The 72,089-nt window shown below is 43.4% G+C and overlaps 1 non-coding gene across 1 annotated transcript; it reads right to left on the bottom strand.

Annotated features, from left to right (window-relative positions):
* Positions 1-45,837: 45,837 nt before the first annotated feature.
* Positions 45,838-45,911, bottom strand: Trnav-uac (transfer RNA valine (anticodon UAC)). The gene has a single exon. It is a non-coding gene; the product is annotated as a tRNA-Val (tRNA).
* Between the last annotated feature and the right edge of the window lie 26,178 nt (positions 45,912-72,089).

Raw genomic sequence — 72,089 nt, 5'->3', positions numbered from 1 at the left:
CTTACACATGGTACCAGAACAAGAATTGCAGCACAAGCCCCTGACCAGAGTCCTTGCCCTAAACCTGTCCACTGTACTTGACAGTTTTGTAACCAGCCTTCTCCAACTGATGATGGAGATATCTGTTTTTCATCAGCTGCAAGATTGGCTTTCAAGGATTCTGAAGTGATACCATTGTAAACCCTCTGAGCTCATAAAAAGTTCAGAGATCACCTGACATGACAACTGGAATTTACAGACACAGAAATTGAGATCCACTCAAAACTGAATCTTTCATTCTCCATAGCAACGAATGGGTACTCAGCAATAGGTGAGCAATGATCGAATGTCAGCATAGTTAGAGTCTTCAATTAGTCACAGCACTATGTTGGCTTCTGGAACATTCCACATCTCCCATGAGAAAATGAGTTTCTGAAAACGTTTCAGTAATCCAATGATTCAAGTTAAGATGTATATCTCACTAAAATAACCTTCAAAATAAAATACCAATGAAACCACAATTAATAAATGTGTTCATTTGGGGGGGTATGGTCTTTAGCTATGACCAACTACTATGATTTTGATGTTATTTGTCCCCCAAAACCCATGTATTGGAAGCCTGGTCTCAGGCAGTGCTGGGAGGAGCTGATATGAAAGAGGGGGCCCAGAAGGAGGCCTGTAGGTCCATTGAGGGCATGTCTTCAGAATGGTCTATGGATCCCCAGTTTCTCTTCAGTTTCCTGATTTCATGCTGTGATCGCTTCCTCCCACCATTGCCATCTGCCATGTAGCCAGGGGGAGCTCTTGTCAGAGCCTCCACCATGTTCTTCAGACTTTCATTCTCCAAAACTGTGAGCTAAGTGAAATCTCTTTTCTTTATAAAGTTAGCCTTCCTCAGGTGTTTCATTATAGTGATGCAAAACAGACTGGCACATGACACATAGCCAGCCCTCCAGACTTTCCCTCGTGTATGAGCAATAACGGTAATTACAATGACAATGGTGTTCCCTTTTTATACACTGCCTCTCATCTCAGGTGTGTTAGCATCATCAACTTATTAATCATGAGAACACTCTTTGAAGTTACCTCAGAGGGTAATTTTATTATCCTTTTTATGGACTGAGAAGCTGCAATGAAAGTATAGTGGCATATGCCCGACATCATACAACAAATAAAAGACAAAACCCAAGACTCTTAAATCTTTCTTTCATTCTCATAGGCATATGTTCTTCTGCAGATTAATATTTGGGACATCCAAGTCTTGGAGTAATTTATCAAGTTGATATTTACATACCCTAAAAAACTTTAGTTTTGATAATACTGCAGGTTTATTAGGGTGAATTTTTTAAAGCTAATTAATTCTTCTTTAGTATGGATATATCAGGTACTCTTCCTAACTTTTCCTTTCATTCTATCTTCAAGCTGATTTCATTTTAAAATTTTATTTCATTTTTTTATTCCTTTTTCTACAAGATTTTATTTTTCAGAGTAGTTTCAGAGTAGCTCATAGTAAAATTGACAGGAAGGTTCAGATTCTCCATGTGCCCACTGACTCCCACCCACAGCCCCTCCACTGTCCATAGTCCTCATCTAGTAGTACATTCACTTTAATTCATTGTCATCCAAAGTCCATGGTTTACACTGGAGTTCACTCCCGGTGTTGTATATCCTCTGAATTAGACAAATGTATCCACCACTATAGAATCAGAGTCCTAAAAATCCTCTGTGCTCTGCTGATTTGCCTCTCCCTTCCCTTAGACCCTGGAAGTCACTCATCTTTCTACTCTCTGAGTGGTTTTGCCTTCTACAGAATGTCACATATTTGAAATCATGCACGTTTTCAGATTATCTTCTTTTACTTAGCAGCATGCATTTGAGTTTTCTCTGACTTAACAGCTCCTTTCTTGTGAGAATTAAGCAATACTTCATTGTCTGGATATACCGTAGTTTGGTTATTTATTCAAGTCAATTTCTTGGTTTCTTTTGGTCTTGTTTGTTTTGTTTTGTACTGGGGATTGAACCCAGCTTTACACTGAGCTATATTCCCAACACTTTCAATTTTTTATTTTATTTTTTTATATCCAATTAAATTTCTTTTAATTTGTTCTTTTAAGTTATACATCATAGTAGAGTATATTTTGACATATCATACATGGAGTATAACTTCCCATTTTTGTGGTTGTACATGATGTGGAGCTACACTGATTGTGTATTCACACCTAAGCATAGGAAAGTTATGTCCGATTCAACCTACTGTCTTTCCCATTCCCACCCCTCCTCCCTTCCCCCCACTCTGCCCTGTCCAATCCCATAAACCTCCAGCACTACCCCCCATTGTGAGTCAGCCTCTATATATCAGAGAGAACATTCAGCCTCTGGGTTTTTGGCTTATTTCACTTAGAATGACAGTCCCCAGTTCCATCCATTTACTAGCAAATGCCATAATTTCATTCTTCTTTATGGCTGAGTAATATTCCATAGTGTATATGTACCATAGCACTTTTTATTTTTTACTTTGAGACAGGATCTCACTAAATTGCTGAGGCTAGCCTTGAATTTGCCATCCTACTACCTCAGTCTCCCAAATAGCTGGGATTACAAGTGTGCACCACCACACCAGGCCCATTTCATTTTTAATTGGGCATAGAATCTTTGTAACTAATGATAGACATTTAGGAGTAAGAGGGGAAATGAATATGCAGCCTGAGCTTTAAGAAAAAAGCGCGAGGCCAGGTATGGTGGCACACACCTGTAATCCCAACAACTCAGGAGACGGATGCAGGATTGCAAGTTCAAGGTCAGCCTCAGCATCTTAGAGAGTCCCTACACAACTTAGCAAGACCCTGTCTCAAAATAATTAATAAAAAGGACTGGGGATGTGGCTCAGCATCCCTGAGTTCAATCCCTGACACACACACACACACACACACACACACGCAAAACTGTGTTTCAGGGACTTTGAACTGAGCCACACGAAGAATAACTTCCTCCCTCAGCAAGGGGCTCCTTCCCTTCTTCTCTTCTTCTAGTTACAGGGGTGCTCTAGAAATTCCTGGTCCTTTAGTGTGTTTTATGGCAGAGGAGTGCAGCCTGGAGGGGAGAGCCTCAGCTGGGCCATAACCTGGGCTCTCTTGGACGGTCTCCAACTGTAAAATGGTAAGAGACAGTGAGAGGAGTCGGCTGGGAGGGTGCTCCCTCTGAGCTGAGCCAACCCAAGAGTCTACTTCTTTTTATTTCTTCTTGACATCTGTTTATATCTAATGTTTTTAAGGGAAAAGCATAGTTCACACATGGCAGCAAAGACACTTTACCTGTGTATTTATTTGAATGCTTCACAAAGTCAAATCTTTGCTCCATGGTTCATGGTTTATTTCCTTTTATTTGCATTTCTTCATCTCTCCTTTTTCTCCTATTACCCATGAAATTCCAATAGCTGAGAGTCCAACAAACATCAAGCTTCTTCTTAGGTGCTTAAAATGTGCCTTGATTGCACCGTACATTTTCAAATAGGGCTTTGCTTATGGCTTGATGTAGAGGTCAAAATGGACTGGTTTCTGCCGGGGACCATCATCCATTTGGCCATGTTTCAGGCTCAGTTTCTCTCCAAGGGTATCATTAAAAATGTCACCACCAAATTTCCCACTTTTGGATCACGACTAACTGCCTCACTCATGTAAACACTATTTAGTGATTCTACAAGACAGCACAAAAATGTATTTTTTCCAAAAGAGAATTAGGTCATGTGATATCCTTATAGTTAATCCATGATACAAAATTATGAAGAGTTCAACCAAAGTCTTAAGCATTTGGATCATTCTAGGAGCATGTCTAAATCACTCTAAATAATTTGTCTGGGGTTAAAAAAAATTCTATCTAGACTGACAATTCCCCAAGTTCTGCCTGTTGCCTCCTTTTCAAAATAGACTTTAGTTTAGTTTAGTTTAGTTTAGTTTAGTTTAGTTGAACCCAGGGGTGCTTTGCCACTGGGCTACATTCCCAGTCCTTTTTATTTTTTGTTTTGAGACAGGTCTTGCTAAATTGCTGGGACTGGCCTAGAACTTGTGATCCTCCTGCCTCAGCCTCCCCAGTTGCAAGGAGGATTACAGGCATGGATCACTGCCCCCAACAAAACAGACTTTATTTCCAAGAGCAGTTTTAAATTCCGAGCAATACTGAATGGAAAATCCTGAGAGTAGTTATATTGCCTGCTTTTATTTATTTATTTATTTATTTTTTTTTTATTGCCTGCTTTTAATACATTGCTGTGAAGTTGCAGGCTTTTCGGTCATTTTCTGTGAAAATCTGGGTGCAACACACTTAGCTAATGTTTGAAATCCAATTTACACAGTAAATTAGTTGTGTAAACAGAATTCATGTTAAAACAATGTTAACTGCAGTAAACATTAATTACTTTTTATTTCTTTTTATTAAATAATAACCGTGTAGGTCATTCCTTATTAGCTGTACAAGGCTTTTACTCTGGAATATCTAAAAATTATATTGAATTTTTACACAAGTGATTCTTTTGTTGACTTTTGCAAGGGAGCTAATTGTTTAAAACTATTAAAATACATTAACCAGGTTTATGCTTTATGGAGCCAGGGAGGAGAGCTTGAAGGGTTTAGGCTTCGCTCTGATCTATTTTAGGATCACATTACCCAGCGTGGAGAACCATCTCCACCATAAAACATCACAGCTGTTGAACGGCCCTGAGCCACACCACAGGACAGTTTAGATTAGAAAATGAAAAGGAATTGCATGTCCAATTGCAATGACAGGGAGAAATCTGAGGGCAAGTAAAATAAAGACTGTTTACGGAAGGCAGTGCCCTTTCGGATCAGATAAACCTGCTTTTTGTTCAAAGGAGCCCAGTGGACAGGCACTTCTAAACAGTGGGTCAATTCAGTTCCTGGAACCAAGAAACCCACACAAGCTTCAGTGTATAAACTGCAATGACTGAATCAAGGCAGAACCGTGGGGGCGTCTCCTTTTAGAAAAGCTGCAGCATGCACCTCCTAGATGCCACCATTCCACCCTCCCGCCGCCACCCCCTATTTAATGGTGCCCTAGGAAGGGGTGCACAGCCTTCCCGCTTTGTTTTTCTTTCAGTACAAATGAAGTCAAGGCTGTACTGGCAGCTGCGGGGCAGACAGAGGCTGCTCAGTGCAGAGCGGTTGCTCAATGGATGAAGTCCCCAGCCCAAGTTCTGACGACAAGATCAACTGTGCAAACCAGGTGGGATTGTCTTTCCATTCATGACAGAGCAGGTTGGAATTTCCCTTCAGTTTACTAACCCCCTGCTTGTATGGATCTATCTCAGGAAAATGACACCTTGTGATCTTTAACATTTTGACTTTTTTACAAAGATGGCATATGAATTTTGCCTTTAAGATTTTTTCCCCAATTGTAAACATGTATGTGTGTGTGTGTGTGTGTGTGTGTGTGTGTGTATGTAAATAAAATGGAGATCATTGTGAAAAAATTCAGAGCACAAAGAAAAAAATAAAAATTACTTCTACCAAATAGAAATAACCACTGACTTAGATTTTTGGGCAGGGAGCAAGTACCAGGGATTGAACTCAGGGGCACTCTGCCACTGAGTCACATCCCCAGCCCTATTTTGTGTATTATTTAGAGAGAGGGTCTCACTGAGCTGCTTAGTGCCTTGATTTTGCTGAGGCTGGCTTTGAACTTGCCATCCTCCTGCCTCAGCCTCCGGAGCTGCTGGGATTATAGGCATGCGCCACCGTGCCCAGTGACTCAGATTAAAAAAAAAAAGATAAACCTAATTCTCTAATTGTTTAATCTCTCAGGTTTTCTACGTTTTAGTTCAAAACATCCCCTTGAAGTAGGTGGATTAGGAATTATAATGTCAGTGTTATTAATGAGCAAATTCATATCAGAGTTCGAGCTGGTTCAGTGCTGGCTGCAGAGGGACATTCCTAGTGGCTCCTCTCTGTGGGTTCATACCTGCTCCCTTGCTTCTGCAGTGTGCTCAAAGGTGGGGAGAAAGTTTCTTCTCAGTTACAATTCAGTTGCTCCTCGTTATTTGCAGATTTTATACCTGCAAATTTTGTCTGCTAGTTAATAATGTATTGCAGCCCCTAAATCATTACACATCCCCTTGATTTCTTGGGCATCCCTGGATCTGCACACAGCAGTGAAGAAATTTAAGCACACCTCCTTTCCTTTTCTGTCGCACACATTCCCAGCTGAGGATAAATGAGCTGCCTTCTCTCAACTCATCCTGAAAACCAGCTTCTCTTTTGTGACTTTTTTTTTTTTTTTCATCTTCGTGCTTCTTTGGTGATTTCACTGTTCAAAATAGCCCCCCAAGTATGGTGTGGAAGTGCCGTTTGGTGTTCCTGAACACAAGCAGGAGGTGATGCCCATATAGAGAAAAGATGTGTTAGATACACTTCATTCAGAGGTGCCTTGCAGTGTTGTGGGCCGTGAGTTCACACACAAAATAGGGTTACATGTTGATCAGTTGAAAATGTGACCAGAGCCCTACAGGAACCTCGCCGTGTTTTACCCTGCAGAGCAACAGTTCGGTATTTGCTAATTCAGTGTTTATGACAACCTTGTGCAACCAAACTGTTGTGAATAACTAATTGACTCTTATTATCGTTGCTGTCCTTGTTGACTAGCAGGAAAGGTGGGGCCTTTCAGAAAATTCAGCTTATGCAAGAGTCCCACAATACTTCTTCCTGCTGGGGATGCTGGGAGCTGTCTTTGAGTTTTTTGCTGGCTGACACCCTAGCACCCCAAAGAAAGAGCACTTCGCCCTCTCACCTCCCACCCCATGGCAATCACCCACTGATTCAAGTTCTGACACCTGTTCTTGGACGCGCCCCTGTCTCCTGCAGGCCCAGGAAGCATCGGGACGACCTGTTAGTCAGGGTAGGTTTGCTTCTGGCTTGCTTAGGGGACTGGCCACCTACCCTACCTTCACTCAAGGAGAGTCTGTACTGTCCTGCTTTGACACCACAGATTATCTTAGACAGATATTCAAATTAGACCTCATTGCTCAATAGAGTTCTTTGAGAGGGAAAGTGTTCACCTCTCACAGCTTGCTGCTAAGGGACAGCACACGTCGGCTTGTGTAGAAATCTCAAAAGTACATACTGTAAGCTTAAACCAGTCACGACACATAGAAATCATAGTTTCAAAAGGACAAACTCACTTGATATAATGTCTAATGAAAGAGGGAGAATATTTAGTGGAAAAGTTTTTTTTGTTTTCCTTATTTTTTTCCAAGGAATTCAATAGCCTATTTTTTATGAGAAATTCCAAATGAAACCGGTGGCAGGCATCTAACATATAATGAGGTAGTTCAACTGGTTATAAATAGGTGTTTTGTTTTCACTTAATATGAATTGCACTTTCATGATAAGGACAGTTCTGTTGCCAACTGAAGTAGTCATCGCTAATGAAAGATAAGTCCTCATTCAATTAGGAATAAACAAATTACATTCTTTTAGAAATGGGTGTTATGGGGTTTCCCCAGGGTCAGCTGAGGAAACTGAAAATTTAGATGTGGAGTAAAGGTAGCCTTGGGGGATTATGATATGAATTACATAAATCTTACTGGAAATTGAGCCTGGGACTGCATGTGCCTTGGGCAGGTGTCTGTCACTGAACTATACTCCCAGCCCTGCTGAGGAATTATACCCAGTTCTAACTACAATCAAGTTCTGGTCAAATCTTGGTGGATATTTCCACTTAAAAGAATATAAAGGTCAAAAGCTCCTAGTCAATGATGTGCCCTCAAGTGGAAGTCTGAAGTCCTGTTCCTGGGTGGACACTCCAACAGTAACAGCAGAGAGAAATAATACAACCATTGTGGACACCACACCTCTGCATCAGTCACACCCATATGTTAGATTGTGCATTCCTGGCAAGACTGGATATGAGTACCACAGAGGGGAAGCAGTGATTTTTATCCTTGCCTTTCCCCATGAAACAGAAACTTAAGGCCCTTCACCATAATTGGAGTAATCAGCATCAGAATTGCTTTTGTGTAATAGAGCCAATATCAACAGTGCCTGTAGAAACTTCCACCACCTAGTAGGGATTTCCAGAGGGTGTGCCTCCATGTACTCTGTAGCCTATACTACACCTGCCTGAATTTTGAGAGGGTTCCCACTCTTGTGAGACCTGCACAGATAGTGGGTACCTCAGACTCCAATATGGCATGCACTATGTTCAGATCCACTAATCATAGCCTAAGAAACCACAGGGACATTACACTAGAGTTTAATTGGAAATAAACTCAACATTACACAATAATTTAACATCATAGGACATATCATCAATAGAAAGCCACTCACTAAGAAGGCCATCACATAAAAGTGGAAGAGAGTTCAACTGAACAGATTGGCAAATCTCAACCTAGAGGCACACAAAATATGATTAAACATAATAGGACACCTCCAAAAGTTCATAAATCTCCAGTAATAGATTCCAAAGATATCAAAACGGATGAACTGCTACACAGAGAATCTTTCAGAAGAATGATGTTAAAAGCAGTAAATGAAATCAGAGAGGATAGAGAGAATCAGCTGGATGAATTAACAAAACAATTCAAGAAAGACCTGAAAAACTCAGTAAGTCAGATAGAAAATTCAGCTGGAAGTCTCACCATTAGAGGGAATAAAGTAAAAGAAAGAATAACAGATAATGAAGATGAGACTTTTGAAATGTAATGCTCAGTCAGAAGTAGAGAAATAAAATTGAGGAAGCATGGTATAGCCATACAGGAGATTTGGGACAACATTAAAAGATCAAATATCGAGTTCATTGGCACACCCAAGGGAGAAGAGCTACAGGTTGGAGGCATAAGAATCCTATTTAAGGAAATAATAGCACCAGATTTCCCAAATCTTGAGAAGGACATGGACATCCACATAACATGAAGCATTTTCAGAACCCCAGATAGACATGATGAGAAAGGAACTTTTCCTTGACACACATTACAGTTAAATTGTCAAACATACTGGATAAAGAAAGATTATTAAAAGCAGCAAAAGAGAAGTATTAAGTCACATTTAAGGCAGACACATTAGACTAACTACAGAGTTCTCTGAAGGAACTCTAAATGCCAGGAGGCCGTGGATCCATGTATTTGAAGTCCTGCAAGACAAATTGCCAACCAAGAGTATTGTATTCACCAAGGTTATCCTTTAGAATTGATGGAGAAATAAAGACCTTCCAAGACAACCATGAATTAAGGGACTCCATGACCTCTAGACCTACATTACAAAACATACTTATGGGAATCCTACAAGAAGAGGAAGAACAATCATAAGAACATGTAAAAGAATAAATCTGATTAGAAGAGTAGATATGCAAATGAGAAATAGGGAAGAATCAAACATTATCAATATCATGAACTATTAAGTATATAAGATGAATGAATGAACAGAATATTCAAAACAACCAGAAGATGAACAAATGCTACTAGACATGAAGAGATAGGCCCAAAACAGTAATAGTGGGTGACTTCAGTACCCTACTCTGACCATTGACTGGGTCACCAAGGAAAAAAAAAAATCAAAGAAATATCAGTTAAATTATACTTTTGATCAAATGGACATTATAGACATTTATAGAATATTCCACCCAACAGCTGCAGAATACATGGTTATTTTCATCAACATATGAGTCTTTCTCAGATAGACCATATATTAAGTCACAAAACTAGTCTTAAATAATTTGAAACAATTGAACTAGTGATGTAGCTGGATACAAAATTAACTTAGGAAAATAAGTAGCTTTTCTAAACACTATTAATGAACTTGTTGAAATTAGGAAAATAATCTTATTCACTTCAGACAAAAACAGAACAAACCTGGAAAGAAATTGAAGGAGACATTATGAGATGGAAAGACCTCCCCCATGTTTGTGTACTGGGAGAATTAGTGTTAAAATGGCCATACTAGTCAACTTCTGATGTGGCCCTTAGATTTTCTATGTATAGAACTGTCAGCAAAAAGGGATAATTTGACTTCCTTTCCTATTTGTATGTTTTTATTTCTTGTCTAATTGCTCTGGCTAAAATGTCAAGTACTGCAGTTAATAGGAGTGGTACATAAGCCGCCATGTCTCATTCCTGATTTTAGAGGAAGTGATGTCAGTGTTTTCCAGTTTGATGTTTTCTTACATGAAATTCACTTGGGGATGGCTTGCTTTTCTTTGTTTTGTTTTTAATCAACAGATTAACAAAATCCATAAGTTTGGCAACATGCAATCCTGGCAAAAAGGCAAGAGAAAAGAGGTTTCTTAGTCGGGCACAGTGGCTCACTACTGTAATCCCAGCAGCTCGGGAGCCTGAGGCAGGAGGCTCTCAAATTCAAACCCTGTCTCAGTAATGGGCAAAGACCCTAAGCAACTTTGTTTTGTCATATACAGCCTTTGCCCTTTCTCAGGAAGCTACCGAAGGTGGGTACTCATTCAAAATGAGAATAAGCCAAGATAACTTGTAACTTGGAAGATTGAAATGAAAAGGAGTCAGGAGAATGGAAGCTAGAGATAAGAGGAAGAGAAATGCATACTCTGAGAGCTTCAAGAATTGGAAGATAATATCCTAAGTTTTTTAAAATCCAAAGTAAAGGGATTAATATGCTTAGTTTCACGTTATATAATAGTGTCAAAACAGTGGTTTCTCAAAAGGACCTTTCCAGGATGTTATGAAAAGGATCCTTTGCAATAGATACATGTTTCAATTGAAGGTTTCTTACAGTCTAATTCTGTTACTATGACAAAATGTCTGAGATAATCACCTTTTAATTTTGGCTCACAGTTTTAATGTTTTGAGTCCCTGATTGGTTTGCTCAGTTGCTTCTGTGGTAAGGCAATGAACACATCATGGTGGGGACTGTATGACCGAGCAGAGATGTGTACAGTCTCCAGCCATGAGACCTTAGCCTGGGTTCCTGTTTTGCTCGTGTAAAATGAGGCTCCATGATCTTGAAGATTACTTCCAATTTTATGGTTTATGCTTTTGAGTGGTGTTAAATAACAGTATTCAAATTGACAAAATCTAAGTCTTATGCCTTTTTTTAAGTAGAAGGAAATGTTTATGATAAAATGTTATATAACAAAAATAGCCCACATATGTGCACAGAAATAATATTTAAAAGATCTCTCTTTTTTTTTTTTTTTTTTTTGGGTACTGGGGCTTGAACTTAGGCACTCAACCACTGAGCCACATCCCCAGCCCTATTTTGTATTTTATTTAGAGACAGGGTCTCACTGAGTTGCTTAGCCCTTTGACATTGCTGAGGCTGGTTTTGAACTCAGGTTCCTCCTGTCTCGGCCCCCATGCCACTGGGATTACAGGAATGTGCCATCTCACCCAGTGGATGTCAAAAAAAAAAGTGAAAAAAGAAAAACCCAAAATGGGACTCTGTGAGCTTAACAGATAATCTTTTTTTCTTCCAGCTCTTCCTTATTTTCCTGTTTTTGCCTTTCCCCTATTTGTTTGTAGAAAAACTTAAAGAAGAATCTGTATGATAATCCATAAACATGACCAAATTTAAAAAAAGAAAGAAAGAAAGAAATGGGTGTTATGGAGATAATTATTTGTGCTTAAAATTGATATCTTTATTGTAGCTATCAGTACAAAAAAATGGAACATATGAAAGATGTGTAAGTCAAATACTGTATAAAATTAAATTATCATGGTTGACAGACTCTAACCAGCACCCTGATAAAGCCATGAAGATGCAGTTCACAGAGGGAACTCATAAAAGTCATCAGTGAATATTGGTATCAATCTCAACCATAATAGGGAACATGCACATGAAATTCACTTGGGGATGGCTTGCTTTTCTTTGTTTTGTTTTTAATCAACAGATTAACAAAATCCATAAGTTTGGCAACATGCAATCCTGGCAAAAAGGCAAGAGAAAAGAGGTTTCTTAGTCGGGCACAGTGGCTCACTACTGTAATCCCAGCAGCTCGGGAGCCTGAGGCAGGAGGCTCTCAAATTCAAACCCTGTCTCAGTAATGGGCAAAGGCCCTAAGCAACTCAGAGAGAACCGTCTCTTAATAAAATACAAAAAAGGGCTGGGGATGGGGCTCAGTGGTTGAGTGCCCCTGGGTTCAATCCCCAGTGCCAAACGAAACCAAACCAAACAAAAATCAGGTTTCTCATATATGGCTGATGGGAGAGCAATAGTGTATTCTGGCAACCTAATGAAATTACAGTTGCATTTATTACTGCTTAAAAATCCCAGTTCTTGGAATGTGTTATAAATGTTTACTAGCACACATAGGAAATAAAACATATGTTCCAAGTTATTCGTTGTAGCTTAGCTCAAAAAAGCAATAACTGGGAACAACCCATGTGCCTCACAGGGGAACTATTGGTCCCCTGTAGTACCTCAACAGAATAAAATAGTATGCAGCTATAACAAAAGAGGCACATCGTGAATGAACTTTGAAAACATTACCTTACATCAAAGAACAAAGGACCATGACTGTGTGACCACATTTGTATGAAATGTTGAGAATAGCAATCTACAGGAAGAGAAAGTGGATTCAAGATTGCCTTGGGCAAAAAGGTGGGAACAGGCTAGGGAGGATGGGGGTAATGACCAAAAAGGAAGGGGTAATAAAATATAGTAAAACTGATTATGGTGATTTGGATGCACAACTCTGAATACAACAAAGAGGCACCAAACTACATTTCAAATGAGTGATGGTGAATTATGGCAGGCAAATTTTATCTCAATAAAGTTGTTTTAAAAAGGAAGGAGGATATTGTCTTCATACTGAATTGGAAGGTCTCTAGGATATATTAAATAGAGGAGCGTAAGTGGAGCAATCAACTCGTAATGCAATATTTTAAGTAGAAAAAAGAGAAATAAAAGTGTTTCCCTTTTCATGTACATAAAAGAAATCGTGGGAGGAAGGGTACAAACAAAAATATTTAAAGTGCTCACTGGGTGGGGAGGGTATAGACAGGGTCCCAGGATGTTTGTTTTTGTCCTTCTTGGTCGTGGATATTTATTTGATATGGTTGGTTTAGCCAAGGTACATAATTAATACTTTATTTCAAACTTGGAACAATATTTTAAATTATCCAGACATACAACAAATAATTTTTCCAGACTTATAGTTTGATCAAACTGCCCTGACACTGTGCCTGCTTGCCCTCATAGGAAATGTTTGCACCCAGACTCATCAAAATGGTAGTGAAAGTCAGCAGGAATATGCAAAGAAACGTTCTAGATGAATGGTGAACTGGCTTCACTGAGCACATGTCCCTGAGCTCCAAACAGGGTGTCACTCAGTCTCCATTCTGACTCCTCAGGCTGTATACAGAAGCCTCTCACAGCACCAAGCAAGATCCCCCGTGGTCACTCACATTTCTGCTGAATGTCCAGAAAGATGAGGGCAAGGAGCAGATCCACCTGCAGACAGTGCTTTGAAGATGAAGATAAAGAAGCAGAAGTTCTGCTTCCTGTCACTCTTAAAAAGACAACTGTCATTCACAGATTTCAAAATATTAATACACTCTCAGATTTTCACCCAGTTTAATCCACCATGGAGACAGATAGCTGTGTCATAGCTGGTGTAATAGTTGGTGGGAGGCATGGCATCGCCCTAGACACAGCAGCCAGGGACAGCCACCCCAGGTAACACAGCACCCTTCTTCTTTGTCCTGGAGATTCATTTTTCAGTGTGGCTCCTAGATGTTCTGTTGAATTCTCTGTCTTCACAAACGCTGACTTCGAATGTCAAAGCCACTCATTCCTCTTAGACCAAGCTCAGTGGTCCCAAACAGCAGATATTCACAACTTCCCACATGATCTCCAGGAGTCACTTGCAGTTCTGAGCCATGCTTTAGGAAGGCATGTCCAGATTGTGTGCAGGACTGATCCTGTTCCGTCACTGGTGAGGACTGCCGTCGTTTCTACTGCTGCAGACTTTAAGACTGCCGAGAAAAGCCTGCTTCCCGGAGGGCGGTGGCAGGTCAGGTCACTGCCAGCATGATCTGAATGGAAATTTGGGACATGGGAGATGATCTGGAAAAGGACCCGTGCCAGCTGGGCCAAGTAGTCCTACGTCCTCTGTGGTGCCAAGGACCACCCCCAAAACATTCCATTTTAGAAAATAGATAAGAAGTCTAAAACACAGAGGTGTGTTGGGGAGCGGGGAGGCTGGCTGATAGATACAGACTTGATATAGACGTCCAGTAAGACAGAGATAGCCTGGAAACGAAGTCAGGGTTTCTGATAGGAGTGGTCTTAATACAAAAGTGATCTTCCTATTTCTCTCCCTTAAGATGGACAGTCATGCATGAAATAAATTACATAGCTAGACATGGCACACTGGATGATTGATTTCTTATCATTATTTCTAAAGGGTGGTTTCAATAAATCAATTCACTTGCCTTCTGATATACAACTAAGATAATTGGCAGTTGGCCAATTCTCAAAATAAAAGCAATCAGACAAAAAAGTCTTTTTGAGTGATTCCTCCAGAGTACTTTTTTTCTATTAATGCAACAATGTTTCTTAATGTTTTCCTACATACCTTTTACAGCCTTAGTATTTGTATTCCATATAATCAACATTGCTTTGGAAATACCTAATTGTCCTGTTAGGTAAAAGAAAATAGAGTTAATTCAAAGATAACTTTTATTTAAAATAACAGCAACCTCAATTATGTCATCTTGGTTAATGTACTTACTCTAATATTAACTTCCTAGAATTCTAAAAAAGTAATTTTAAAAGAATTTTTTTGCAGCTTAGCATGAAAATATTTATGAGAACTAAGGGTTCTTGGTTAATGCAATGAAAGCCTTCAAGAAATTAAACACAAAATTATATCCAGTTAACAACCTATGAGACTTACAAGAAATGTCCTTCCTGTTAAGAATGTAATCATTTGTATAGTGATAGGATTTCCAAATGCTGATTTGGTTTGCAATATTGGGCAATAAAATGAAGTCATATTTTAATGAATGTGTTCTTAAACACATTAAGGCATGGCAGTGAGATTATCTGAATTTTGAAATGGAAAATCCTGAAGTCTGTGGTGGAAAATTTTTCTATTAACATCAGTTTGCTAACAATTTCAAGAGGGAACTAGACTCAAAGCTCTATGGACAGCGTCATTTCTGGAACTCGGTAAAATGGGTCCCTTTAAGATATTGGCTACAACTGAACATGGAAGCCTTTTGTAAATTCTTGAATCTAGAATGAATTCCAATAGTTGTCATGAGGCTATGGGTCCGCCCTGCCCAACACCCAAAACCCACCTCACAGGTAGGCTCTAGGATTGGGATTTGAACCATAAGATATTCCCACTACAGAACCAAGGGGCTTCCTGCTAAGTATTGGCCAATTAGTAGTTGAGTTCTGAGAGGAGCTAACCTGTCACCGTAAGGGGGACTGGTCCAGTGAATTGCACCATGGGGTTGCTATTTACCTCAAAGCTCCCCATGACCAGGAGGTGCAAACAGAGGGCAGAGGCAACACTGAGTGACCCATCAACACTACCAAGTCACTGCTCAGTGTACCCACCAACAGGTACTTAAATGCTGGGCCATGAATAGGCTAAGATGTTTGTGGGATCCAGCCACACACCAATCCACTCTACTCTTAAAACATTGTCCAGAAAGTCAGGATAGTCACAAAGAAAAGGAGGAAATTTGTATTTTTCTAGGTGCCACTCAGAACAAGGAAGTGTACTTGTCTCAGTCGGAGTTAAAATAAGTCATTACTCATCCTCTTGCTGAGGTTAAACCCTCTGTCTTTAAGAATAATAATTACTTTAAAGCAAATAAACGGCAGTGATAAAGTATTAGGCAGAGAACTGATCACTGAATGACTAGAGTTAAAGCGGGGAGCAAGAACTGCTGGCTCTTAAAACTTCCAAATAATTCCTTTCCAAAGCAACAGTAGAACAATTTGTGCTAAAGGTAGGTGGTACTATGATCGGAATGGGGAGCCTCTGCCTCCTAGAGCCAAAGAAGATAAGCTGCAGGAAAGACCATCGGGAGGTAGAGTGGGCTGGGGGGAAAGATGGCGACCCTTTTACATTTATCCGAGGTAGCATTACTTGAGCAAATGTCATCTGCATTTATTTGCCAAGGGTTCCCAGACCTGGTAACCGTCACAAAAATCCATCCTAACAAGATTAAACCTTCTTAAAAATAATCTCCGAAGCATGAACCCTAGACAGTCTTTCCTTTAATGTCAGGGATAGGGCTCCTATTTTTAACCTTCATTGTGTAGAAAAAAAACATTTCCTCAACCAGAAAAAGGTACATGAAGAGCAGATTTTTAAATACTAAATTCTTCTGGGTCCACCAGGGGAGGCTCCCTGGGGCCTGATGTCTGGATTTCATTGTTCTTCTAGCTCAGCTGATGCACACCACTGCCTGTCAATGCCCAGGGCGAACTCCCCTGCAGAGAGCCCAGGAACACATCCTGGGGCGTCTTCCAAGGCCAGGGCCCATCTCTGTTCCTCTACTCTTGGACACACTCCTTTCTTGGTATCTGGCACAGAAAAAACACTCTGTAAATATTTGCTAGGTGATGAACAAAAGAATGAACGTCAGCTCTTGGACAACCTGGAACCATTCCTCAAGCTTGCAGGTCGGGATCTATACCATCTTTTCAAGATGGGCCTTGATCTTTGAGAGCCACTACTGTGGGGGAAAGGTGGGAAATGAATCCTTCCCCAGAGCAATTCTTAGGCATGAGAATGGAAAGTGTGCCCCTTTGTGGAAGTGTTAGCTGTGACCATCGTGCCTTCCTGCCGTTAAGATCGTCTATGGTCCCAAGATACACGTAGGCAGTTTTCCAATCAGGCAAGCCTCATGTCTTCACTCTCATTTCATCTATGTTGTAAAAGAGAAGTAGCCAGGACCTTGCCCTTACACTGAGACCTTCAGAGGCATGGAGGGATAATTCTCAGGAAGGAGAACGCTCTCTAGAGTCGTTGTCTAGAGGCAGACTGTCATTACAAGCATTTGTCAAAATATGCCTGAAATTTACCCAATGTACATAACCCAGAGAACACACCTGCACATGCACACACACACACACACACACACACACACACACACACACACACATGATCTAGTGTGTCTCAAAGGGAAGCTAAAAAAATGTGTTTTCATTTGTCAGAGCTCTAAGCTTACTTTGGGTTTACACTCCAAGCAAAGTTCTGCTTGCACTACAAATATTTGTTCTAGTAACCCTGTGTGCTGCAGGACATTGGACCAAAGAGTACTGTGCACACTAGATCTTTGTTGAAGCAATGGAGGATGCATCCAGGTAAGTCTGAAAGGGACAGCAATTTTACTGACGACACAGCATTTCATTTTCCCCCAGGACAAGGGGACACTGAAGGGAAGTGTGATGGAGTTTGGGATGAGCAGGGCTGGCTTTTAATCTCTAAGGAAGTTGCCTCAGACTTGGTCTATTGTGGGTGGTTTTGTAGATATCACTGACTGGCTGATAGATGGAGAAGTGCATTGGTGGCCACAGACACACCTCACTCCTGATAGCCCAGGGGACAGGGATGAGCCTAAGCCCTAATTGTGAGAAGTGAAAGTTGCTTCTTTGCGTGTGTACTAACACAGTTCTACATCTGAGGGAAGAGAAGAAGAAGGAGTAAAGGAAGGCTATGAAAGCCGAGAGAGAGAGAGAGAGAGAGAGAGAGAGAGAGAGAGAGAGAGAGAGAGAGAGAGAGAGAGGAGGGAGGGAGGGAGAGAAAGAATGCAGAGCACTTAGACTTCCTGGGCATAGGAATAAAGACCTGTAAAGGAAAGCTTCAGCATCTGAGGTATGAGCAGCCAGAGAAAGGCTAGGACCCGGGAAGGGAGCACTTGGGTAGTCTTGGGCTTGGTGTTTGGGTACATTGTCATGGCTGTAGTCTGAGCCCTGAGATGAATCTGGTAAGTGAACAAAGGAAGAGATGTAGTCTTAACAGTGAGCAGGGATCAGCACACACCCTAATCTAGATGGACAGCGGAAGTCAAATTCAAGCAAGGAAACAAAGGACCCCAGAGACCCAAATGCCAAGACCCAGATACAGAAACCCTGGAACAGTGTCAGATGCAAGCCAGTGTGGGCAGCAAAGATTTCCTGCCAGCTGGGTCTGGATCAGCTCGGAGGTTCTCCAGCCAAACTGATCTTGATACCGAGCCAGGCTGCTTCAGGACACACACTGTAACTGAGATATGGACATAATGGAAAATACTTTAAAGGCTCACTGAGGCAAAGAAATATGGAGACATCCAGCAAATAGCTCCTGGTCAATGCTCAAATTGTACCTCTTATTGAGTATCATGACTACCACCCTGAGGGTAATAATGCCCACCTGGCAGAGTTATTTTGATGACTACAGATAATACACATAAAGCATGCTGTGCATTAACACACAGGAAGCACTTGAATAAATAGAAGCCATTATTACTATTTTACACCAGGGAATCGGAAAGCAGCAAAAACTGCCTCACCAAGAAACAAATATCCTCTGCTTGAAACCAGAGTTACAGAGTGACAAGGAACGCGGCCTCCCTCTAGTCCGCCATCTTGGATTCCCCCATTATTACTATTTTATTAAATTAGTTATCAGTATTGCTTTCTGTTATGGACTGAATTGTGCCCCCACACACATATAAATTCCTGTTGAAGCCCCAACCCCCAATTTTACTATATTCAGAGACAGGGACTTTAAGGAGGTAATTAAAGTTAAGTGAGGTCATAAAGGTTGACCTCAAGCTGATAGAACAGTGTCCTTATTAAAAGAAAAGAGAGAGAGAGCTCTCTATCCTCCTGAGCCAAAGCCAATGAGAAGGTGGCCATGCAGGAGGCAGGAGGAGGGGACTCTCCAGAAACAAATCCTTCATTTTTAACTTGCAGCCCCCAGGACCATGAGAAAATAAATCTGCCATTCAAGTCATCCAGGCTATGAAATTTCCTTACTTCCGCCCATGCTGTCAAAAACACCAAGTGACTGACTGTCATTTGTTGACCGAAGATGAACTCCACATGGATGCTGATGGAAAAATCATCAATTCATTAGGGCCCCACCACTTAGTGTAGGAAATACACTGAATGAGATTTTATATGATTGTACCTAACCTAAGCAGAGACAGAGTAGGTGTTCTGACAGAGGGATAGAAAGCAGGACAATCCATCTGTAGGGAATTCTACATGGATGGAACAGACCAGGAGGGAGCCTCAGGGTCTCCTATGATCCACATGATGACCTCTGTAAGGAGCAAGGCTGCAGTCACTTCTCCCCTGATTCTGCCCCCTCCCCACACACCATTTTTTAATTTAGATTGTTAACTTTTTTTCCAGTCATTGGTCCAGGTGGCCTTGGGTTTTCACTATTTAAGGGTAATTCCCCGCTATTTGCTCTCTTCTCTTTCTTTTGCTCTCACTCTCACTCACTCTCTCGCTCCACATGAGTGGAATCCCATCTGTTGCCTCAGACCCCTGGATGCTAGTCTCACTTTCCATTTGCCCAGATGCTCAGTCGTGCATCCACCACTGGCTTCAGCGTGGTGAGTTTTCCCCTAGGTCGACTTAAACACTCCCCTGCTGACCTGAGGTGCGACCGTTGATCGTTTGGCACCCTCGAGGCAGTTGAGGAGTAGGGGCTCCCCAGCCACGAATTTGCAGTTACGGCTGGCCCCCTTAGTTGACCTTATCTTATGGTTGGTTCCCTGCTCTTTATGGTGGGGATTCTCTCTCAGGGTTGAGGCTCCTCTTCACTTTTCTTGAAAATCCTGTCGTCAGGTCCTCAACCCCTCGGCTTTTGCCCAGCACACACTGACAAGGGTGACGACTCCCATCATTGTGCTGCCTTCTCATCTCTAGCCAATTAGTCTGTGACCTCAGGATGCCTTGGACACTGACTTGGCTTTCTTAGTCTCCACCTTGGGATCTGGGTCCTCCATTCCCCAGACTCACCCTTGGGACATTTACCAGAAAATGCTAAATCCCTTCACCTAATCCCTGACCTAGAGCCACCAAAACTTATTTGCTTGTGTAATGATGTTTGGCCACAGTATCCTTTGGATAATCAATCTAAGTGACCAGTTAATGTCACTTTGGATACTAATGTTTTGAAGGATTTGTGCAACTTCTGTGAACGAGCGGACAAATGGAAAGAAATTCTTTACATTCAAGCTTTCTCTTTCTTGTGCACTAAACTTGATTTTTGCTCTTCCTGCAAACTGAAACACCTCCTTTTGGCTTCTCCTCCCCTCCTAATCCCTCCTCCCTCTCCGACTTCAACTTGGCTTACAAATCACCCCCATACAGGTCTCCTGTGGCAGAGGCCTTTCTGGCCCCTGCTCCTCCATCTCCTTTGCTCTGCTCTGTTTCCGCCCCCTCCAGCCTGCCTAGTCCTCCCATCACGTGGTCCCTCGCACATGTTCTAGCTGGTGTGAAGGGAGTGATCAGAGTCCACGTTCCTTTTTCACTTTCCAATCTTTCTCAGATAGGAAGTGGCTAGGCTCCTTCACCTCCAACTCTATGAACTTTATCAAAGAATTTCAGTATCTCACTCGGTCTTATGGCCTTACCTGGCATGATATCTGTATGATCAAGTCCAACACCTTGACCCCTGAGGGCACAGAAGAGTCTTGGAACAGGCATGCCATTATGCAGATGAGGTTCACCAATCGACCCTGACTATCCCATGGGGCTGAAACAGTACCAGATAGGGAGTCCCAGTGGGACTATAACATGGGGACGGGGCATCTGCGGCGGGATGAGTTCCAAACGTGCATCCTTGCAGGTCTCTCTAAGGTCACCATTAAACCTATTAATTATGATAAACTCAAGATGTAATACAGGACAAAACTGAAAACCCATCTGCCTTTCTGAGTAGCCTCACAGAGGCCATGCTCAAATATACTAACCAGGACCCTGAAACTCCAGAGGGACAGCAGCTACCCATGACTTATTATTTTTCCCAAAGCTACCCGGACATAAAGTCTAAATTGAGGAGGTTGGATAGGGGGTCCCTCACCCCACAGCCAGAGGTTCTAGCGGTGGCAAAGTGTATTACAGAAGGGAAGAAAAAAAAAATTAAAATACCTAATGCTAACCAAAGTTTTTCAGCCAGCTAGACCTGCCCAGCTGACCACTACTAGGGACACCCCAGCTCCCAGAAGACTTCCAGGCCCATGCCTTAAGTGCAGAAAAGGGGGCCACTGGGCATGAGTCTGCCTCAACCCCCAGCAGTCCCCAGGTCCTTGTCCAAAATGCCACCAACCGGGACATGGGGCAGTGGATTGTCCTGGTGCTCAGAAGTGCCAGGTCCTCGTCACCTCCCCCCAGTGACTTACTGGGATTGGCAATGGATGACTGAAGGGGTCTGGGACTTTTACACCCGACGACCCTCACCGTTCAGGGGCCCTGGGTGACCCTTACGGTGGCAGCAGGCAGCTGCCTTTCCCTATAGACACTGGAGCCACCTTTTCAGTGCTGCAGGAGTTTTGGGGATTCCCTTCTCCTGAAAGATCCTCTATTGTCAGGGTAGAGGGAAAACCATACCTACAAACTCCTCCAATAAGTTGCCATATTGAACAACTTTTCTTCACTCATTTCTTTTCGATAATTCCTATGTGTCCCATTTCCCTCCTGGGAAGGGCCATCCTAACCAAATTGCGTCATGCCTCTGTTTCTTTCTTACCTACCGTGTACCTCCACCAAGACTCCTCTGCTGTTCCTCTCCTCATGACCTTGCAGGAACATACAACTCAACATGAGTCTTCATATCCCCTTCCTCCCTCCCTTGTTGACCCCAACGTTGGGGATATCCACACACCCTCTGTGCTACATGCTCACCTGTACGCATTTGCTTGAAGGATCCAACATCCTACCCAGCTCAGGTCCAATATCTCCTTCCCTAAAGGAGCCTCTTAGGGCTTCAACCTGTCATCCAGGATTTAAGGCAGAAAGGCTTCCTGCACCCTGCGAGCTCACCTTATAACATTCCCATCCTGGCTGTTAAAAAGTCTGATGGATCTTATCATTTGGTGCAAGATCTCTGCATCATCAGCTCAGCAGTTGTCTCCATCTTCCCCATTGTGCCCAATCCCTACACCTTGCTTCCTTCTGTCCCTTCCTCCACCACATATTTTTCTGTGTTGGATTTGAAGGATGCCTTTTTCACTGTCCCTCTTCATCCTGACTCACAGACTTTGCTTTCACCTGGCCTGACCCTCTCACTCAAGTTCCTTCTCAGCTGACCTGGACAGTTCTCCCACAGGGGTTTCAGGACAGCCCTCAACTATTTGGTCAAACACTGTCTTATGACCTTGCCTCTCTTACTTTTGTTTCCTCCTCTCTCTTACAGTATATTGATGATCTTCTTTTATGTAGTCTCTCTCTCGAGGACTCTAAGGAGACACTGCTAAGCTTCTAAATTTTCTGGCTGACAGAGAGTATAGGGCTTCTCCAGCAAAGGTACAGCTTTCCCAGTCTCAGGTTATTTATTTAGGAGTCAGCCTTTGACCTGGATTTAAGGCCATCACTGTAGAGAGAAAAGCATTATTTCAGAACATGCCCACCCCATCTACCAAGGAAGAAATCCTTTTCTTTTTAGAGTTAGCAGGATATTTATGATCCTGGATCCCAAATTTTTCCATCCTGGTGGCCCTCTTGTATGAGACTTCAAAGGCATTCCCACTGAACCTCTTCCAAACTCAGTGGAAGCCCCTTTCCAAATCCTAAAGAAAGCCCTTCTTCAAGTTCCAGCCCTACACCTCCGTGACATCACCAGATTATTCTACCTGTTTGTTTCTGAGAAAAGTGTGTTCACTTTGGGGTTCTTAGTGTAAGGGATCCCATGGAAACCACGCCGGACATGGGAAATCACATAAGGGAGTTTATTAAGCAAACAGAGTGTCTCCCTGCAGGGTAAGAGAGAAAATGAGAGGAAAAGAAAGGGAACGAGAAAGGGTGCGTGCAAGGGAGAGTGTGAAAGCCAGGAGGATAGAGAAAGTGAGTAGGAGAGAAAGATGAGGAAAGATGGCAGGGTAGGTACAGTAAAGCAGTTGAATTGCTCTGGGCTAACAGGGGACCAATGTCAGAGAAGGATACTTGCAAGCTGACTGATGAACCAATAGCTAGCTAGGATGTTCACAGACTGACAGTAGTTGGGAGGCGGGGAAAATGGCTGCACTGGAAAGGTCAGGGGGAGCAGCTTTGTACATTACATTCCCCTGTTTCTGTTTTTATAAGAAAATCTTTTGTTCTCTAGTTCTTTCTGAAGCCTTCTCTCTCCTTCCTGCCTACGTGACTGGTTCTGGTTTTGCAGGTGAGATGTAAAAAGTCCATTTTCCTAGGGGCAGTCTTCAACTTGCAGACTTCCAGAGGCAGATGGTTTTCATGGACTTCATTTCCTCGATTTGACTGATCCCCCATCTCTACACTAACTGCCTGTCCCCAATTCTGGCTTCTAATTTTAGGAACTTCTTTGCTGTAGGGAAAAGGGGTCGATGACCACTCTGGCTTCTTCGAGCTGGAAGGGGGCAGCGTGGGGCAAGCAGTTTGGAGTTCCCTTTTAGAAATCGGGTCAATTGAGGGGTCCAAGGTAGAAGTCCAGTTGGGGAAGAGCAGGTTGTAAAGGCATCTGGGGATGGGTGCTTCTATAAGAGAAGAACAAAAAGACATGAGTACTGAAATGAGATTGATACAATATAAATGTTGCAGAATCTGGAACATGCCAATGCATATTATAAATATGACAGAAGTCAATAATTCCTCACCAGGGGGTGGAAGAACTGAGAAGTTGTTCCCATAACAAGGCCTAGCAAAGGCTGGAGAGGACAAGACCTTTATTTGGGAACTTTAACATTGTCCAGGTTATCAGGAATGTAAACACAACATTTAGTAGAGATCTCTATACTTCTGTTACTAGCAAACATAGATTAAGCCTACCTGTGTCTGTAGGCTTTAAACTGACTAAAACTTCTGACTCTGGCAGTTTCTCTTGATAGTTATCAGGCACATTTACCTAAGAATGTCTCTTTTACAGCTTTTAGTCTTTATTCTTGTGGGCTAACACAAGTGTACATCTTAGGTTACATTTAAGTATTTTATTTCTTTTAAATGTCCAAGAATGGCTATATTTTGGTTTTAACTGTTTTGCTAGGTGTTCAAGATCAAGCTGGTCAAAGTGACCTGTTTCTGTCTGTTAAAGAGTCAGCTGAGTTCCCACAGGGGTCACTCATAGAGAACTTAAGAGCAGCTTCTTAGCTCCATTAGTGCCATTGGTTAGGCAGGGTCTCCTCAGTGAAGTGGCTTCCCTTGAAAGCACCAGGGATGTCTCCCTTTTTCCTTGACCCTCCTCTGCAGCAGGTGCACTGAGTGACTTTTCATTCTCTAGTGGCCTCATCAATCTCCTCGATCAGGAGGTTGTGTGACCCAGACTTGCAAAGCTCCTTAGAGAAGTCCTCTTGTTCCCTGGGTTCAGGCTGACTTTGAGGGCAAGACCCAAATATGGACTTTTCTTGACCTCAGTATTTAATCTCAATCTCTAAGTTTGATCTTAACCATCAAGCAAGACAGTCTCACCAGTCATAAAGTAAGAGTACTGGGCTTTAACTTCAATGTCTATAACTTTACAGTTATTTACACCCTTTTATCTAATTGGGGTCTACATTAATTGGGGTCTACATTATCTGTTCTATAGGTGATGGCTTTTCAAGTTAATCTACGGTGTACTTCTGCAAAATATCAGGCAACAGTTAGAGTTTACAAGGAAATACAAAATGGAATCACCAACAGTAAAACATTCTGTTTGTGCAATCAAACTTTTGAACACAACTTTAAATGAGTTAAAGTCTGGCTTACTTTGGAGCCATTCTGACGTGCAGCAGTGTTGTGAGGCAGAGCCTTATCTAGGTAAGGCAGGGCTTTTCACAAATCTTAGGTAAAATGTTCTAATCCCGAAGCTAATTTTTCCTCTTTTGCCATGACCAGCATGACCAAATTCTCAAGTCCAGTGAGGGGCAAAGGAGTATTAGAAAATAAAGGTTTATAAACACAGATTTTGAAGATTAAGCCGAGATCAGATGGATCTCTGTTATCTGATGGAAATGCAGATCTAAAGAGTTATGTCAGCAATCTTTACATATGTATATAAGCATTATTCTTTGTTTTCAGGAAAGTTAGAGACTAGGACATTAACCTAACTTTTTTCAGAGCTGCAAAGTGCAATGTTAGGAACTCTGTGTAGCTCTTAAGGAAGTCCACTGTTCAAAGTTACTGTAAGGTGGGCAGGAACCAGAGAAGGGAGCTGATGAAACACTGGTTATCTCCAAAAGAATTCCTTCCTTCCCAAGAGCTATGTACCTGAGATCAATGTACTGCCACAGCAGTTAGGCATCTTGTGCCCCTGCACAGGAGCACACCCAGGCACCAGGCATGCCACAGCCATGAGGTCATCAGAGACCCCAATCTCAGTCACTGTTGTCCCATTTTTGCTACTGCTCGTTACACTCTTTCTTAAATGTCATTTTAAGAAGTTTACATATATTGACTCTTGAGTCTATATGAACATTAGTTAACACAATTTAACATTATATCTAAAACATGAATTAAAGAAAGGCTGAGAGAGCTTCTAAGTTTCCTTTTGTGTGGCAAAGTGGTAAAATGCTTTCATGCTTAACCTTTAAACAAATCAGGCTCTCAATAACTTTTAGAAATACATTTAACAAATTTTATATATACCCTATTGATGACAGGTCCTATATAGAACATTAAATGATGAGTTTAAAATTATCATTACAGACAAATTTAATTTGGAGAATAGCAGCTTGATAAATTTTCTGTTTTAAAGACTTGTATGTAAACATCAACATTCTATTAGTTTGACCACCTAGAGACTTGTGAGTTAATTTTAAAGACATTTTACTTCTATTAGTTTACCCAATTTGAATTGAACCTTTTTAAATCATGTGAATTAAAAATATTTGGATCCATTTTTAAAATTTTAATTTTTATGCATGCTTATATTTAACACAAAGTAAAGTTTATCTCCATTGCAATGTAACAGATGTTCAAAAATAACTCTAGAGTTGGATAAAAAGAACTGATCAAAAATCATTAACCTAGGTATGTAGGATTAAAATTGTGAGCTCAAAAATATAGCATTTAAGAAAAACAAGAGTCCTAGAAGAAAAATGATAAGGGCCATTAATTATAGCATGAGAAAATGGGAAAGAGAAGAGCAGAGAGAAGAGGAAAAGGGAGAGATAAAGTGTTATGTTGTGACCCAGGAGAAATTTAAAATGGACACTTTTTTTTTTCTTGGGTTTGAGAATGGTCTCCCACTGCACCTTCCTCCATTTACATTTCAATGTAAGCCTTGACTGAGATCTGAAAGGGGCTAACAGGTTCTAGCAGAAACTTGATGCCTAGGGCATTTTAACCCTTTTTCCTGGTTAGTAATCAATTAGGTTTGGATGCAGAAAATTGTGAAACATTATCTCCCACTACTTGTGGGGAATGGGGCTGCTGTATCATACTCCTTACTAGGACATGCCACTGATGGTTGGGCTGGTTACTCTCTCCACGCCAGCGTATGTGAAACCTCGTGGCAGGAGGACTAGGTGGGCTGGGCCAGGGAACGGAAACAAAAACAACTGAGTGGAAGTTGGAGGAGGAGGAGGGATTAAGAGGGGGAGAAGAAGGAGGCGCCCGAGCCTGCAGGAAGAGCCAAGAAGCAAGAAGGAAGAGACTTGAAGATAAGGAATCCCTTTCCATCTGCCCGCTCGCTCACGGAAGCTGTGTGCCATTACACAAACGGATTTTGATGGCTTTAAGCCGGGGGTCAGGCGAAGGGTTCCCAGGGTTGAATCTGCCAGATTGGAGGACCCGGTCCCATGGTGGGGACTGATACAGCCGAGTCTGTGGCAAGGGCATATGCGACCATTTTGGATTGATTATCTAAAGGGCACTGTGGCCAAATATAAACCGGGAGTCAGGCGAAGGGTTGAATCTGCCAGATTGGAGGACCCAGATTCCATGGTGGAGGCTGATACAGCCGAGTCTGTGCCCTGGTGTCCTGAGGCCACAGAGTAGTCGACTGGAGACGAGAAGGTGGCACACAGATGGCATCGTCACACAACATCAATGTGGGGCCAGGCAAAAGCCGAGAAGAGTTGAGGACCTGATATCAGGGTTTTCGAGGGCGAATGTGAGCACGAGATGAGCCTCAACCCTGAGAGAATCTCCACCATAAAATCAGGAATCCACCCGGCAGATAAGACCGACTATAGGGATTACACAGACTCTTCTCTGCCTAGACCCTTGTCTGATCCCCTGGCTCAACCTCTTCAAATAGGAGATCAAGTTCTTATTTCTCCTCCTCAGGAGGCTATAGTCCCTCTGTCTCCTAAGTGGCAGGGACCCCATACAGTGATCCTGACTATGCCAATGGCTGTCAAGGTGTGAGGTTTACCGGGATAGCTACACATTTCTTGGGTTAAAGTCTATTTTCAATCCACAAATTCCTCTCCAGCTTCTAACCTTCAGATTTCTTCCAACCAATATTCAGCCAGCCCAGTGGGACCTCTCTGCCTCAGGCTGAAGGCCATCAAGCCCTCCCCACTGTTTTCTGTTCTCCAGGCCAAGGACCAAAACACCGAGGCACCAGACAACTACACCCAGCCATGAGGACTGAACTGCCAGCTATATTCTTGTCTCTTCTGCTATTTGCTCTGCTATTTTTCTAATTATTGAATTTATTTTTCCTAATAAAATCTGTCCAGTTTCTATTACAGGACTATCAAGATCTTATAAAGGATGAATCGGAGCCTGGCTACAAGTGCACTCCCTAGGGGAACTATCCCGTCTCCAAGCCCTGCTTACTGCAATGACATCTCCCTCCCCTGAATCAGCTCTACACCCATGTCCAGAAGGAAGCAGTCGTTGAAGATGGATCTTCGCCCATATGCCCAGGAGAAATTTTCTTATAAAAACAAAAATGGGGGAATGTAAGGAGCAAGGCTGCAGCCACTTCTCCCTTGATTCTGCCCCCTCCCCACACACCATTTTTTAATTTAGATTGTTAACTTTCTTGTCAGTCATTGGTCCAGTTGGCCTGTGGGTTTTTGCTATTTATGGGTAATTTCCCTGCTATTTGCTCTCTTTTCTCTCTCACTCTCACTCACTCTCACTTTCTCTTCCATCCTAAAGAGCAGACACTCTGCTTGTCTGCTAATCAAATCTCTTGTGTGAGTTCCCATGTCCGGAGTGGTTTCTCCTCTTTCACACCGCAGACAGCAGGATGGTCTTTTGCCCAGTTGCAAATCCTGTTTTGTTTTTGCCACGATTAAAATAACATGTCAGCATGCACTTATAAATAGAATATTCTGGAAATACACACAAGAGACTGGTAATAGTAACTCTTTAGGAAGGAATTGAGGATAAGTTTGGGATTTTTTAAAGAATATATCTGCACTTTTCTTTAGGGAAAATATTTCTGGACTTTACCAAAAAATACCATTTCACAGCATTTTTTTGTTTTTTTGATCCCTCTTGAATTTTGACTATGTCCATAAAGAACATTTTACTGAAGAAGGAAGAGGAGGAGGTCAAGGAGAAAACATCAGTTTTGGAAATATAAAAAGGAAACTTTCCAAAAATCGACACAGCCGTTTTTATCATGGATTCACATTTGGAATTCTCAAGCACTTAGCAGGAGATCTTTGTGGAAGAGTGATAGATTTTGACAGAAGAGGAACAAACTGCCTATCTGGGCCGCAGATGACCCGCTTTCCTCAGAGTCCATGACTCTCCACTGCCCGTGGATCCTTCACACACCCTCAGGCCATCTCTGTTGACTTCATGAGCTCTGTGAAAATGCTCCTGCCTTTTCTGCATTTGCGTGTCTCCAGGGATCCCTGGGCTGCGTCCACAGATCCCCTGCCCTATGACAGTCAGCTATGGTCAGGGAAAAGGAGGAGTGACTGACCAACCTGAAAAGTCCCCCATCACTACAGCCAAGGCCCAGCAGCCCTGCCTTGAGGTCTGTGGTGAGAGGGGGCAGGTGGCTCTGCGGGGAGGGAGCAAGGGCTTCCGAACTCGTCTTTTCCAACCTCAGGATGACCTGGCCTTGATCCTGAAGCTTGTCAGAATGTGCCTGTGAGGAATTAATTGATTCCAAAAGGAAGTCATGAACATTAGGAAATTGAGTTTCATCAGCTACAACTGTTCAGGACTTGGCAGAAATTGCCATGGATGCCAAATGGCACCGCGCACAGTCGGCAGCACACAGTGTCCGGGCTCCGTGTCCCCAGTCAGAGGCAGGGTTTTGTTCTGTACCATTCGGCCTGAATGAGGCGACCGCTAAGGCACCGACTGTCCTACTTACAATGAGAAGGGGAAAAGCCTGGCCTGAAAGGAGACAAAGGGCAGCCCCAATAGGACCAGCTGCGTTTGCCCCACTTTCCTTCAAATAATGTCCCTCTTCAGAAATATTCATGAGGAGGTTCTGCATCTCTCTTTTTAATTTTAACATATGAAGGAGAACTGTGGATCAGAGAACAACAACAAAATATTCAAATATAAAACTTGATCAAAGGTAAATATTTCTAAGTTAATTTCAGTTGACATTTTTTTAGTAGAAAAATATGACCTTTCTTTTTTACCTAACGGGAGATAGGATGAAGCTAGAATTCTCCAAGACTGACTTTGAATTAAAATATGGCGAGGTAGGTCCCCTCATTACCTCTGTGAAGTCCTCAGAGCCGCCAGAGGTGGAAAGGGCTGCATTTTTTTTTGGGGGGTGCTGGGGATGGAACCCAGGGCCTTGTGCTTACAAGGCAAGCACTCTACGGATTGAGCTATCTCCCCAGCCTCAAGGGCTGCATTTTTATCCCTAGGGGAGAAACTGTACCGCGCAGCCTCCATTCCTGGTCCAGGGCTTCGGTCACTGGAAGAACTTGGCAGCCCTTGACCTCATCCTTGCACCTCTGGGTCCCACAGTGCAGCTGATGGTGCCGTCACTTCTGCAGGAGTCCACGGCTGGGAAGCAGTTCTGCTGCGCTACTGAGAATTTGCTTTTTTCCCAAAGCCCTAGATGTGCTGTTCCCGCAGGTGAAAGCACAAAGGTAAACAGCCTGCAGGGTGTGGGCTATACCAAAACACCTCTCATAGTGTCTTCCCGCGTTGTTTGCCAGGCTTGTGTGTATGTGCTGGTTGGAACAGGCTAGTGTTTCAGTGGCGGGTGGTGCTGGCAACGCAACCCAGGCTTCACACTGAGCTCCAGCGCAGCCCAGGGTCTGACCACTGATCACTACGTCCCAGGTTGCTAGTGCTCCAGCCATGTGTCACTGGACAGATTTCTTGAATTTTCTAGACCTCAATCCTTATCTGTGACATAAGGAAAATAATATTCCACCAGAAAGATCATGCATGAGAAGACCGGTAAATAGCGTTTGTGGCACCAGATGCCTAGTCCCAGGAAAATGGGTGATTATTTTGGAAAATGGCTGCTGAGGGCCATGCTTCCCAGCAAAGTTCAGACGATGCACCTGCGTGGGGTCCTTGGAGCATCTGCAGCACGCCAGGTGGGGAGTCGGAATTCTTGCTCCCACAAAGACAGTCAGCCTCTAGTTACTGAGGCTCACTGGAGATAAACTGCAGAAAGTCATCGAAGCCAGGACCCCAGGAAGTGCAGCAGAGTGAAGGCTGTCCCCAGGGGACAGAAAGGGACACTGCCCCGTGGGAATCTGAGGGTGTGACTCACTGGTGCTGCACCTGACTCTGACTCTGGGCAAAGGTGAGAGCAACCTGCCCCCGCTGACTCAGAAAGGGGTACACGAGGGAATCGCACCCAGTTGGAGGCACCCAAGGGACCTGGAGAAAGGAGCCACTGCGGCTGTGACAACCGCACTTTGAGAGTTGGGATGGACTCTCCAGCCACCCCGTATCTCAGGGCAGCTGAGTCTCGCTGCCTACCTGACCTGAGATGTTGTGCACATCTCACCCTGGGGACCGTCCCCTTCCTTGTGGGAAGGTAAAGAGGACTCTGACGGCTTGAGGGTAGGCTGTTAAGCCCAGTGGGCCTACTTGTCTGCATTCTGGACATTTAAGAAAAAACTCACTTTGGGGCTGGGGTTGTGGCTCAGCGGTAGAGCACTTGCCTGGCATGGATCGGGTGGTTTGTTTTTGTGGTGCTAAGGTTTTTGACTTCTTTATGGATCCTGGAGATTAGTGTTCTATCGGATGTGCCACATATAAATCAATAAATTAATTAAATAAAGGTCCATTGATAAGAAAAAAAATCTAAAAATATCAACTTTATTGAGGATTAATTTACAAACACTGCGGTGAGCTCTGACAAGCTGATACACCCTCGTCACCACCACCACAATCACATTATAGGAACTTCCCATCAACCCCCAAGTCCTGCCTCTTGCCTGAGGGCCCATTTCTCTTCCTGTAATTGGTCCAGAACAGCTTTAGTCAGATGTACTTCATAATCCACACCATGTACTTATTGAAAGTGCTCAATTCAGTGTTCTCAGAGTGTTGACCAACTTGTGCAATTATCACCACAATCGACTTTAAAATGCCTTAACTCATCCCAAAAGAGCTCAATTAGCAGTCGCTCTCCATTCTCCTCCAAGGCCCTGCTGCCCTCCCTTCTCCCCAGCCTTAGGCAACTGCAAATTCTGGACATCTCATAGAAATGGAATCATAATATTTGTCTGTCTGTAACTGACTTCTTTCACTTAGAATAATGTTTTCAGCGCTCACCTAAGTCATAGCATAGAGCAGTACTTCATTTTTTATTTTTTAATTTTTCCTAATTAGTTACATGTGACAGCAGAATGCACTTTGACACATGGTACACAAATGGAGCACAACTTCTCCTTCCTCTGGTTGTACACGATGCAGGGTCACACCATTCATCTGCGGAAAGGCATCTAGGTTGGTTCCGTAGTTTAGTTATTGTGAATCAGCAGCTATAAACATTGATGTGACTGCGTCACTGTACTATGCTGATTTGAAGTCCTTTGGGTATAGGCCAAGGAGTGGGATAACTGGGTCAAGTGGTGGTTCCAATCCAAGTTTTCTGAGGAATCTCCATACTGCTTTCCATAATGGTTGCACCAATTTGCACTCCCACCAGCCATGAGTGAGTGTACCTTTTCCCCACATCCTCGTCAACATTTATTATTGCTTGTGTTCTTGATAATTGCCATTCTGACTGGAGTGAGATAAATTCTTAGTTTTGATTTGCATTTCTCTAATTGCTAGAGATGATGAACATTTTTTCATGTTTGTTGATCGATTGTATTTCTTCCGTGAAGTATCTGTTTAATTCCTTAGCCCATGTATTGATTGGGTTATTTATTTATTTATCTTTTGGTGCTAATTTTTTTGAGTTCTTTATGTATCCTGGAGATTAGGGCTCTATCTGAGGTGCATGTGGTAATGATTTCCCCCAATCTGTTGGCTCTCTCTTCACGTTGTTTTTCATTTGCTGAGAAGAAGGTTTTTAGTTTGAATCTATCCTTCTTGATTCTTGATTTTTTGGTACTTCATTTTTAGGATAATAATACTCTATCATATGTGTCTGCCATATTTTGTCTGTCCCATAATCAGTTGATGGACGTTTGGATTGTTTTCCTTCTTTGGGCTATTGTGAATACAGCTAGTGAACATTTATGCACAAGTTTTTGTGGATGTATGTGTTCATTTCTCTGGGATAAACATCTAGGAATGGAATTGCAGGAATATAGGGTAGCTCTGTGTCTAACCTTTTGAGGAATGCCAGATTACTTTCTAGAATACCTGTATCACTTTGTATTTCCATCGGCAGCATGCAAGACTTCCTACTTCCAAGGCTTCCCGTTTCCTCTTGTTCTGGCTAACACTTTAAGTCCATTTGTTCAGAACCATCTTAGGGGATGTGATGTGGTATCTCATTGAGGTTCTGATTTGCATTTCCATGATGGCTAATGGTGTTAAGCACCTTTTCACACGCTTCACTTGCTCTTAGCCAAAAGTCTGAGAGGTGATGTTTTGCACTTCATGACCATTTGTATAAATGCTTTGGAGAAAGGTCTAGTTCAGATGTCTTGCCAACTACTAAAATGGATAATTTGTCTTTTGTATTATCAAGTTGTAGGGGGTCTGTATATGTTCTATGTACTAATGTTTAATCAAATACATAACTTACAAAAAAGTTCTCCCATTCTGTGGGTTTTCCCTATTTTTTTATTAAAATCTTTTGTATTCTTACAGACTGCATTTTGATTCATTGTACACAAATGGGATACAACTTTTCATTTCTATGGTTGTACACGATGTAGATTCACACCATTCATGTAATCATTCATATACATAGGGTAATACTGTCTGTTTCATTCTATCATCTTTCTGTCCCCCACCCCCTCCCACCCCACTTTCCTCTACACCTTCCAAAGTTCCTTCATTCTTCTCTTTCCCCCACCACCCCCACTCATTATATATTGTCATGCACTTATCAGAGAAAACATTCAGCCTTTGGTTTTTTGGGCTTGGCCTATTTCACTTAGCATGATATTCTTCAACTTCATCCATTTACCAGCAAATGCCATAATTTTATTCTTTATGGCTCGGTAATATTCCATTGTGTATATATACCACAGTTTCTTTGTCCATTCGTCAATTGAATGGCATCTAGGTTATTTCCACAATCTAGCTATTGTGAATTGAGCTGCTATGAACATTGATGTGGCTGCATCACTGGAGTATGCTGATTTTAAGTCCTTTGGGTATAGGCCGAGGAATAGAATAGCTGGGTCAAATGGTGGGTCCATGCCAAGTTTTCTGAGGAATCTCCACACGGCTTTCCAGAGTGGCTGCACTAATTTGCAACTCCACCAGCAATGTATGAGTGTGCCTTTTTCCCCACATCCACGCCAGCACTTATTATTCCTTGTGTTCTTGATAATAGCCATTCTAATTGGAGTTAGATGAAATCTTAGGGTGGTTTTAACTTGCATTTCTCTAAGTACTAGGGATGATGAGCACTCTTTCATATATTTGTTGATCACCTGTATATCTTCTTCTTGAAGTGTCTGCCCAGTCCCTTAGCCCATTTGTTGATTGGATTCTTGTATTTGGGTGTAAAGTTTTTTAAATTCTTTATAAACTTTGGAGATCAATGCTCTGTCTGAAGTGTGTGTGGAAAAGATTTTCTCCCACTCTGTAGGCTCTCTTTTCACATTATTGATTGTTTCCTGTGCTGAGAAAAAAACTTTTTATTTGAATCTATCCTATTTATTGATTCTTGCTTTTATTTCTTTTGCTATGGGAGTCTTATTAAGGAAGTCTGATCCTAAGCCGACATGATGGAGATTCGGGCCTACTTTTTCTTCTATTTGGTGAAGGGTGTTGGGCCTAATTCCTAGATCCTTGATCCATTTTGAGTTGAGTTTGTGAGAGACAGGGGTTTAATTTTCATTTTACTGCATAGGGATTTCCCTATTTTTGAAGGCCTCTCAGTCTTTTAAAAGCTGACTATGTCGGCTTTGGTGGCATTACCCATCTAAGAATTCCAAAGCTCCTTCCTGACCCCAAATGGAGGGAACTGGGAGGCCCTTGAGCTCCTGTGGTTTTGTGGTATGCCTTCAATTATTTAATTCGCATCATAATTCCCTAGGAGCAATGTGCCTTCAGAAAGAGTACTTCATTCTCCTTTTTCTGAATCTTTCCCTTCTATGGCCAGCATCTCTCCATAGGTTCTGGAAGCTGCGTTCTTGTTTGAGATCTGCACCAAGTATTTGGAAAACCCAAGGGCAATGAAACAAGGTCCTTGCCTTGTCCGAGTGAGAATGTGAAGAGGCAGAAGCGTCACCATTACCCTTGAACACTGAAAGAAGAGATACGATTTAATTTAACAAAACCCAGAGAATGTATATCAGATCAAGAGGAGGAATGTTGGAACCGATGACCAAAATTATAAAATGAAAGCAGAGCATGTTCCAGGAAATAAATTACTACCAACAAGGAAGAATGAAATAAAAGCAGCAAAAGAGCAAACAATCCTCTCCCCTTCTCATACATATGAACCTTTGTATGAGCCAGGAAGAGAACAGAAAACCAGACCATGTCATCCCAAGAACAAGAGACTCTTGTTAATTAATACCCGCCTGTGCTCCACTGTTTACCTTCCTGCTGGTTCAATCATGAAAACGAAACAGATACAAATGTCCTGAGGACTGTATTACTGTATTATCTAGGCAGTAAGACCTCGTAATCATCAAAAAACATTTTACACCAAAATCTGGTACACACACCACACACACACACACACACACACACAAAGGCAAAGTTGCACTATGCCTGTACTATAAGGAATGCACTTGGGTTATTTTTCTTTCTTAACTATTTTATTTCACTCTCTCTTAAAAAAAAATGTTAGAGACTCAGTAAGTTGACTTCACGACTCGCTAACGGGTTGCAGTTCACGGTTTGGAAAATATTTATTAAGTGACCTACTGGGCGTGTCTTAGGTACTGAAGCTGCACCTGCTCCTGCTGCTGAAAAATCTCACACCTGGGTCACAATGGAGGCTTCATTCAGCTCCAGCCTACGACCAGGGTTTCCTGGAAAGTGGACTAGCATTCCCTGCCATGTTTCCAGGGGTTTTCTCCCATCTCTAGAGCAATGTGGTTCCTGTCCCTTCTCTAAAAGACCCGTGAAACCACCACTCTTGGAGGTTTCACCACTCCTCAGGACAACTGCCTCCTCTCCTCCATCTTGGTTTTGTTGCCCTTGGACACCACCAGGATAGGTCCTGCCTGTACTTGTGGTCAAAGTCTGGGCTCCAGGTTGTGCCAGGCTGGCTCCCTTCTGGCTGCACAGCTAACTCTGGCACCCCTGCTCAAGCAGAGGAGCCTCTGCCACCTTGCAGAGGGTGGTGCAGCATGCCTGTGGTCCTGGGGCCCTGGTCTCCGGAGGCATCCTGGTATTTAGGAGAACTCTCAGCGTCCCTGCTCTTCACCCAGCCAGAAGCATGCTCGTGCCACTGCACAGAAATGGAAATGCCAGCTGTAGAGGAAGCTGTTCAGTGGGGTCTCACTCAAAGTGGCGCAGTGGAGACCCTTCCCCACACGCTTGCCCTGGTCTCAAAGCTGGGCATGACCGTAGACCTCCTTCTGGCTAGGGCCCCACTGTTTCCTCAAACTCCATCCACCTATGATAGTTTCTACCTGTATTTCCTCTCCCTGGTAGTGGTGATGGAGGGGGATGCTGACCTAAATGTGTGGTGTCTCGTAGATATTCCCCAAACCCTTCTTTGCGACCTGGGCTAAAGCTCTTTGAAAAAAGTATGAATCTGAACTGGAAACAGGAGTCACAGATGACAAAATTTGAATTGCTATAGAAAACTCATTCGCGAGTGAAATCATCATCTTTCCTTATAATGACATCACTGGGGTTTCAGCAAAAAGCAAGATGCTTTTGGAAGAATATACATAGCAGGGCGAGGTCAGTCCTCTTATTACCCTCTCATCTGCACAGAAATATTTGGAAGAATACTTGTTTGTACACTAGAGGAAGCTTGAAGTACTTTAACCTAGCTTCTGGACTGCAAGAATCTCTGGGTTGGAAGGACTCTAGAATTAATTACCCTGTAGTCCTTGCTCTTTGCATTCCACTTTCCCAGACTGGTTAAGCAATGCGTTTGGCTACAAATAACACAATATCCAATGGCAATGGCTTAAACAAGTAGGAATGTATTTTTCTAAACACAGCAAAGGATCTGGAGGTAAGAAGTTGCTGACTTTGGTTTCACTTCTCTGTGGTGTCAGAACTCATTCTTTCTGACACTCTTGGACTTGTCCTTAGTGTTCCAAGGTGGTGTCTACATTTGCAATCCAGGTGGAAGAAGGGGGTAGGTGTTCACTGCTACATCAGTCTCATCAGAAATCTAAAGCTCATCCAAATGGTCCAGCAGGACTATTTCTCTAGATCCAAGGTTTTTAAGTGGGTTTTTCTGTTGACCCTGTGTAAAACTGAGGGGTAATGAGAGAGAAAGTAGAGAATGAATATTAGGCTATAAATTGCAAGTGATGGCCAGATTTCTTCAGGCGAGGCCATTCATACTTGCTTGAAAATCTTCAAGGCAAAGGGACAGGTTGTTCGATGTTTGGCAGCTCTAGAAAGATGTTTTTGTTTTGATTCAGAATCAGGCTCTCTCCAACTCGTCCCCATGGTTGCTGGTTCTTCCCTGCAGGAACTTTGCAGATAATTGAGATACTTCTTGGTGACCGACATACAATGTTGAAGACAGACAGCGTTGTATCTCCTTTAATTCTCTTATCCGCAGGAAGCATGTCCAGGTGGATCCTCACATGACATGACTTTCAGGACTTTCTTTTGGCTCGCTGTCCTCTGGGTGTGCTTCAGTTTTCAACGTTTCTATCATATTTCACTACCCCAATAACACCCCTGACCCGGCTTGGTGGCGCACACCTGTAATCCCAGCAACTTGGGAGTCTGAGAAAGGAAGATTGCAAGTTCAAGGCCAGCTTCAGCAACTTAGCAAGATCCTGACTCAAAAATAATAAGGGTTGGAAATTTAGCTCATTGCTAGAGGACTCCTCCCTGTTTTCAATCCCTAGTACCAAAAAAAAAAAAAAAAAAATAGTTTCAAATAACACCACTTGTTCAAGGGCTGATGTGAGCAAAGCCAGAGAAGTCAGATGATTACCTCCATCATTCCAGGTTATCCCTGCAGTTGGTCCAAGTTTTCTTTGCCCTCTAAGCACTTCCCACTGGTGATTCAGTCAAGTGAAGACCATGAGTCTTTTCTACCCCCTTCATCTTTCTAGACTTATGTCGTTGGTCTTGGGAATCCTAGAACAGAATTTGTATTTATTGTAGTATATTTTATGGTGTTCAATTTGACTTATATTTCTACTTTATGGAGTTTATTTTCAGATTTTCATCCTATTATTGAGCCATTATTTTTCTTTGCAGATTGACACGATCAGCAAGTGTGATAAATGGATGCTTTTTGCAACTTCACTTAAGTCCTCAGGAGGTATTTTCAACAACAAAAAGCCAGAATTGAATCTTTCAACCTGTCCCTACTGACTCCTTTCTAAAGTGAGACTGGTCACTATTAAGTTAGAGTCCTTCAAGACCTTGGTAGGTTCATTTCATGATCAGTGAGCCTACTGTCCTATGAACAGGACCTTCTGTCCTATGAACATTGTGAAATCCTCTTTCAATCCTCAAATCTTCAGATCAAGAGAAGCACTCTCCTGATCAAAACATTTAGAAACCGAGTGAGACTTATGTGGGAGGACTTTTTCAATGAATTCATACTAGCTCCTAGGGACCATCAATTTCACTTCTTGATTCTTCAAATTAAACCTTACATCATCTAGAACTTTTTCATGATTGAGGATCCCTTCTAATACTGGGTACTGGAAATGCAACATAAAATTTGGAGTTGACTCACAGAAACTATTAAGAACTTGCACATTAAACTACAAGTGAGTACCAAAAACAAAATTATGTGCAATTTAAGTGATCTTTGAAAATCTCCTTAAATGATTCACACCACTGTAGTATGCATGCTGTGCCAAGTACCATCTTGTTCGGTTAACTTCCACGTCAAAGCCTGAAACACTGAGCTAGACCAAAGAGAGGCACAACAGGAAGTGTGTTGCTGAACACTGAACACATTTTTATCAAATTCATCCTAGAAGTGAATGAGGGAAGGGGTGGAGAATTCTAAAGTATTCTGGATGCAATGAGGTGTAATCTCTATTGTTTTAATATGATCCTTTATAATCCTAATACATATTAGTAGTTTTTTGTGTTATTAATATGAGGTTTGAAAGGCATTATCTATGAAAATACTTAGCACAGGGTCTGATACCAAGTAAGCATCACTAGATTTGAATCTAAATTGTAATGGTTTGGATATGAGGTGTCCCTCAAAAGCTCATGTGTAAGACAATGCAAGAACATTCCAAGGAGAAATGGTTGGGTTATGAAGAGCCTTAGCCTAATCAGTGAATATCCCACCTCCATAGGATTAACTGAGTGGTAACTGAAGGCAGGTAGGGTATGGCTGAAGGAAGTGGGTCATTGGGGTCATGCCTTTAGGGTATATATTAGTATCAGGCAAGTGGAATCTTTCTCTCTGCTTCCAGATCATCATGGGAGCTGTTTCGCTCTGCTACATTCTTCCACCATGATGTTCTGTCTCACCTTGGGCCCTGAGGAATGGAGCCAGCCATCTATGAACTGAGACCTCTGAAACTATGAATCCCTAAATAAACCTTTCCTGCTTAAAATCATTCTGGTCAGGTTCTTTAGTCACAGCAGTGAAAAGGCAGACTAAAACATAAATCTTCTGTAATATTTATCTATCTATAGCTATATATTTTTTCTAGAAGTTGAAGAAAAGATTTTATTCACTGATATTTTATTTTTTCCAGAATAGCCTCTTCACTTTCATGACCTTGGGAATCAATCAATCCTATGATAATCCCTTCGTGTAAGTTGATTTCTTACAATTAGTTCCTATCATAATGAAGCGGTGGAGTGGAAAGCTGGACTTTGTATTATGATGGCAGTTAGTTCTACAGCTGACTTCACTATAAGTGATGAGACCTTGGGCAAGTTAATGATTTCAAATTATCTCCCCATCTGCAGAAAAAGCATTTACAACTACTTCAACAATTTAAGTCCCACATATAAAGAACCCAGCCCAGAATAGATCCAGGTCTCCATGTTATACATAAGTCATATTTCAGGAAAAGACAATTCATTCTAAATTGAGTCATAGAGGCAAGTTATTTACATAAGAATTAATGTAAAATGCCCTTCTAGGTAACTGGAAACCCTACATTCTGTTATTTTTATAACAAAATATAATTAATATTATAACTAATATTGCCTCGAACCACATTGAATAGCAGTTTAAAATAAATTGCCTATGTAGTAATAAAATGTTTGATGTAATCATTTTGTTTTCCTGTTGACTCTGGATATATTGGGTTCCTGGGGTACTATAACAAAGTACCCAAAACTGGGTGAATTAAACAACAGAAGTTCATCGTACATTCTGGAGTCCGGATGTCTGAAGTCAACTGAGGGCAGGGCCATGATCTCTGATGGACCCAGGGGAGATTCTCTGATGGACCCAGGGGAGATTTCCCTTGCCTCTTGTAGCTCCAGGTGTTTGCCTACAATCCTTCTTCCTTGTGTTGTAGATGTATCGCTCCAGCCATGTGGCCATCTTCTCACTGTGTGTCTTCCTGACATCAGTTTCCCTCTGTATCCGTCCATGCGTTTATATTTCCCCTTTTTATAAAGAAAGATGCCAGTCATACTGGAGTCAGACTCAGCTCTAATGGCTTCATGTGAAGTTGACTACCTTATTTTCAAACAAGGTCACGTTCTGAGTACAGGGGTTATGATGTCAATATAAGCTTCTTGGGGAACGTGATTTCGCTCAGAACCACTGGACTTGAGCAAAGAGGGATGGGGCCATGCTAAGTAATGGTCACTGAAGCTAACCTCAGGAGGGGGTCAGAGGGCAGGATGGTAAGGAAGGATTCCCACACTCACTTCCCTTAACACGACATTTGTAGAGGTCGGATGCAAAGGGAAGAGCAGGGACGACAGCTTGCATAAGGCCTATGACCTTCCATTTCAGACTTAAGAAAGCTTCCAGTGCTCACTGCTTTTCACTATGACTCAGAGATCAGACTAGCAAGATACTGGTTACACTTTCTCTGTCCCAGCATGGTGAGACCCCGACTCCCAGCAAGTATGTGCTCTACAAAGGAGCAATGGGAGTGGGTGACAACATGTCACAGTTGGACAAATGATGAGAAGCCAAACCTACACTCAACAAATATTATTTCCCTCCTTTCTGGTAACTGCTAACTCTCCAAAGAAAGTTTTATTGTACTTATTGTAACAAAAAAGAAAGAAAGAAAAAACATCTCAACAAATAACCGATGGTATCTTAAAAGGAGAATTTCAAGGAAGATTATTTATAGGAGTCACTCGGGCTCAAGTGGCAGAAGGTTGATTTTTCAATACAGGAAGCCAACTGATACCGGTCCCTGCATGGAATTGTGTGTGGCGTTGGTGGACATAAGGGTCTTGATGAGTGAGCTGCTATCTGATAGGCAAAGTCTCCTCTCAGCCGAGCAGTTCATTTCCTGAGAAGGGAGTTGTTTTTCCATATGAACAAACTGTTTTCCTGGATAAATTAGTTTGCAGGAAGCTCCTGAAGCAAATGGCTAAATACTTTATTGATTTACATGTATCTTCCTGGGTAAAAATTTCCAGAACATATTAATAGAGGTGTCATCCATTCTTACCTCCCTCATATGCTCGGACACAACCTGAAATTTTTCTTTTTGAGGACTCCGAGCTCGGCATTCTTTGAAGAGTAATGATTGGCACATGTCACAGCAGCATTTGTAGTAGATGACAGCATCTGCTTCCTCTTGTCCTAGAAAGACCACAGGCCAAGAGCCTTTTTAATAAGTGTCCATAAACCTGTGGTCAAAACATGGTGCTCATCACACTGGGGTCATAGGTTTGGTTTCTGAGCAGGCCAGAGAGCCTTCTGCTGTTTTCTGACCCTGATTATACCAGTAACCTCAATTTTCCATCATGAGTGACACTAATCATCCAAGAGAACAATTGTGAGAGACTTTGAATGGATGAATAATTGAAAGAGGAAAAATCTGTCTCCATAACCATAAACTGAATTCAAAGTGTATAACCTTCAAAGAAGCATTTCTTACAAAGCTCAGCATATTGGCCGGAAAACCGATATATTTCTCATCTCCTGACAAGTTTTACTGTCCACGTGTAAGTGAGCCGAATGACAAATGATGGATCTGACAGCACTGAAGGAAACCTCCATTATCAGGACTGGGCACTGACACTGAAGGATGCGGGAGGTGGCAGGGCTACTACGCAGGTGTGAAGTTGCCAGCCTAGGAGATTTTTCTCAAAATAAACGGACCATGTTAAAATAGCAACTTGGCCATGATAGCAGATCAGCATTTCTTCAAATAGGGCTCATATTTTCCGCAATAGCAGCCACTGCTTTGATGATACAAGCATCGTTTCTGGTTCTCATTTTGAGACAAGTGAAGACTTCACTGGCAATTTTTAAGCATGGCAGTATATTTTGGCATAACACTTTGTCACCTGTGATACCAAGAATAAAGTTCAAAGAAAACTAAAGTTTATCTTGAAAGACTCCACACAACCTTGCTTGTAGCTTTAAGAAAATCTCTTCAAGAGCAACCTGACACGGTGAATATTCATGACTGCGACCTTGATGGCTGTTAACCAGAGAAGAACAGAGAAGCATATTTGCAGTATAAGAAGCATAAGATGTATGTATCCTCATGCATAAAACTTAAACAGGTCTGTTTGAGAGTTGCTGGGAGGTGGAGAAATAAAAACTGTCCCCAGTAAATATGCAAACATCCTCAAGGTCACAGTCCCTGGTTTGTGTTGAGGCAGGTTGCTAATTTATCAGCTGCCTCCGGTTCTCCTTGACCACTTTGATAGTTTCACAACGAGCATTTCTCAGTTCACCTGGATGATTCCACATGTCCTTGACAGGTCCTGTTATGCTTCTGACTTATCCAATTTTGCTCTTCTTCCATATGCCAGGATGTCACAAGATGTTGATGGGGGTGATAGGAAATGGATAGGACCTTCCTTGCTGGTTTTATATGCTGATATACCTGCAAAGTCCCTGCTTTTTCTGCTACTCATTCATTCATTCATTTACTCAATATTATGTCAGAGTCTTCTATTCTCCTGTATCCAAACTGATGGGACATTAAAATGGGAAATTTGAGGAGAGTTTAGTAAAACAGACTATTTAAATTAAAAGGCTCAGGCAAGCTATAGGGAAAACTCAAGGAATAATTCAGTGGTGCTGTCCCCAGCCCTAAGCCTGGACGGGCAAGAGGACAGAGAAGTTACTCTAACATGGGTGCAGAGACCTCTCTTGGAGAGGACCACCTCACCGGAGCAGTGACCAAGGCTGAGCCCTTGAAGGACTTCGCCAGCCTACGGCAACCCTGCAGGGAAAAAAATCAGGGGAAGGTATCACCGGGTTTCATCCTCCTTCTCTCTGATCTGCTGTCAGCATTCCCCCTGGGAGGATCACAGGTTGACGTCCCATGAAGCAAATGACGCTGGCCCTCAGCACCTTCCCTGCCCCGGGGCTGCTTCTGAGGTCCTGGGTTCGCCCTGGTAGTGTGCACGTGGTCCTGCGGTTTGGTAAAATTTCCCAGTGTAAGATAACACAACTGCAGCTGGCTAAGTCTGCGTCTCTCCACATTCCAGTTTACACTTCGTCAACTAGTGCTGGACAGTGTGGTGCTGGAAATGATCGCGGGCATGTAAGGGCTCAGCCGAGGGAGGCTGAGTTGGAGACACGATGACTTTGTGTTTCATGGGGAAATGTATGTGGTCCAGTCACTTCTGTGTCACTGCCCTCCCAGCACGGGAATTCCCTGCCATCCTCTGTGCTGATTCACGGGTGGCGTGGCCCAGAGACGAAGGGCCAGGAACTCTGGTGATGTGACAGTGTCCGTGGTGTGTGGGCGGGGGCACGGAGATGAGGAGATGGAGATGAATGACCTTTCAGTCAGCTTCCGTTCCTGTCACACAATACCTGAGATAAATCAACTTACCGGAGGAGATGATTATTTTATTTTAGAGGTGTCAGTCCACAGTCGCTTGGTCTGGTTGTCTTTCCGTCTTTGATGAGACAGAACATGATGATAAGACCACATGACAGAGGAAATCACAGAAAGCAACCACCTAGGGATTGTCTGAATCATTTCCTGTCCCTAGCCAGCACCCACCCGCAGGGCTATCTGAGTGACACCCTGAATCGGGTCTGCGTGACACAGGTCAGCTTTACGTGAGGTCTCCACCCTTCACATCTCTGCATCCTCTGTGGTATGGCGTCCAGACGTTTGTGCCGGGCAGGATCGTCACCCTGCCTCCTCCTGCTCTTGGCTTGGAGCCAGGGCTCTGTGAAAACCCACCACCATATCCTGCCGCCGACCTTGAACCTTCACACGCACTGTCCTCTGTGCTTAGAATCCTCCTTAGTGCCTGGCCCCCTGCTGGGTGGAGCTTTTCCCGACATCCTCCCTGCCTTTCTGCGGTGGGTGGCTGTGATGTGTCCCTGGAGGGCTCGTGTCTGGAGGCTGGTACCCACTGCAAAGGCATCAAGAGGAGGTGGAAGTCTAGTGGAAGAGGGGGGCCTGCTAGGAGGTGGCTGGTCACTGCAGACATTGTCCTCAGAAGGAACTCTTGCTGCCTCGAGGTGGCTCTAGCTTTCATGAGACTAGACTCGTATTCTCAAGCGCAGGTTGCTGTACGCAAGCCTGCCACCTTCCCCGAATCCCTGTCCACACACTTTGCTGCCACTCATGCAGGCTCCCACTACGATACCTTCTTTCCTATCATGCTGCAGGCAGAGGGCCTTCTCCAGAGGCTGAAGAGATGGGGTCGCCTGATCTTTTTTTTTTTTTTTTTTGCCGTGCTGGGGATTGAACCCAGGGCCTTGTGCTTGCAAGGCAAGCACTCTACCAACTGAGCTACCTCCCCAGTCCAGGGTCTCCTGATCTTGAACATTTAGTCTCCAACACTGTGAGCTGAGCTAAATAAACCTCTTTCCTTTATAAAGTATCCAGTCTCAGGTATTTTGTTGCAGTGACACAAAACAGACTAAGACACCTTCCAAAGTACAATCCAGCCAAAGTTGATCACTTGTTCCTCTTTCACCAGTTTATTTTACACACTTTCTCCTCCTGTCACATCTCACACCGCATTAGAATAATAGCGTGTATGACCACATACAGGTTACTTAAGTAACAAGAGCTGAGACTGTTTATTGGTTTAAGGCTGCTTTAACCTGAGTTTGTGCCTATTGTAGCACTCACATGCTGCCATAACAAAATACCACAAACTTGGTAGTTTAGACAACCGAAATGGATTTTCTCATAGTGCTAGAAGCTGTAAGTCCAACGCTCTGGTGTTGACAGTGTGGTTCTCTCCTGCGGGAGGCTGCTCTCCTTGACTTGCAGATGGTTGCCTTCTCTGTGTCCTCACAGGGCCTTTCCTCTGTGTGCAAGCATCCTGCTGTCTCTTATGACCCAGTCAGGTTGGACTGGAGCCCCCCGCCCCCATGGCTTTATTTTCCCTTAACCAACTCTTTAAAGACCTGATCTTCAAAGACTTTTAAATCCTCGGGTGCTCAGGGGTGGGACTTCAATCTGAAACCTCTGTGGGGGGCACAGTTCAGGCCATCACAGAGAGCAAGGCAAATGCTGCACCAGAAAGACCACAACACACGCCAAGCCTGCCGGGAGGGCAGAGCCCATGGAGGCAGCTGAGCGGTGAGGCTGGCGGCTAGAGATCCAGTGAAGCCCCAGGCAAGGCCTCCAGCAAAGAGGTTCAGGAAGTCTTGGCGCTGCTGCTTACAGGGACCAGGTGCTGGGATGGGACCTTAACACCAGCTTTGAAATGAGCACCAAGGTGAGCTCGGCTGCCTGCGGGAACCACAGCTGCTGGGGTGTTGGCATGTCTGTCTCTTCCTGCGCTCGGAGTCGCTTGAAGTCAAAGACTAATCCATCCATCTTGGCATCCCAGTGTCTGGGGACCTGGAACAGCGATAGAACAGCCAAGCTTGGGAAAGCAATTAACAAGTCTCCTAATGAGACTAGGAGTGAATGAACACTGCATTTTCAAATCATCTGTGAGCTGGATCAACGTGAATGTGGATGATCCCATAGTTCTAGGTTCTTTTTTTTTTTTTTTTTTTTTTTTGCGGTGCTGGGGATTGAACCCAGGGCCTTGCGCTTGTAAGGCAAGCACTCTAACCAACTGAGCTATACCCCAGCCCCCCGTAGTTCTATGTTCATTTTAGCTTGTTTTCAAACTCTGGTTCCTGTCTGCTGCCCCCCAGCATTGTGAGTGCACACACACACACAATGTGCATTAATCAAGCCTTCCCTGGTACAATGAAATTTTGCTTGGGAAAGTTGTTTAAGACAGTGAGCTCATAACAAAGGCTTTCACCTGAACAACAAAAGTGCTTCTTCTGCCCTTTCCTCCTACCTCTATTAACTCTGTCTCACCTTGGTAACGTTCTCTCAGGTGAAATTGTGAGCCGCAGGTGGTGGAGTTGCTCTTGGATCCGACTGTGTGCATGTCCACTCTGAGTTTCCTGGCAGGGCTCCTTGTCATGCTGCTTGACTGTTGGCTGATAACAGATTTACATTTTTCAAGCCTGTGGAGTCTCTTCTGTGATCCAAGATGAATAAGTGGTTCAGCCAAAATGCTGTTGAAAGTCTTTGGCTAGAAGAGAGAGACATACTCTTTTTAATCTTTATTATGGCATAATGGAATACCCTGGGAGGAAGTGCCATGCCCAGAGGAGTGAGTAGAAGGCAGAAAAACCTTGGTCACATGCACCTTTCTCTCGGGTCTACACAGCAGAGACTGACAGCCAGCCGGTGACTTGCATCTCAGGTAGATTCAAGGAACAGCAAATGATCTCAGTTCCTAGGCTGGGGGTGTAGCTGAGGTTAATGCACTTGCCTACCATTTGCAAGGCACCACAAAAACAGAAAAAAAAAAAAAAAAAATCCTCCATTCCTAATGCTTAGATCTTTATAATTGGACCACTTAGACCTTTATGGTATTCCAGATATATATCCTCTCAATGATCCAAGGGATAGGAAAATGAATACCATATATTCCCTAGCTGGCATATTGAATTGTGTCCTCCAAAATCTATATACTTAAGTCCTACTCCCAGCCCCCTGGAATGTAACTGTTTGGAGACAATGTCTTTAAAGAGTAGATTCACTTAAAATGAGGGCTTTAGGGTAGGTCCTATTCTAATCTGACTGGTGTCCTTGATAGAGATTAGGACACACACAGTCCAGTACAGATTGACCACATGAGGATTTCACTAGAAGATGGCCATCTGTTATGGGGCACAACTTAAGAACAGACCGATCACCACTGAGAAGTCCCAAATTTGGGAGTCTTTATTAAGCCGGCCGCTGTCTGTCTCACACGATGCCCCAAAAAATGGCTATTGGGAGAACAGCCCCAACACATGAGTTGTAGGGGGTTCTTATACCAAAAATCACATCAGTCATAAGTGTCTGTTGTTATGATTCGAAATTATACATTAACATCATGAGATCATCGACAGAGAGGGAAGTGGGTCAAAAATGACCCTTACCTAGGTACAAACTAAAGAATGATTGCTATTATCCCACAATCACTGTTCACATGGTACTTGTTTAGGAGCAATAGGAATCAAAAGAGAGCAATTTTTTTTTACATAGGAATTGTCATTTTGTATTGCTAAAACATGTCACACCTAAGTAACTGATGATGGGCACAGAGGTGGGGTGTTCCCATGGGAGAAGCTTATTTCCCTACATAACATGGAGTCTCAGAGCAAAATGGAGCCTGTTTAGGTCATTTCCCTTAGAGTCTGGCCCTAGAACATTCTCATGGAGCCAGATCTGTCAGCCCATCACACATTGGCCAGACAAGGAGAGCTCAGGAGAAGCTAAACATGCCAACGTGATGATTTCTAGGACCCCAGTTGATTTCTGTGGTTTGTGTATTTCACTATAGCATGCTTTGCTAATGACACACCCCATTTTACAGTAAGTGATCTGTCTAAGAAACCCAGAAGAAATCAGACATGGACCAAGAACCCCTAGTTTGAGGGGTTCTGCTCAATTATTCATTTTTTGCCTTAGCATCATCTTTTACTGCTCTTTCTCTTTCAATGGGTAAAAAAGAAACAGATCTTCTACATAACATCTAAAAAGTAACCTTTATTAATTTCTCTTTATTATTACAAATGTGTGCATGTCCACTGTAGAAAATTCAACTTGACTAATTAGGATAAATTAAAGAAAATAGAATTCACCTGTGCTTCCCTCCGCAGTCACCCTCCCCGTCCCTGTGCAGGAGGCTACCCTCCCTAAGTATTGAAGTCCCCATTGTCCAGAAACAATCCCTCTTTCTTTTCCTCTCCCCATGTATCACCCAGCTAGTGATCTTGCTAAGATCTCTTCTTGGCCCTGTTAAATTAAGTAGGGAGGAGGTCACTGGCTTGAGACTGACTCTGTACTTTGAGTTCCTAGATAACAAACCACAACTTATGTAAGACTATACTTTTGTAACAAGCAGCTGAGATTCAGCCAACCACAGAGAGCCAAATGATCCACGCCATGCCCAGTGTTTTAGGGGAAAACAAAAAACAAAAACCAGTGTCCAGTGTAAGGCATATGAGAACTGGCCTCCACAGACAGAAGGTCTCAGGAGATCCCAAAGAAGAGGCCGGCAGATCCAGAATTGCACAAAGTGCAACTTATTAGGGACTTGCAGACAGAATTTTGCCTTGAGTGGGAGCAGACAGGAGAATCCCTGCACCCCAAGCAAGGCAGTGTTGGGCCCACAGCCCACAGGATGTACTGGCTTTCTTAAAAACTATTACATGTCCTTCATCCGTTAAGAAATATTCTGAGCGTCAGTGGCCAGCACAACATGCTGAACTGACTTTCTTAATGACTCTGACCCACGGAGCTTGGGTTGCATGCCCGGATCACTTGGCAGACAAGTGGCCAATTATAACCAGATGGCTGTGGTCATGTCAAGGTAGATCTTGAGTTGTAAATAAGGGCAAACATGTGCTGCAATCAGAGAATTTCTCTAAGGTTTGGGTGTAAACTAAGCCCAAGGAGCTGCTCTGTGAGTTCACTGAAACCTCTCCTGCTACTGAGTGACACCTGGTTTCATGAACTGGTCTTTGCTCAAATAAACTGTTAAATCGAATTTGTTTCAAACTTTCTCTTAACAACAGGCACATCAGCCGCCCCACCAGCCAGGTCCCAGCTGCTTCTCCCGTTGGCCAGGTAGGTAGAGGCCACACTGTTTTTCTGCTGTGTGAATTTGTTCCACTCAGCCATCACCATGTCCACATGAGATCCTTGAACAGAAAGGATAAGAGGAAAGTACCCTGAGAATAGCTTACAACTTCTGCCGTCAACTCAGAATCCACTTAAAAACTTCAGAATTGCCAGCCTTCAAAGGATTTGGACTGGACAACAGACTGGGACCTTGGTAGGAGTGGGATCGAGGGGGGCGGGGAGCTATGAATACGGTAAAAGGAGCCAGAGAATGCACTGAAATGGGGAACAATTACATCCGTCCCTCACTAGCCTCTCACTGTAATCAAGATGACTTTTAAAATACGATTGTGGGCAACCAACCAAAGCAGAGTTAGAAGTGTCTACAACTTTGTCACTAAACAAAATCACAGGCATTTTGGCATCACATTTAAGTTTTGCAAATACCACTAAACAGCATTGGCCTTCATCACTTTGAAATGATAGTGTCTATTAGAGCCACTATAATAAGGTCTTGCTATCTAACACATTGAAAGGTGTCTATATATATATATATAAAGATATAAATGTATATAATATATATATATATTTCTTACCACCAAATTTCTTTTAAAATATGTTCATAATTGTGTTCATAAATGGCTGCCTTTGTGATACTAGGTATTGTTTTTCATTTGTTCTAATTAGTCATACCTGACAGTAGACTGCATTTTTACACATTGTACACAATGGAGCACAACTTCTTAATCCTCTGGCTGTACATGGTACTGAGTCCCACGGGGAGTAGTCATCCATGTATGTAGGGTGATAATGTCTGTCTCATTCTACCATGCTTCCCATTCCCACGCCCCCCCACCCCTCTCTTCACTCCCCTCTGCAAAATCCAAGCTTTCTTCATTTGTCCCTACTCACCCCCCCACTATGGATCATCATCCACTTATCAGAGAAAACATTTGCCCGTTGGTTTTTTTGGGACCGACTTATTTCACTTAGCATGATAGTCTCTAGTTCAATTTACCCTACAAATGCCATAATCTCATTCTTCTTTAAGGCTGAGTAATATTCCATTGTGTAGAGGTAACACATTTTCTTTATCCATTCTTCTGTTGAAGGGCATCTAGGTTGGTTCCATAAGTTTAGCTATTGTGAATTGAGTTACTATAAACATTGATGCGGCTGCATCACTGTAGTATGCTGATTTTAAGTCTTTTGGGAATAAACTGAGAAGTGGGATAACTGGGTCAAATGATGGCTCCAATCCAAGGTTTTCTGAGGAATCTCCATACTGCTTTCCATAGTGGTCGCACCAATTTGCAGTTCCACCAGCAATGTATGAGTGGACCTTTTCCCCACATCCATGCCAATATTTATTGCTGCTTCTATTCTTGAAAATTGCCATTCTGACCTGAAGTGAATGAAATCTTAGAGTAATTTTGATTTTGCATTTCTCTAATTGCAAGAGATGATGAACATTTTTTCATATGTTTGTTGATCGATTGTATATCTCTTCTGTGAAGTGTCCTGTTCAATTCCTTAGCCCATGTATTGACTGGATTGTTTGTTTTTTCAGTGTTAAGTTTTTTGAGTTCTTTCTATATCCTGGGGTTTAACGCTGTATCTGAGGTGCATGTGGTAAAGATTTTCCCCCAGTCTGTAGGCTCTCTTTTCACTTTGTATCCTTTTTGCTGAGAATAGACGCTAGGAAGGCCAAAAAAGAGTCTCAAGCCTCCCTTTGTCCAGTGAAGGAGTGGGTCCCCTGTTCCTCCAGGGAAATACGTGCACCTGCTCTGAAGGCCCTTCCTGGAAGAGAAGGAGCTGAGGCCCTGGGCAGGGGGATTGTTGCTGAAATCTCAGTCCTTGTCCCTGTTACGGGGCGCAACTTAAGAACAGAGCCATCACCACTGAGAAGTCCAAATTTGAGAGTCTTTATTAAGCCGGCCGACTGACTGTCTCACATGATGCCCCAAAAAATGGCTATTGGGAGAACAGCCCTGACCACAGGGATGTAGGGGTTCTCATACCAAAAATCACATCAATCATAAGTGTCTGTTGCTATGATTTGAAACTATACACTAACATCATGAGATCATCAACAGAGGGGAGAGGTGGGTCAAAATGACCCTTACCTAGGTACAAACATCCACACAAACACTGTTCACATGGTACATTGTATAGGAGCAATAGGAATCAAAAAAGAGAGCAATTTTTCTTTACATAAGAATTGTCATTTTGTATTGCTAACCATTTCATGCTAAGCACCAATGACGGGCACAGAGGCAGGGTGTTCCCATGGGAGAAACTTATTTCCTACATAACATGGAGTCTCAGAGCAAAATGGAGTCTGTCTGGCCTATAACATTCTTATGGAGCCAGATCTGTCAGCCCATCACATCCTCGATGCCAATTCAATAATAAGAACACAGTTTTGAAAAAAAGGGAAAGCAGGCTTATTGCTTTGCTAGCAAAGGAGAAACAGGGGCCTCCTGTCCCAAAGGCCATGATTCTGCCCATCAGCAGGAACACGGGGTTTTGAAGAGGCAACTCGAAGGCTGCATTCCACATGTTCTCTGGAATTGATTCCTTGTTCATTTGTTCAGATAGACATTTCTGAGACCTTTTGCTGCCATCTCCAAAGTCTGGATTCCTTGGTTCCTGCGGTGGGTGTGTGCTCAGGGACAGATAACTCTGTCTGGGATGGGAAGAAAGGTGAGGTAATCCTCTTTCCCCTGAGATTAGGGAGGGGGAGAGACTGGGAGGAGCAGGGAGAGAGGAAGAGAGAGAAAGATTACCATTTTAAAACCAGTTGCAGTGGCAGAGCAGCAAGGGCTATATTCAGAGCATCCAGCGGACCCCCTGTTACAGGAAGGCAAGGACAGTTGGAAAAGTCTCCACGTCCAACAGGTGCTTTGCAGCCTCCAACCGGGGGTGGAGCCTCCGATTACCGAAATGAGGCAGAAGCATGGACCATCCTCCAGGAGGGACCTTCGAGATTCCAGCTAGGGGCTGGGCTGCTCCGCCCTGGCGCCACAGGCGGGACCCAGGGCAGGGGAAGGCTGCTCTTCCCACACTGGAATGGCCCCGGGGGGACAGGACCTTCAAAACTGGCTCATTCTGGCACTTTCTTAGGCAGTGGGCCTTGAGAGGCAGAGAAGGGGGGCACAGAGGTAAACGTCATCGAGGGTGTGACTTTGGGGCATACGTTGAGGTGCCCGTTTGGGGATTCAGAGAGATAACTGGATGGAGGGGTGGCAGAGGTGGGATGGAGAGAGGGTGCATGCTGGGCTGAGGTTCAGCAGTTTGGGTGTGAGACTCAGAGCAAGAGAACTGAAGAGTGAGCAAAGGGAGGAGGAAATGGAGACAGTAGCTGTGGATCGGATTTTCTTTAATGTTCTTTACAGGATGAAAGTAGATGATACATTTTATTTTAATTTGTTCTAATTAGTTACACATGACAGTAGAATGCATTTTGACACTTCATACATAGATGGAGAATAACTTCTCATTCTTTGGTTGTACATGATGTAGAGTTACACAGGTATGCAATTTGGGTAATAATGTCAATTCATTCTACTCTCATTCCTACCCACATACCCCCTCCCCGCTTCACTCCCCTCTGTCTAATCCAAAGTACATCTATTATTCACTAACTCCCCTGCCTTATTGTGAATAAGCATCTGCATATCAGAGAAAACATTTGACCTTTGGTTTTTTGGGATTGGTTTATTTCACTTAGCATGATATTCCCCAGCTCCATCCATTTACTGGCAAATGCCATCATTTCATTCTTCTTTAAGGCTGAGTATCTATACCACAATTTCTTTATCCATTCATCTGTTGAAGGGCACCTACATTATTCTATAGTTTATTGTGAATTGAACTGTTATAAACACTGACGTGGCTGCATCACTGTAGGATGCTGATTTTAAGTCCTTTGGGTATAAAATCAAGGTGTGGGATAACTGGGTCAAATGTGGTTCCATTCCAAGTTTTCTGAAGAATCTCCAATGTATGTTTTTGGTGCCTTTGTCTAGTATGAGATAATTGTATTTATGTGGGTTTGTCTCTGTGTCTTCTATCTTGTACCTATCTATTTTGGTACCAATACTATGCCATTTTTATTACTATGACTCTGTAGTATAATTTAAGGTCTGCCTTCTTCTTCACTTTTCTTGCTAAGGATTGCTATGGGCTATTCTTGGTCTCTTATTTTTCCAAATAAATTTCATGGTTGTTTTTTCTAGTTCTATGGAGATTGTTGTTGGGATTTTAACAGGAAATGCATTAGACAAGGGATGTGCATTAGACAAAGTTAATTCTGCCTATCCAGGAGCATGGGAGATTTTTCCACCTTCTTAGGTCTTGATTTCTTTCTTTAGTGTTCTGTAGTTTTCATTGTACAGGTCTTTCACCTCTTTTGTTAGATTGATTCCCAAATATTTTATTTTTTGAAACTATTGTGAATGTGGTAGTTTTTCCTAATTTCTCCTTCAGTGGATTCATCACTGATATATAGGAATGCATTTGATATATGGGTGTTAATTTTATATCCTGCTACTTTGCTGAATACACTTATTAGTTCTAGAAGTTCTTCTGTGGATTTTTTTCAATCTTCTAAATATAAAATCATGTCATCAACAAATAGTGATAGTTTGAGTTCTTTTCCTATTCTATTTCCCTTTAATTTGTTTCTTCTAATTGCTTTGGCTAGAGTTTCAAGGAAAATGTTGAATAAAAGTGATGAAAGAGGGCATCCTTGGTCTTGTTCCAGTTTTAGAGGGAATGCTTTCAATTTCTTTCTCCACTTAGAGTGATGTTGGCCTTGGATTTAGCATATATGACTTTTATGATGTTGGGTATGTTCCTACTATCTCTCCAGTTTTTCTAATATTTTGAACATGAAGGGGTGCTGTGTATTGTCAAACACTTTTTCTGCATCTACTGAGGTGATCATGATTGTCTTTAAATCTACTGATGCGATGAATTATGTTTATTGATTTCCATATGTGAACCAACCATACATCCCTGAGATAAACCCCACTGATCATGGTGCACTATCTTTTTAATATGTTTTTATATGCAATTTGCCAGAATTTTATTGAGAAGTTTTACATCTATGTTTATTAGGGATAGTCTGAAGTTTCCTTTCCTTAATGTGTCTTTGTTTGGCTTTGGTATCAGGTTGATACTACCTTTGTAGAATGAGTTTGGAAGGGTGATAAATTTTATTTTTATTAATTTTAGCAACCAGACTATACTTCTTTAATGTGAACAGTCCTTTTTAATGTGAATCTGTATATACCCTGAGCCATACCAACCTTTAAATAAATTAGGGTAATTGTGTGACTGATGAACATAGGTAGAAAGGATTACTTACTAGCAATAGAAAAGCATAAATTAAGACAAGATACTGTGGTTTACCTATCAAATTGACCCATCAAGGATGTAGGGAAATGACCCCTGTACACTTGGCTGATGAAAAATTTCTGGGAGAACAATTGGGATCACCTGCCTTTCCAAAAGCTTTGAAAAACTCTCATCTTTTTTTACTGAAACAGCTCCCCATGCAGGAATCTATGAAAGGGAACATAACGTAGATGAAGGCAAAGACTCATCTATAGGCATCTTCACCACAGGGTGTTCATAATGACAACTCAAAAATGAAAACGCTGCAATAATGTGTTGGGTTAGCCAATTACGGTAAATTAATATAAAATAATAACAGGTACTCAGGGGCCTGGAGGTGGGAGAAAGGATGAAGCTAAGAGACCAGTCGGAGAACTTTCTGAGCTGAGAAACTCTTCTTCATCTTGTTTTGGTGAAGGTTACAAGATTGTACACAATTACCCCAAATCATCAAACTTTGCACTTAAAATTGACTTAGTACTGTCTGTGAATTACACCTTAACAATCAAACAGAGGGAAAAGCATTGCTTTAGGATAGCTGAGGGAATGATGTCTCTGTCTGAGGAAAATAATTTTAAAACAGCAAGTGTAGTCTAATTTTATATTAAAATGATTACATATATAGAGCAAAATAATGTAATATGAAAAATATACAACAAAATGCTAATGGTTACTATTGCTTGATGGATGAGACATTGGGAAGTTCTCTTTCTTGTCTTGAAGTTTTTCTATATTGTACTTTCATAATTTTTTTAAGGATTTTAATGCAGAAAAAATTCCCTTATTAGTACAGGTGGTAGGTTCATTGACATGGTATCTGTTTTTCAATTAGAAGGTAATCTTGTGACTATGAGAAATACGGTCAGGAAAAAGCAATTAAAGGCATTCAAACTTTGGAGCTGAAGCTTTTCATTCAACTGAGAAAATCCCCACTTGCCTCCCAAACCAATGGGCTTACAAGGGTGCTGAGTCTTGACAAAGATGGTTGGTTTTCTCCCTCTGTGTTCCCTTTCTCTTACATACTAAGAGAATCTTCAGTTTTTCACTGAGCAAATGCTAACCCAAAATCAAGATCACACTTCCCAGGATTCCTTGCAGGTAGGTGTGGATGCTTGACTAAGTTCAGATCAATGAGATACAAGTACCAGCAGTATGGGAAAATTCCAAAAATTTTCCCTTAAAGGAAAAGTTAGAGACTTGTGTTAGTCAGATTTTTGACACTGTGACAAAATACCTGAGAAAAACAACTTGAAGGAGAAGTGATTCATTTTGGCTCATGGTTTCAGAGGTTTCAGTTCATAGTCAGTCGATTCCATTGCTCTGAGCCTGAGATGAAGCAGAACATCATGGTGGAAGGGCATGGCAGAGGAAAGCTGCTAAGCTCATGATAGCCAAGAAATAAAGAGAGCAAGAAAAGGGTTGAAATAAGACCTGCCCTTCCAGGGCATGTGTTCAGCAACCCACTTCCTCCAACTAGACCCCACTTTCTCTAGTGTCCACCACGTCCCAATAATGTCATCAAATTATGCATCTAACAATGGATGAACCTACTGATGAGTCCACATTATCCAATCACTTCCCCTAAGTTCCATCTCTGACAGTAGCTTCACTGAGGACCAAGGCTTGAACACATTAGCCTTTGGGGGATATACCAGATTCACACCATAAAACAACCATTTCCTTCCCTTTCCTATTTCCCATTGGGAGTGTGGGGCCAGGACAGCCATCTTGGGCCATCAAAAGGAAGCCAGATGTTATAGAGGCAGAGTAATAGGTAGGAGGCACTTGGTGTTCTGATGATTATGGAGCCAGATACCAGCCCTCGACTAACTGTTCTGACTTTTATGAGTGAGAGAAATGAAATTTCATCTTATTCCAGTCATTACTATTTTGAGTGTCTCTGGTATAGCATTAGAACTAATATTCCCAACAAAAACTTGAGCCGAGCACCTCACTAGGAGAATGAATGAAATAAATGAATTTATCTGTGGTCTTTAAAGTTGGACATCTGGAAGAATTCATTCTAATTAATCCCAGAATACCACCCAGGTTATTACGAAAGGATATTATTGATAGTGCAATCCCAAGACAGTTCCAGAGATTGAATGAAAAGTTTCCTTTAGTCTTTTGCTTGCTCTCCGTTTCTGAGTTTCTTTGGAACCAAAATCCAAACAAGAGAAAAGAACCAACTTTTTCCAGACTTTCCAAGTGCATTATGATATTGGATCTGATGTGGAAGTCTCAATAGCACTAACATTTTATTGAGACCATACAGATATTGTATTAAATGCTTAGATGTAATTGTTCACTTAATCCCAAGACATCCCTGGGCTTGTGTTATTATGCCTCATTCCAATGAGAAACCAGAGGTTCAGACAGGTGAAGGGACCCCCTCAAGTCATACTGATGGGGACTGACTGACTCCAATGACATGTTCCTAGAGAGTCCTGGCCCTGACCTAAGCTGCAGAAGTCCTCTCCCAGCAGAGAATCAGCGGGTTGGGCCCAGCAGAACTTTCAGCTTCAGTCCACATTCAAATGTCAGCCTCATGGTGTCCCCTTAAATTGGGTCTGGAGGGAGAAGCAGACAGTCGATTTCACTTTTTTTGTTGAAACATAATTGAAATGGCTCATTGTTTTTTTAATCCAGTCCCTGGGAGCCAACAAATTATCAACACACAATTGAAAGCAGCTTTAAAACAAAGGCTGCAGAGAGTTTGCATGATAATAAGATGTAATAGAAGCAGGCAGGAGGGATTTCAGGGCCCAGACTTGCTATCTCAATTGCCAATAACGATAATGAGTTCGGGTAAGGACGTTGCCTTGCTGGGAATTCAACATTGGTTTTCTCTCCTGAAGCTCTGAATTACCTCTTTTACTTTCCTGGCATTTTAACATTTGCCTTTTAGGTAGATTAAATATTTTATTTCAAACTAAATATTTTTCATATAAAATGTATTGATTTTCCCTATTGCTATTCAGGATTCTATTATGCTATTTAGATAGTAAATGGAAAAATATACGTAACTGAAGCTTCTTTGACCAAAGTCACTGTTAGCATATGGTAGAGCTCCTGTGTCCTTCGTGTCCCCTCCGCAGTTCTTGCTGTGCATGCTAGAGATCCTTTAAAGCACAACCCAGGCAAAGCGTCACCTCCGGGTAAAGCCGAGTGTTTTTATTAAAACATTATCAGCTCTATGTCATCTCCAGGGCTCTGGAGGGCCCCAGCTGCATGTTTTTGTTGCTGTGAAAGAGCAAAGCTGGGGTTTCTGTGCCACGGTAACTCCTCCCACCCACGCCCATTCCACAAAACACAGTGGCCAACACCTGTGATCCCAGGGGCTCTGGAGGCTGAGGCAGGAGGATCGCAAGTTCAAGACCAGCCTCAGCAACTTAATGAGTCCTTAAGTAACTTTGTGAGACCCCCCTCTCAAAATAAAAAGGGGGAGGAGCTGGGATGTGGCTCAGTGACATATTGGCCCTGGGTTGTATCTCCAGGACCTACTCCACTCCCCATTCCCCCGCCAAAAAAAGAGAAAAGTTACTGTGATTCTCTGCCATCTGTCGTTTTCATTCTAGTCAAAATAGAATTTAGGCATCCAGGCGCAAAGAACAGTGAATAGCGTTAAGCATAAAAAGGAGTACAGCCAAATTTAAAGAAAAAAGAAAGGGGCCACCAGCACGTGCTGAGACACCGCCCTCTAGCATGACCTCGCAGCCGGGGACAGGAAGCCCGCACCTGTAATCCCAGCATTCGGGAGGCTGAGGCAGGAGAATCACAAGTTCAAGGCCAACCTTGGCAATTTAGTGAGGCCCTCAATTTAGCAAGTTCCTGTCTCAAAATAAAAAAATTAAGGATGAGGGGAGAGGGGCTGGACAAAAAGAAAGAGCAGAGCGGCCTCACTTGCTCTCCCATTCAGTCAGGGAAGCAAATTCAACAAGTCAGCCGAGGTTCCTGAATCCGCCCTCGTCCAGACGCTAGGCTGGGCATCAGAGATCCAGGCACAAACAAGCGAGGACTCCCTACACCCAGAGTTCCCCTCCTGCAGCGGGGAGACCAGCAGCCTGTAATAAGCACCAGGGTGGAAGTGGGCGGCCCCAGAGGAAAGCAGGCATGCGCAGGACCGTCCCGCCCGAGGTTGCTCAGGAAAATGTCCTGCCTGTGCCCGGCACCGAGGAGCTAGGCGAGAGGAGGGGCTGTGTTCCAGGCGGAGCTCCAGCCCCTGCGGACGAGGCGCAGGTGCAGGGCAGGTGTGGCTGTGTGTGATGAGGCCGGGCGGAGCTGGGGGGGAATGCTGAAATACGACCGTGGTTACTTACCTCTTGGCCCTGGGGTTAGAGGAAAGTCACTTTCGTCTTTCTCATTTCTCATCATTTCCAAAATCTGACCAAATGTGCTTAAATTTTTTTAGTATGGAAAAGAGATAGGGTTTTGTTGTTTTTGTTGAATGAGGGGCGTAACAGGGAATGCGGTGAGAGAGGTGAAGATGGCCAGGCTGAGCCCAGGGTGAGCGATGGTTCTGGAAGAGGCTCTGATCAGGGCAGCCTCAGAGCCGCCCAAGGGAGGGACATGGAGCTCAGTCGTGTATGCAGTGCCTCTTAACCCTGGCTGGGGAGTCCCCAAACCCCAGGCCCTGAATTGAGATTGGCACCCAAAACGGGACACAGGGGTGTGCTGGTTCCTGTGAACCGTGGACGCGTGGGGAGCAGCGGGAGCAGCCAGGGGCTTTCTCTGAACTCCCCTCATTGCCTGGAAACAGTTCCCCCAGAAAGGAGCTCAGCTGCCATGCATCCCTCCCTGGAGGACCAGCCGCCAGGAGGATGAACCCCACCGCAGGAGAGGAGCCGAGGTTGACACCACCCGGGACAGACTGAGTGGTGGACCTGGAAGAAGGGATCAGGTCATGGGGGCTGCGTCCTCACAGGATGGACTGATGCTCCCACCAAAGTGGGTAAATCAATACGGACTGGGCTCCCGACAAAAGGACGAGTTCCGGCCACCTTGTCTCTCTTGCCTTTCCACCTGCTTCTGTCACGGGAAGGCCCAGCAGAAATGCCCGGGCCAGATACTGGCACCATGCTCTCGGACGCCCCAGCTGCCAGAACCGTGAGATACAAATTTATTTTCTTTATAAATTGCCTAGTCTGTGTACTGTTTCAGCCTCAAAAAGCAGACTGACTCCAGTTCTCAAATTGTGTGCACACCAGTTCCCCGAGGATCTTGTGAGAAGGCAGGACGGGCTCCGTAGGTCTGGGGGCACAGGCTGAGGTTCGCCCTGGTGATCGACTTCACGGCGATGCTGCTGCTCTAGGAACACCTCTGAACACGCAGGCTCTAAACCGCACACAGGGTGGTGCCACACTAAGGGACGAGGCCTTGCGGGTGACAGGTTTCCATGCATGCGTTGGAGAATTGGCTGTGACCTCTGGGTATTTACGGGATTACTTGCTACCGGTGTGTAGAATTCGTGACTATGGGGCCCACAAACACAACGAATGCTGTGATCTTTTAGTCCGTAGCCTGCAGCCCTCATTAATTTATGAATGTAATTTTATTCACCTGGAAAGCTTTTTCTTTAATTGCCAAATGGTTTATCCTTTCAACTGCAAAAAGAGCAATTATAATTGGTCTTCGCTGGCAGCGAATGTTCCCATGTGGTCACGGGACACTTCCTTATTATAATTATACTCCATCATCTAATCAAAGTCCATTTTGGGATCCAGTCAACATGTTGTCCCTTTAAATAGCCTAGGAGTCAGTCTTACGCTGACGTAAATTCAAATTGCCCACCCAGATGAGCCTCACATGACAGAACAGATGTGATTTGGAAGAGTTGAGTCAGAAAATATATTTCTCAAAATTCAATAATATTTTCTCCCACTTACAAAATTGGAAGAATATAGTCACCCTTGGTATCTGTGGAGTGTTGAGTTCTGGACTAAAGATACCGATATCTGTGGATGCTCAATTTCCTAATATAAAATGGTGTAGTATTTGCATATAATCTATGCACATCCTTTCTAGATTATTTATAATACCTAATACAGTGTAAATCCTCCACAAATAGTTACTTGCAAATAGTTGTATTGCTTGGGGAATAATGCAAAAAGAAGTCTGAATATGTCATACAGACAACATTTCCTTTTTTGTTTGTTTGTTTTTGGTGCTGGAGGTTAACCCAGGGGTGCATAACCACTGAGCAACATCCACAGCCCTTTTTAATATTTTATTTAGAGACAGGGTCTCAAGAGTGGCTTAGGGTTTTGCTAAACTGCTGAGGCTGGCTTTGAACTCACGATCCTCCTGCCTCAGCAGGAGCCACTGGGATTGCAGTCATGTGCCAGCATGCCCCACTCAACTCTTTTTTTCTGAATATTTTCAACCCAAAGTTGGTTAATTAGTAGATTGGAAGCTGTGAATTCAGAAGGCAGACTGTATTTCCCTTGAAATGATGCTCTCTGAAGACACCATCCAGGAGAAGATAATTGCTCGTAAATAATCCATTCTGTCTGCAAATATTTATTGACCCAATACAAGAGAGCAGTGACCCTGGAAGGCAAGATGTGGTCTGATGGAGAAGACTGATAATACACGGAATTGTCACTGGACAGGACTGAAGTCCGTCCGAGGAAACAGTAACACCTCAGCTCAGCCCAGGTGCACTTTTTGGTTTTTGGTGCTGGGGATTGAACTCAGGCATGCTTTACCATTGAGTTACATTTCCAGCCCATTTAATTGTTTTATTTTGAGACAGAGTCTTGCTAAATTGCTGAGGGTCTCACTAAGTTGCTGAGACTGGTCTCGAACTTGCAATCCTCTTGCCTCAACCTCCCAGGTAGTTGAGACTTACGGACATGTACTACCATGCCTGGTCGGGGTGGGTTCTTGACTTAACAGTGCGGAAAAGAATTTCAGGACATGTCAAAAGCAAGGCATAAGTAAAGATTTATTAAAGGACAGTAAAGCAAAGGTCTACACACCCCATCGGCAGGGTACAGACACCCCTCGCCTCTCAGAGAAGACAATGCCCAGGGTAGAGCTTCCTAACTATGCATAGGATTTTTCTGGGAAGAAATGTGCAGATTCCCAGGCAAGCTTCTGTGAAAATCAAATCGCAAGTCATTCATTTAATATTGGGGTTCAGAGCGTTTCTTCCTGGTCAAGCAGCCTAGCCATAAATCTGTTATGGGCCCAGAGGTCTTTGGATCCAGCAACTTCTAAATCACCTGTGTTTTTGGTCTAGTTGGTCTGATAGAAGCACACCCAGGAGGCTTTGTTCATCTCACTAAAGAGACAAGAAGAGCCCACATGCTCGTAGCTCTGGTCTCCCAGAGAGCCCACCTATCTCAGAATGATTTTAGACAGTGAGAAAACTCTGGAAGACAGTGATGTGCTGGTGACAGGGGTGACCTAGACGGGTGGTTCTGGAACCTGGCTGCACATCAGAACTACCTGGAAAACTTTCCAGTTGTTGGTGGTCTTACTGGTCTGGGATATGACTTCAAGCACGGTGACAGTCCCCAGGCAATGATAACATACACAGCACTTCAGGAGCCCTGAACTGGATTACCCGTGACGTTCTGTCCCATCCCACCACCTGCTGACACAGGGCCGGCCCGGTGGAGATGGTCGGTGACTCACGCAGCACAGCCTCCCCGTGTGGGGAGTTGACCTGGATTTGTCTGTCCCCGTTCATATCATTATTATTCTATGGCATGGATAGACTGTTTGCTTACTTAACCACAGGGCTGAAATCCCATCTCAGGCTAGCAGTCTTTTTCCCAGCTGGAGGAGGTAATGTGATATTCCCTGCTGGGTTTCTTTCTGTCTCTCAGTCTCTCGGAAGAAAATGTACTTTTCCATCCCTTTCAACTGTAGCATAAAAAGAGAGGACGATATTCATAGGCATTTCCTTTATCAATGAGGGCAAACAATGCCACAGCTCTCGGCTTGCTATCCAGGTAAACTCAACGCCCATTTGGAAACCTTGAACATGAACCATCATTTGAGAAAACGCAGGGAGAAGACGTTTTGTTCTTTGACTCCTTCATTCATGTCCTTTTAAAAAAATCCCTAAGATATAATCCAAATAGAAAGGTGGTATTTTCAAAGGCCAAGGCTCATCCAAAGACTTAACTCTATTAATGACCGAGGCCACTAAATTCCAGCTCAAGCAGATTAGCCCAGTTAAGTCCTTGGCATTAGGGTCTGTTCTAACAGCCAGGCGTGCTGAGACTCTGTGGGCCCCCCTGCCCACAAATCCTCCATAAACTCCCAATAATAGCAACGTAATCTATGGAGGAAGCAACAAAGAAGGACTAAGTATAGACTGTGTCACAGAGCACAGCGTCCTTTAGAATAGAATGCCAGCCACGTCGGTTGCTTGAAATTTTCTAATAGTCCTATTAAGAAAGAAAGAGGAACCCAGGAAATTAATTTGAAGTCATATTTTATTTTACCCTGTCCCTCCAAGTTGACATAAAACCGTTATTCGTGGGACACTTTACATCCTTTCTTTGCAACTTTTCGGAATTCTAGGAGTATTTTACAGCACATCTCAACTTGAACTTGATCCATCTCCAGGGCTTGACAGACCACATGTGGAGGGGGCTGCTGCCGTGGGCAGCAGAGCCTCAGAGATCCGGTTTGCTTGTGCAGCCCTGGCAGCAACTGGAAACAGGGGGCCAAGGTAGGGAGCCCAGTGAATGTTTCTTTAAACAATATGAAACCGTATTTTCCTACGGAGGGAAACGCATTGGCAAATGTGTTTGTTTGGTAAAGAGGTTCTGTGGTAAGCAGTCCTTTCAGGCTGTGTTAGCAAATACCATGGCCGGCGGGGGAGCTGTGGGCAGAAGAAATGGCAGAGTGGAGCCTGGGAGGTTCAAGACCAGCAAATCCAGCATCTGGTGAGAGTCCGCTTTCTAGGTGAGGGACAGCACCTTCCAGCTGGGTCCTCGTGTGGTGGGAAGGCAAGGCAGCCCTGGGGGGTCTCTAGAAGGCCACTGATCTCACTGGTGAGGGGTCGACATCAGCTGCCAACCTGATTCTTTTGTTTTGTTTTGTTTTGTGTGCCAGGAATTGAACTGGGGACCTTGTGCGTGTGAGGCAAGCACTCTACAAACCGAGCTCTATCCCCAGCCTGCCAACCTGAGTCTTGTTAAAGAAAAACTCAAGAGTCTTAAGCCACACATAGGAATAAACCCAGGTGCTATTACTTAATCCATGTGTTTTCCTTGAACTTCTCGGGCTTTGACACATACATCATTCTCTGGTTTGGAACACACACATCAGATGTTAATGTGGCTCCAAAATTTAGTTTTAGCTTTAATCTTTTAGATGACTCTTCTTTTTTAACAGAGGTCTGTGGTTTTCTGCTCTGTCAGATGTCCTGTTTGTTGAAAATTAGCCTCCCTCCATTCCCTGCTTCATAAGGTCCCTGATAATCACTAGTACCAACGTATGCAGTCCTGAGTCTGTGCCTGCCTTCATCTAAGGGTAAGGACTTTCGATGTCATTGCTATCAAAGCTCCAATGGCATTTTTCATTGTAAAACTATTCTAAAATTCATACAAAGTCTTAAAAGACCCTGAATATCTAAAGCAATTTTGGGAAATAAGAACAAAGCAGGAGACATCACACCCCCTTTCAAATTATATTGCAAAACTATAGTAATCAAAACAGCATGGTAGAGGCAATTAAATATCACATAAACTAGTAGATCAGAATAGAGAGCTCAGAAATACACCTATGATCAACTAATCTTTGATGAGGGTGTCTGAAAGTGGAGAAAGGAAAAACCTCTCTGATAAATGATGTTGGAAAATTGATGTCCACGTGCAAAACAATGAAACTGGACTCGTATTCCATACAAAGACTAATTAACTTGGAATTGGCTAAAGACTTAAGTATAAGATGTGAAATCATAAAACTCGTGCAAGAAAGCATAAATGGAAAACTCCTTGACATTCATCTTGGCAATGATGTCTTTTGGTTTTGATACCAAAACATGGTAAACAGGTGGGACTACATCACAGCTAACAAGCTTGCATGCACGCGCACACACACACACACACACACACACGCACACGCACACCCCTACCAAATGAAAGAACAGCCTAACAGGAAGGGGAGAAGCTATACGCAAGCCATATAGTGGATAAGGGTGTCAGGGACCAAGAAGTTCTCATTCTGAGAACATTCTGACCTTTACAATAAGCAACAGCGCCCCTCCCCCCCCCTCCTGGCTGATAATTCTGACAGTATGGCGCCTATGGCGCCCACGGCTTCTCTTCAGGGACTACACTTTCCCGCCGGCGCAAACTTCACCTTCCCGCCAGCGCGAACTTGCACCCTATCAGGAACCCAGCAGAAGAACACAGCCAACCAGCCTGCACCTCGTCATACCCCTCATTCCCTCAGGATATAAATACCCCTGTGAACAATAAAAATTTGCAGCTTGATCAGAATTCCTGTCTTGCTGCCTCTCCCTGCGTCTCTTGTCCCTTCATTCCTTCTCTCTTAGGTTTGCTGTTCCGCGTTGATGTCCCGCGGGTCGGGACAGTTGGCGCCCAATGTGGTTGGCTCGAGCCTTTGTTTGAGAAGCGAACCCTGCCCTCTGGGGAAGACTTGGCCAAGCGGGATTCGGGATCGCCTCGGTGGACGCGACCAGGAGTCAGATCCAGGAGGAAATTGAGGCCAGCGCAAGGTGAGTGACGCACCATGGGACAAGCAGTTTCGTCACATGATTTGTTTCTGACGGGTCTCGAGGAGGCCCTCAAGACTCGGGGAGCGCATGTTAAGAAAAAGGATTTAAGATCATTCTTTTCATACATAGAGGATTTGTGTCCTTGGTTTCCCCTCGAGGGGTCAATTGATGGTAAAAGGTGGCTCAGAGTAGGAGACTGCCTCAAAGATTATTATGAGACTTTTGGTCCTCAAAAGGTGCCTGTCACTGCCTTTTCTTATTGGAATTTAATTAATGAGATTCTTAAAAGCTCACCCTTTGACAGTGGTACTTTAAAACTTGTAAAGATTGGGGAGCAGGCAATGCAATCCACCTCTCGCCCCCCATCGGCATGCCCTTCGGTTAGTATTCAAATGCCCCCTACTCAGCCTTCTCAGGACCCTGGGACCCTCCCAGACCCCGGGAACCTCCCAGACCCCACCTTACCAAAAAAGTCCCCTAAAAGTCCCCCTAAGATTTATCCGGTTTTAAATCCCTATGATGACGTGACCCCAGAGGAGGAGGCTACCCTGGAGGAGGCAGCGGCTCAATACCATTCTCCAGACCCGCCACCTCTTAAAAATCCACTTCCCACTTATACACCCCCTGCCTTTCGTGCTCCGGCCCCTCAGGGACCTACTGCCCCCCCAGACATTTTTTCCCCACTTCCCTTGCCTAATCTAACCCCTTTACGTGAGTCTCTCCAACATAGGCGGGAACAAATCCAACTTTTAAAAGAACTAAAAGCCCTTGATGCCGAGCTTCGCTCACTGGCCTTGGGCACGGAGTTAACACAAACTGGCCCAAGACCCCTCAATACTCGTAAGGTGAAGCCACGTGGTCAGCCTGTTCTTGCCTTTCCAGTCACTCGCAGTCAAGCAGATCAGCCCGCACAAACTGAAGCAGAGAATTTAAAAGGAAGTCAGGAAGAGGAATCAGGGGAGGAACAAGAGGTAGAACCAGAGAGGGAACAAGAGGAGGATCAGGAATCAGGGGATGAGGAGGAGCCCACCTCTGGACAGAGTGGAGCCCTTGGTTCTTATAAAAGGCTGAGCCTCCGCTTTCTTGAAAGACTTAAAAAGGCTTGTACACAGTATGGCCCCACTGCACCTTATACACTGGCCTTGCTAGAGAACCATAGTACACAGTGGCTCACCCCTAATGATTGGAAATTTTTGGCCCGAGCCACCCTCAGTGCGGGTGACTTCCTGTTGTGGAACGCACACTTTAGGGAATACTGTCGGGAAACTGCCCAAAAAAATTCAACCAAGGCTTCCTCTAAATCCTGGACCTATGTTAAACTAGTGGGTAATGCGCCATTTGATACTAACCCTAAACAGGCACGCTTTCCTACTGGGCTCCTAGCACAGGTTCAAACTGCTGGTTTGCATGCTTGGAGACGGCTCCCTCAAAAGGGCTCGGCCACCACCTCCCTAGCAAAAATTCGTCAGGGTCCTGACGAGCCTTACAGTGACTTTGTTGCCCGGCTTAATCTAACTGCGGAGCGCTTACTTGGACCAAGTGAAAACGAGAGCTCCTTTGTAAAATATCTTGCCTTTGAAAATGCCAACCCAATATGTCAAGATGTTCTTCGGCCCCACAAAGATAAAGGGGACCTTTCTGACTTCATTAGGCTGTGTGCCGGGGTAGGAACAGCCCATGCCATGGATCTCGCTATTGGCGCCGCCTTCACCAAGGCCCTTCACAACCCTGGCCCACGTACTTGCTTTACTTGCAAACAACCTGGCCATTTTGCGCGAGACTGCCCAACAGGGAGACTGGGTCAAGGACCCATATCTCCTCAAACAGGGACTAAACCACCTCCGCTCACCCTTTGCCCTAAATGTGGTAAAGGTCGCCACTGGGCCAAGGAGTGTAGATCCAAGACCAATGCCCTTGGACAGCCTATTCCCTCTAACTTCTCGGGAAACTCCTCTCGGGGCCAGCCCCTGGCCCCGACCACCCCCAGAGCAAACCCAGGGGCAATAAGGTTTGTTCCCTCTCAGACTCCCAACCCAATCCAGGCTCCCTGTCCTTCTCCACAATCACCTCCCTCCAACGTGCTACCCCAGGCAGCGCAGGATTGGACCTCTGTGCCTCCACCGATACAATATTAGACTCTATGCAAGGACCTCAAATAATACCCACTGGGGTTGTAGGCCCCCCTCCACCTCATATGTGTGCTCTTATTCTTGGGAGAGCTCCTACCACCTTACAAGGTGTTCAGGTCTTCCCTGGCATCATTGATGATGATTACACTGGAGAAATTAAAATACTGGCCACAGCTGTTAACGGAGTAGCGGCCATCCCTGCAGGAACAAAAATTGCACAATTAATACTCCTTCCCCTCAATTCAGGAAATTCACCAGGAAACACAGCCTCTTTAGGTTCCTCTGATGTGTATTGGGTCCAACCTATCTCCCACAAAAGACCCACTCTTACCTTATTTATTGAAGGAAAGAAATTCCAAGGGATCCTAGATACTGGTGCGGACGCCACAGTTATTTCTCAAAAATATTGGCCATCAGAATGGCCCCTCACCTCATCACTAACTGACCTTAAAGGAAAAGGGCAGTCAAGAAACCCCTTAGTTAGCTCCAGGGTGCTTAATTGGACTGACACAAAAGATAACACAGGGAATAAAGGAACCGTTACCCCCTTCGTTGTTCCTGATCTCCCTGTCAACCTTTGGGGACGAGACATTCTAAGCCAAATGAAAGTTATTCTTGCTAGTCCCGACTCTTTAGTCACTCATCAAATGCTTCGTATGGGCTTTATCCCTGGTACAGGCCTTGGGAGGCTAGGACAAGGACAGGTTGAGCCTGTACAGCCCATACAAAAAACAGACAAATTTGGACTTGGGTATGTGGATTTTTAGTGTCGGTCCCTGACCCTCCTGTACCCCATGCAGACAAAATTATTTGGGAAACTCAAACTCCTGTGTGGGTGGATCAGTGGCCCCTTACCCAAGAAAAATTAGAGGCTGCCTCCATGTTAGTACAGGAACAGTTGACAGCCGGCCATGTGGAACCCTCAACCTCACCCTGGAATACTCCTATTTTTGTTATTAAGAAGAAATCAGGCAAATGGCGCCTTTTACAGGATTTGCGCGCTATCAATAAGGTTATGCACCCGATGGGGGCATTACAGCCAGGCATCCCTACACCGGTAGCTATTCCTAGGGACTATTATAAAATGGTCATTGACTTAAAAGATTGCTTTTTTACTATTCCTTTACATCCTGATGACAGACCCTATTTTGCTTTCAGCCTCCCCCGCATCAATTTTCAGGGCCCTATGCAAAGATTTCAATGGAAGGTCCTTCCCCAGGGTATGGCTAACAGCCCTAGTCTTTGCCAAAAATATGTTGCTCAAGCAGTAGACCCTGTGAGAGAGCGGTGGCCACAAGTTTATATATTACATTATATGGATGATTTGTTAATTGCTGCACCTAATACCTATGATCTTAACAATTGTTATTTGGATCTCTATAAAGCCCTTACTGCCTTGGGACTTCAGATAGCCCCTGATAAGGTTCAAACACAGGACCCCTACACCTACTTGGGCCTCAAACTTCAAACTAATCAAATTCAAATCCCTAATATACAATTGCGTGTGGACCATCTCCACACTCTTAACGATTTCCAAAAACTACTAGGGGATATCCAATGGCTAAGACCATATTTAAAACTACCCACCTATGTGCTTTTGCCTCTTAATGATATTTTAAGGGGGAGATCCTGACCCTTCTTCTCCTCGAGAGCTTACTCCCGAGGCACGGCAAGCATTAATTCAAGTCACAGAAGCCATCGCTCAACAATTTGTTACACAAATATCTTATAACCTTCCTTTGGTTTTGGTTATATTACACACCCCTCATACACCCACGGGACTATTCTGGCAGCGGGATCCACATTTTAAAAATAAGGGTTGCCCCTTGCTCTGGGTTCATTTGCCCGCCACATCCTCTAAAGTTATTGCTGTCTATCCTGCTCAGGTAGCTTCTATCATTATTAAAGGTCGCTTGCTTTCTCGACAACATTTTGGCAAAGACCCTGATAACATTCTGATTCCATACACTAAGGATCAAACCCAATTTTTGCTACAGACGAGGGATGAATGGGGTATTGCTCTATCAGGCTTTTTGGGAATAATCGATAACCACCTTCCCAATGACCCCCTTTTGCATTTTGCTCAGTTACATCCATTTATTTTTCCTCAGGTTACTCGGAAGGCTCCTATTCCACAAGCCCTTACTGTTTTTACAGATGGCTCCAGCAATGGCCGTGCAGCCTTTGTTGTTGATAATCAGCCTACCACCTTTGACACTGCTTATCCATCAGCACAGCTTGTAGAATTGTTTGCTATAACACAAGTCTTTATGACATTTTTTGATAAACCTATTAATATTTATACAGACAGTGCTTACATTGCCCATTCTGTGCCCCTATTGGAGATTTCACCCGCCATTAAGGCTTCCTCCAACGCAGCCTTTTTGTTTAACCAGCTTCAACAACTAATTCAGGCTAGAAAACATCCATTTTTCTTAGGACACATTAGAGCACATTCTGATCTTCCCGGTCCCCTATCACGGGGTAATGCTCAGGCTGATGCAGCCACTCGGTCCCTTTTCCCAGTTCTTATTGGATCCATCCAAGAGGCCACAGATTTACACAAACTTCACCACTTAAATTCTCAGAGCCTTCGGTTACTCTGTAAAATTACCAGGCAACAAGCAAGGGAAATTGTAAAAGCGTGTCCTGCTTGTGTTGTCTCCCTTCCTATTCAACATCTGGGTGTTAACCCTCGAGGATTACTGCCCAATCAGATTTGGCAGATGGATGTTACTCACTTTCCTGAATTTGGGAAAACAAAGTACATACATGTTTCCATAGATACCTTTAGTGGCTTTATTTTTGCATCACCGCATTGCGGAGAAGCTACCAAGGATGTCATTTCTCATCTTGTCTCAGCCTTTTCCATAATGGGAAAGCCAGCACATATTAAGACAGATAATGGCCCTGCATATACCAGTACCAAGTTCAAACAGTTTTGTGCCACTCTTCAAATCTCTCATACTACTGGAATTCCATATAACCCTCAAGGTCAAGGCATTGTGGAACGTGCACACCTCACCTTAAAAACCTGGCTTACCCGCCTTAAGGCCTCTTCCCTTGCATTTACCACTCCCAGGGATCGCCTTAATCATGCATTATTTGCTCTTAACTTTCTTACCCTAGACAATGAAGGACATTCGACCGCAGACAGACATTGGCATCCCTCTTCTAATTCTGCTCGCCCATCTGTTATGTGGCGCGATCCTTTAACAAATAAATGGAAAGGCCCAGATCCCGTCCTCATTTGGGGACGAGGCTCAGCTTGTATTTTAGATCAAGAACAAGCAGCCCCAAGATGGTTACCAGAACGCCTGGTCAAACAGGTCAATGATTTACCACAACCCAGGGACGGAAACCTTCCCCCTGAGGATGAATCTTCCTCTCTTATAGATGCAGCCGACAATCTATGCGAAAAATCCCCTGAATGACAGACCCTGTGACTGCACACCATTGCTTCTCTGGATAATGGCTGCCTGTTCACTGCTCTCCCACAGCCATGCAGGACTTGAGGACCCTGCTAAGGTCCCCTCCTTTGCTTGCTGCTTATTGTATCTATAGGTCCTTTGATATTCAACAAGATCATGGCTTTTCTTAAAGCTCAAATTGAGGCTATACAGGCGAAACCTATTCAGGTTCATTACCATCGACTGGAGATGATGGATCGTGATGGTGATCTTAAAAGACCATCACCCCTGTGAGCTGAACTGGACAGCCAATGACGGGTAAGATTCGTAAGAGCTCATACCAACCTAAGACAGGAAATGAGGGCCAGAGCCTCATTATCCAATGACGGGTAAGGATGTTGCTCTGCCACGGACAACCTAAGACAGGCGCAGTTCCCGAGGGATTGTCGCTCCAGCCCTATACCTGTTCAGGCAAGCTGTGCCCCCGTCTCGCCACATAACCTCTATCACCCCCTTAAAATATGGCTATCGAAAAATGGTCAATAATTTTATATAAGAAAGGGGGAAATGTCAGGGACCAAGAAGTTCTCATTCTGAGAACATTCTGACCTTTACAATAAGCAGCAGCGCCCCTCCCCCCCCCTCCTGGCTGATAATTCTGACAGTATGGCGCCTATGGCGCCCACGGCTTCTCTTCAGGGACTACACTTTCCCGCCGGCGCAAACTTCACCTTCCCGCCAGCGCGAACTTGCACCCTATCAGGAACCCAGCAGAAGAACACAGCCAACCAGCCTGCACCTCGTCATACCCCTCATTCCCTCAGGATATAAATACCCCTGTGAACAATGAAAATTTGCAGCTTGATCAGAATTCCTGTCTTGCTGCCTCTCCCTGCGTCTCTTGTCCCTTCATTCCTTTTCTCTTAGGTTTGCTGTTCCGCGTTGATGTCCCGCGGGTCGGGACATAAGGGTTCATTCTAAACATATAAGGAACTTACATAACTCAGTAGTAAAAGAAGAAAAAATAAAAAGAAAAACAACCACAATAAAATACAAATAACCTGATTAAAAATGGAGCAAAGGACCTAAATATACATTTTTCCAAAGAAGACATACAAATGGTCAACTCAGCATCACTGATCCTTGGAGAAATGCAAGAAAACGTATTGATGAGGGTGTGAACAAAAGGGAACCCTGTGCACCATTGACAGGCATGTGAATGGATGCAGTCCTTTCAGAAAATAGGTCACACAAAAAATTAAAAATAGATCCAGTTACATGATCCAGCAATTCCACCTCTGGGTGTAGATCCAAAGAAATTGAAATTAGTATGTCAAGGAGACACATGCACTCCCATGATCATTGTAGCCTTACTCACAATAGCTGAGATATGGAAACAGCCTGAGTGTCCATCAGAGGGTGAAAGTTAAAGAAATCATGGTGCATGCACACAATAGAATATTATTCAGCCATGAAAACAGGGAAAC

This window comes from Sciurus carolinensis, chromosome 3, assembly GCF_902686445.1.
Source record: "Sciurus carolinensis chromosome 3, mSciCar1.2, whole genome shotgun sequence".
Lineage (NCBI taxonomy): Eukaryota > Metazoa > Chordata > Mammalia > Rodentia > Sciuridae > Sciurus > Sciurus carolinensis.
This window is presented reverse-complemented; position numbering and strand designations above follow the sequence as displayed.